This window comes from Dermacentor andersoni, chromosome 7 (assembly GCF_023375885.2).
Source record: "Dermacentor andersoni chromosome 7, qqDerAnde1_hic_scaffold, whole genome shotgun sequence".
Lineage (NCBI taxonomy): Eukaryota > Metazoa > Arthropoda > Arachnida > Ixodida > Ixodidae > Dermacentor > Dermacentor andersoni.
In genome coordinates this window covers 129717639-129782894 of record NC_092820.1, presented here as the reverse complement: position 1 = coordinate 129782894, position 65256 = coordinate 129717639, and the positions used below count along the sequence as shown (strand labels likewise).

Below are 65256 nucleotides of genomic sequence, written 5' to 3'. Positions count from 1 at the left end.
CCTATCACACTTGGCCTTTAAAGCGTCAACCATAGCAGACTGGGATTTTGAGCTCGCCTTATTTATTTATTTAAAGCAGACGCACGCTATGAAGTTATTGTGTACAAAAACACGTGTTAGCACCTTTGAAGCACTTCCGGAGTAAACATGTTTTTTATACATAACAATGTCATCCATGCTACATTGTCCTGTCACATTTTGAATTCTGCACATTCTCTGCGGCCCAACTGTTAACAAGCAGTTCATATTTCTAGCTCCTGACAAGTTGTGGTACCTCGTTCCCTGAGATATTCCTAGACGTGTACCAATACCACGGACATCTTCGGCGTACTAGGTGTACTGTCAGAAATCCCACGAGTCCGTCTACACTGAATCAAGTAAGTACACATACCTCAAGAAATTGGATTAATGTATTACTGGCATTTTAAAGAAAAAAGAACACTAAGTTTTAAGGTATTTCCATGGTAGATGTTATATGAATGTAAGTAATGTAACACCTTTTTAACCGTGCTGTACATAGCATTAGAAGTGCCAGTTTAAACCAAGTATTCCCCTAACTGCATAATAAGATAAAATTCTAAGAAATTTACAAATAGCTGCACATACGACTGTGTGGTATGACTGCTCTTTGGACGAAGGCCGCGCACTCTCTCTCTCTCTCTCTCTCTCTCTCTCTCTCTCTCGCTCTCTCTATCTCTCAGTAAATTAGCTTTCAGTGAGATCTTCGAAGTTTGCGTATCAATGGAAAAATATTCTTAGAATTTTCACTCGCAATCCCGGCCCTGCAAAAGTGGATGTCCAGCGAACCTGTTGAAAAGCACAACTACAACTGCTGATTGGAGTATGACCTGCTTTTTTGCTTGAGAGTAATGGTAGTAAATGTAATTTAGAATAATAGTAGCAATGCATGTAATGATAATTTTGACAGCACGCGGCCGCCCAGAGCAGTGCTGTAACAACCTTGAAATCAGTTGCTAGGCTGCTTATTTTCTATAAGAAAGCCTAGGGACGTCTTTCTCCACGTCACAAACTGCGGTCGCCGCTCCAGCTTGCGCAACAGTAATTTTTACAGGGACACGTTACGCATTTTTTATCAGGAACGCCCTAGCATCAATTATGTGGTTCGGACGCATCTCTGTGCTTGTTCTTCACTGCCACGTATGCTGTTCTATATGTTGTATGCATGATTCCCAACAATGTATGCACTGTTCGTTTCACTTTGCCGAGCGCCGGGATAGGCCCAAATTTTTGCTAACGGGCGTGGACACTAAAACTGCCGATCACCGATAGGCTAACAGGTTCGTAGTAAAAACTGCTTAAAATTATGTCTTCATCTACAGTCAGGCTTAGTGATCGTGTGACGGTCACTTCTTAGTTGATCCGCCTAAATGTTTGATGTTTGAGTCTAACGCTAAAAAGGCATTATAATGTAACTGTATTTCTTTTCAGGTACATATGGCAAAGTCCCCAATGTTCAGTCGTCTGGTGGTTACAAGTTTTCTCTTGGTAACTTTAGGCAAGTACAACATCATACTAAAAAAAATGTGTAAATTAATGTACAATATTCACGTCAATCACAGTGGCCACATTCAGTTGGGCCTGAACATTTCGCTTGGTCATTACAGCTTTTGTCGTACTGCTGGAGTTACCAATATACTGGGCGTTTCCCGTAACTACATCAAAGCTTTAAAAAATCCGAGGACATCTAAGCACTTCTTATGAGTTGCGAATGCGAAAACAGTGTTGTCCGGTTTAACGCCGCTGGATGGTCATTAGAATTGATGAACTCCTCAAGAGCAAGCGAACGCGTTTTGATTTGGCCTTACCAAAGCGCAGTTGGAACGAAAGCGACCACTTGCGTGGACATGGAACGCACGGACAAGCGAGAGCGAGGGAGATGTAGCGTCGCGGTGATGCCCTCTCCCCTCGCGCCACATCTGGCGTGCTGATTGTCCGTGTCGTCTGCTCTGCACCGTTGAGGCACTCTCGTGCCGTGGTGCCACAGCCAATGCAAATTTAGGCTTCTGCAAACGCAGGACGCCTGCTTCCTCGCTCAATGAGCAATTCAACACATTCTCATCAAAATTACGCTGATAAACGCTAGAAAATTGAAACAAATGGTGCCGGGAACTTGTAGACATCTTGAGTTACTAATAATATTTTTTGAAATGCGATTAGTTCGCTAGTACATAAGGTTATTCATGCAATATTTCAAATATTTGTTTTGTATGTAAGTTATCCTTTTCTATAATATTTTGTCCGGCTCACAGGGAAACCCAGCGAAATTGGTCCAACTATGCATTTATTAAAGTGGATCGTGATCAGCCGTTCCAAATAGAGCCCGCGAAGTATAAAAAAAGAACGTAATGTCCTCGTACTTGTCCAGATAGAAGCTCTTTTATTGCTGTATCGCAAGAGTGTATCTGCGTATCGCAAACGAAAACAAATTCATGCAGAATCCATCCTTGGGGGATGTGTATTGTCGTTATTGAGTATAATGGCGGTGCACGTCCATGAGAATGATGTGGTACACATGCAATTTGAGACTAGGAGATTCTTTATTGAAGCAGTTCACAAATAATTTTATATAGTTGTGTATATGTTAAATTCTTCGGTATTGCAAGAATGGTGAAGCGTGCAAGGATAGTGTGAAGAACGTCAGCTCCTCACTACCACGCTTCTCGGCACATTACCATCGTTTACATGCGTTCGATGTGCGAGAAATGCGATTCATTGTTCATTGCCGTGTTCACGTAAACGATTGAACTTAAATAACGCAAGCCTTCATTCGTGCACTAAACGCCAGGAGGCGCTGAATATGTTATATTTTTATACATATACTGAGGCATTCTTTTGGATATTAAGCGAAAACGAGGCGCATAGCGTATTCAATTATTAATATATTAAGTATTGTAATATAGCTTGAATACATTTCAAACAAATGTCGGCACCGGTGATTTGTTCTTAGGACGTGCATTTGTTTTTATTCTTTACAAAATGGGAAACTTCGGGGAGGTATTAGAAGGCTCTTCTTGGTCACGTTCGGCTAGCGGCAGAAGCCGGTGGAACCCTGGACTTTGGGCGCCACCCATCGAGCTCCTAATCCGCTATCCCCTTTCCCCAATTCAATAAAAAAATATTCTCTCTCTCGGTCTCTCTCAGGGAGTAGTCGCGTTTGCATAGAATAAAAATAAATCGTTGTGGTTGCGAAAATTGGCAGTTTTAGGGTTTTACCCTAAAACCAAGGACCCTACATGTACACATCAAGCACATCTTGAAATGCTCAAGGTTTAATCCGCTGGGATGCGGTTTAAAGGTCGCTTAATGAACCTGAAAAACACACCGCCAAAACGCGTCGCGTGTGAGCCGTGTACTTCAGCTGGGCTGCACCCTCGCGCTAGCCTCGGGGCATACTGCGCCATCTATAGCGGCATGAGTGCCGAGCTCCCCTACTTGTAGGTGGAGTCCGAGATTTCATCGGTAGCGCAGGGGCTCCATCAGGGTGAATCGAGCAACTCGGACGCGCTTTCATAGTGTTCTACTAAACATCAGCATCAACGTCCACTACAGCTTTGAATTTGGCATCAAGTGATCTAGCCAGGCGGTGGAACGGACAAAGGGTACGGTTCGGCAAGTTTTCGTTTCATTTCTTCCATAGGAAACGAACAGAAATACGTTCAGTCAAGTGTCACACTAGCTCTTGAGCGGTGGCCGCGCTCTGACCACTCGCTCTGATAACTCAAGTACACTGACCACGGGCAGGTTACTCTGTCCCGTGCAGCTCTCCCCATGAGTGCCAAATGGCAGAAAAGCCATACGCCTGTCTAGGCACCACCGAAGGAGCTAAGCAACATACATTGACACAGATATACGAACACGTAATGCGCTTGCAGCGAAGGCCCAAAGGGGCCCCACCTGGCGTCATCATAACCACTGTACCACCAGTGAGATAGTCCTTGTGCGGTATGTGGTCCACAGCGGTAGCTTTCTTCAAAAAGGGTCGCACAAACTTTGTTAGTGTCAGCACGTTCGCGGCCCTCCGCTTTTAATCTGTCCTTAGTAATCTCCTGCACTTAACCACATTGACTGAAAGCCCTCCAAATGGCATTATTCGTGACATTCAAAACCATCCAATGTCACCTCATACGAACCTCTTCGCTGTTGGGATCGATGACAATGCAAAAACAGTCCTTAAACGAACAAGGTTGGAGCTTCTATAAATTTATTTTTCACTTCATGCGTTCTCACGTTAACCAGCCAGATGTTGGGCACGAAGTGGGCTGCTATCACAGCAAGGTTGTTCATGACGCCGACGTCGTGCAAGGGCTTTCGAAAGTCTTTGATCCCATACAAACGACCTGTGGCGTCGCATTGCAACCTGAATTCACGATTGATAGCTGAACCTGATGAACCATTGGGCAGAATAATCCTGTAGTCCTTGGCCAGGAAAAAGACGGGCTACCATTTCCCGTGAAGACAATTGTCGCCGCGCAATTGGTGCGAATCATCCTGCATCCGGATGCGTCGGTGACGGAAAGCAGAATGAACAAGGTTCCTTCACACCGGTTAGTGACAGTGGTCGCGCCACCTAGTTAGTCATTAAGCGACAAGTCGCAAATGGTCGCTGTTTTTCTAAAAGCGACCATTTTGGGCTAGTCGCTTTTTGCTCGATTTTAAAGTTGAGCGGTCCCAGTCACAAAACTGCTGAGCCAATCAGATGCGCAGAAACATGACGTCAATACATGATGATACTTATTTTACGTGGCGATGCGATTGTGAGCACAGGGATAGTGGCCGGTCGCACTTGCGGTGTGAGTATTGGTCAGCTTCATTCGCTTTTTGGTCGCCAGCTTCAAATTGTAGCGCGACCTCATCGACTCACCGGTGTGAATGAGCCTGTAGGCCATGACCGCACGCAACCTTTTCCCGTTACAAAGCCATTCAGCTGTTTGAAACACTCAGCGCGCGCGCCTCCTGCAACGGTGTGACTGGAAACACTGCCTATGCATTACCTGACAATTTTCCAACATAAGTTCCTGCAGAAATGTTATTAGAAAATCGCCGAAGTAAACAGGCTAGAAACACAATGCAAACCACAATGTGTAGGATGTAGACTGAGAATGGTACTCTAAAAAAAACATTATTGGTTACAACATCCACCCTGCCGTGCGTCAGGCCCTTCGTTTTGGGGATCAAACCAACCATGATTTGAAGAGATAAGAGGTAGGCAGGCAACAACGGTGGTGCATACATAATTTTCCACAAAATTTACTAGAGGAAACTGACCCTAGTGTCTATGGGTGCTGCATCTGTGGCAGTTAAGCCAGCATGGAAATAATGGTCATGACACCAGCATAAAAAAACAGGCACGTGAAACACTGATAATCTCAGTTATCGTAGAAAGAGAATACCTACATACACGTCAAACAACAACCGAAAGCAAGAGAAAATGCAAAAAAACCGACACGGTCACGCCGCCATGGCATTTAACGCAAACCAAACATTCAATACGATAACACCTCTAGATACGGCTCAAGAGCCACGTGTACCAAGCGCATCATTTCTTCTGGAATGCCCGTTTGGACTTCGTGTTCTGAACGTAGGAGCTTGGCGATATATTTATCCCATTCTTTTGTAGCCTTGTAGACACACCCTGAAGCAAGACAATTTTACTTCGCTACTATGCCACAAGCCAAATAATTCTCGCGTCCCTGAATATTTGCTAAAAAAACTTACAGTGCCTCCTGAAATATGCCATGGCCTCGAATATTTGGTCGATGCAGCAAAGTGCTCCACTTTCTGCGCACTGACAAAATAACACTACTACTTTGACAAACGCCAAGTAATGCTTGCTTCTTTTTAATCTGCTAAATATCTTACGTAGTTTTTGATATATGTCGTCGCATTTCAGTTTTGACGGGTCTACACAGTAAGCATCTTCCTCGCCAAAGCCAAAGTGACACTACCGGTCAAGGTTAGTGACTTAAAAACAAATGGCAACATTTAATTTGCAGCCTTATCTTAAACCTCCTTCAACAAAACGTTGAAACTTGCTGTTGATTAAGGCTGTACGCTGCAGCTACATATTTTTTTGTTCTAACATTGACACCCATCGTCAAGCTTTATTGATTTGCCTCTAAAGGTCATCATTTGCCCCTCGAAAGCGCATTTACGCGTGCCAATGTATCCCCTAACATTTTTAAACGCCAGCGAGACGCACCTATCTCGAATAGGCTGTGTCCCTTCAAGTAGAATGACCGTGCCTGTTTTGTAGATTGTTGGCTTACTGGCATCATATTTTAACCGCAAATTAACGCCACAGTGTAATGTAGACAATTTCCGAGAAAAACAATATTTATAATCTGTCGCTTATTTTTCTTCAGTACTGTGGTACGAATACGTATCTGCATTCTAAACGTTTGCAAACTACGACTACTCGCGCAAAAGACTTGCACAGAGCCTCCGTTGTAACAAGACTCACGATTGACACGTAAGCAATGCCGTGTCACTTAAAGTACGATGCCTCGCCTACAAAACACGCCTTCGTGTCTATCTTAAATAACGTTCACAACTCTCGCTTGACTGCATTCTATCGCGTAGCTCCCGGTTTCATCTTTCATCAAGGTAACAGCTCTGAAGATTCCGATGCACCCCACCTGAATGCAGACTACAACCTCGTCCCTTCGACGCTGCGTTCTTGGCATCTTCGGAACCCTTAAAAATGGTTCAAGATTGGTACGGTCTCTAAAACAATACACATTAGGTGTCAACTGTGAAACATGAAACTTACACGAGTTGTTTGCCAAAAAATTCAGAAGAAACGCTATATGCCCGCTACGAATTTAGTATGTGCAAATTATCTACAACAATGTAAAAGAAATTCTCACAGCCCACTGCTGTCTGCCAAACGTTTTGATTGTTTTGAGCATTGTTTGAGCAAGCCAGCGAAACCCATTCCTCGTTTGTAAGAGGTTACTTTTGCTTCCTTTCAAAGCGAATAGGATCGCCTTACGTGACCGTATTTTATTATCTGATTGGCTGAGTAGACGTGACAAGCATGCAGAAGGGGAAATAATTTCGGCGCAGTCGGGCCGGCGCAATGAAAGCAGATAACCTCAGGAGGAGAGTCGTGCTGGTATTTGCGGTTGGCCTACTTCTTAATTACCGGTCGGTCTCATGTTAAAAATTGTGGCTGCGTGCAAAGCAAGGGTAAAAATTGTAGCTAAAACAAACCCTCAGGGAAGATACACTTTGCATAGCGATGTCGTCTACTAGCCCAAAGGGCTCGGCAACGTTATGCTCCCAGACGAAAATTTAGCTAATAGGCAAATAAATCAATTTTCCCCGTCAGCTCCAAGCAGCTAGTGCCAGAGCGATCGGTGGGCAGTCATCTTCTCTTCATTTCGGAATAGGGCAGTCCTCGGCTATCCCGAAAAAAAAAACTCCGTTTTATTCGGCATATTAGTGCATCTTGAATGTGCACATGTCCCTTTGACGCGGTTAACTTTTGTGGTTTTGTTACGCCGCGTCACGGGCAGGCGAAGTGGGCACCAACCAAAAGCTTTTTACCGATTCCGGAGGGCTGTTGGTGAAAAAGGCGTAAAATTGGAGATAATATTTTTTTTCTCTAATCATGCATAATAAGTGTGTACTGTACAAGTCATATCATATGACGTGTTTTCATGGTTTTCCTGACGTCGTATGACAGATAATCGAACTGGGATTGCCCGAAAGAATTTTGACCAATCGTGGAGGGCGGATAGCAGAAATGGAATGGAAAAGTTTTGAACAGCTTTACGTTATAGCGCAACTGAACCAGACAGTTGAAATCGTCGGCCCATGATTTACTACGGGGCGTCGACAACCCTAGAGAACGAATACTGCCCATAAATAGATTGCTGGACCACTATTGACAAGGGAGTTGCAGCTGTTGGAAATTTATTTTTAAAGCAGAGGCTCAATTTGGCGGTGAAGATTTATGTAGCTGTTCGCAGCTTTATCTTTGAAGACTCCTCATCTTTATCTTTACCTTTTACAAGAAATTTAGTTAGGTGTTCATTATGATTATCAATGTTATCAACAAATGAAATGTTACTGGCAAAAAAGATTGCGAACAACGCAAAATAGATTGATAAACGAAGTGTGGTTACTAGGGACGTCACCACACAATTATATATTATTATGTAACTAAAAACAAGAGGTCCGTCTGCAGTTCAAAACTGTGGGACCTCTTTCTCTATATATTCTGTATATATGTACCTGTAATCAAACAATAAACTTGAACTTGAACTGCGGAGCGGCAACATTAAGGCTGTTTAACTGTACGCAGCCAGATGTGGTACAGATACTTATAAATACAAAAGAAACTAAGAATATGATATATTTCATCTCTCATGGTGTAAATGATATATTTCATCTCTCATAGTGCAGAAAGCCATCTTGGAGCCAAAATGAAGTTTTCGTACACTTCTTCCACCATTACCACACGAAAAACGTGATACATCATCAAAGACAAATTTGATGAATGCTTGGCAAAGAAGCAGGCGGTTCTGATTTTTTTAACCAAACATTTTCTAATGAAAGCAAAAGATATAATAACAAGGAATTGATACCCATAGCTTTGTTTACATGCAATCCTTACTTTATAGGAATTGTGAAACCTTTGTATTTGTCCAGGAGTAGTTGCGTAGTACTGACCCGCACTCACACGAACCGATAGAAGGCAATATATCATCGCGGCTAGAATGCTGTGTAGCCCTGAGAAAAAGTATGCCCCATGTGATTAGAAACAGCAACACATTTTTTTTAATGCAACCCCTATACAACTATGCATGAACCACGCGTGTCTTGATGTCAGTTGTTGTCATGCTCTGCTCTTGTGCTACTAAACACTGTCATTACCGTTACAATAAAATAGATGTTACTTTTTTGCCGGCCTTGTAAGCACAGCTCTCCATTCAATTTTTTTCCTAATTCCTGCGCAGCAGTGACATTCCGTTCCGCACTGTAATTCCTGGCGGTATATAATTTTTATTTTGCTATCCCTAATTGGTCATTGACATTGCCTCGTAAATTACGTGAGTATTGGCGCCAAGAATGGCCGAAAGAGATAATTCAAGTACGCTATCTGATGTGTTGTATGAATTGGGTCTCATACCGTTAGAACATTTTACTTTCACGTTTTATGGTTTCTCTCTTCACGTTGTCATTATATCAATTCTCTTCTAGTTACAAGCACAGGCGCTTGTCCTCATGAACGTGAAAGAGATACTTGCGGAAACTTACTTCAACGCAAATGCAACAGAACTGCCAATGGGTGTGTCTGCTCTTGCGGTGAGCGTTTTATATTGTTAGTAAGCGTCAGAAATATACACGTTTTGTGAATGCTTCACCAGTGGGGACAACTGAAGCTGTTTTAGTGCAAACTATATAAGTAACTAATCTTGCAAAAACAAATGCACCAGCAATCTATTATTACTGCCTTTTCTGTCCTAAACCTAAAAAAATCACGGATGCTTACGATATTCCCTAATGAAGAATTTGAGCACAGCTCTATACGTGCTTTCAATTCGCGACTTGGGCTGGCGCTGACAATCTGCCTTTCGCGACACATTGCAAACGCAGCGAAGTGTTGCACAACAAGTCACACTCATCCACAGCGATACCAGCAAGCAGAGTCGGCGGCTGTCGAAAATCCAATCCCCGGGTCAGTCGCGTCGGCTTTTACACATGACTCGTCATAGGCTTTAGAGTAATCGCTAGTGACCGCATGGCTTCCAAAAACTACTACATAATTACCGTCGCGCATACAATCAGATTACAAATACTATGGCGTCATCTCGTAGTCTCGTGTGTCACTCTGCTTTTCTTCTGACCCTTTCGGCATACTTTCATCCTCCGCTTCCTGGCTGAAGCTTTCACTCTACCCTCCTCCTCCACTTCCCTCCTCATGCTTTCTTCTTTCATCTCCCACGCTCGCCTTGATCTTTCGCCGTGCTCGTTCACTCGGTTACGAGGTACAACAATGTTGAGGAACAACGCAGGAACGGGTGCCTAAGAGCTTCACTCTAGAATTACATTAATTATATCCTCTCTTCACTAAGACGTTTCAATGTGGAATTCCACACTAACGTCATTCTGATCGATTATTATTATGCACTTAGGTAAAGATGAATAGCGTTTTAGCATTACCTAAAGTAATTGCGGCGGCACTTCTCGAGTTTTCAGTAAACATTTAATTTATTCAAGCTTTTCACCGTCAACAATGTAGCTTGCATTTTGAAAGCTGCTAATTTTGAGTAGACGTGTTAACATTCACTTTTCATGTAATCACGTCATTTCTGCACGGCCATCTTTCTCACAAGTGAAATAAATTGCGTTATAAATTTGCCTATTACGAAATAAAAGCCAATGAAAGACAGACAGTTTCTACTTGAAAGAATACCCACTTCATAGTAGGAGATGTCATTGTATGGTTGGGTGAACTACCGTTTAACTGAAAGCGTAGAAAGGTCTAATTAGATGAGGAAAGAATTCATTTCGGGTATTTATAAAAAATAATTAGATGATTCTCACCCAACTTACAATGTTTTTTCCTAAGTGCTAATCTAAAAGCCCGTACAATGTATGTTTTAGAAATTTTTAGCTGTTTATAAGTGGGAAAAAATTTCAGCGCCCGTCTATTCCGTAGTGTAGCTTCTGACGGCGTAAGAAACTGTAATTTTGAGAACACACCTGATGAAATTATTGTTTAGAAGTTACCTCGTGAAATACGTGAATAATCGCGAATTTAGTAAGTTTGTTTCAAATGCAATATTTGAACATCTGATGACTATGTTATTGTATTGACTGCACGCGAAGTGAAATTTCTTTTCGTGTCACGAAGCCTGCATCAACGGTTATTGATCCGAAGCACAACAACTGTTCGTCGCAAAATATGCTGATAAAAGGGCTTGTAGGGCAATTTATAATATCGTCACGTTGTAGTGACCGTCATGAACACATGAGAAAAGCTGTGAATGACGAAACAATTCTTTTTTTTTATTGGGTGAAGTAAGTGACATTCGGAACATATAGCGATGAAGTCATTTGGTAATCGACGAATTCTAATCAGCTGGTCAAGCACGTCGACTTTTATGCATAATTCGTGGAAGGTTATAGGGTAATCGCTGGTGACCGTGTGGTTTCAAGGAACCGGTGCACAATTCTTGTAATGCATGAACTCTGTTAATGCAAAGTACGGCGAGGACAAACTGCAGATATAATGAACAATAACATTAGCGTGTGTTCCAAATCATGCAGGCACGTCTTGAGCTGGGCGACTACGTTTAACATTTGTTAGCTAGAGAAAGATGAACACGTACACTTTTCAAGATATAGCTGGAAAATCAGTATTGCGCGCAGAGTGAGAAAAGCATGGTCTGTATATATAAAGATTCTTAGGTTGACCGCTTACGTACCTGTACATCGTTGACTTCATAACAATCCTTGTTGTTTTTTGAAAACCACCGTTGTTCCTGCGAACCTTTAGGCACTTCGATCACAAAATCCACATAATTTTGACCACCTATTACCACAGATATGACATCATTAACAAAAAATCATTTATGTGAATGCGAGTATATTGAGAACCCTGATAGAAAATCAATCTCACCCAATGTCAACACAGGAAATACTACTACTGCAACCTACTAGCTTTTTGCTGTAGAATCAATTTTTGACCTTTTGTTCAGTATAAAGGGCACACTCACTGTGCATTTAAGGATTTATGCCTTTCTCTGTGCTATATCGTAGTATTCAATTTGGTACTATGTAATATGCTCTTTAGATGTATTTTTGTTTCAATACAGTTGTATATAACTCAGTTTTGGCTACTACAATTTTGTGCGCGTTTATGGAATTGCTGTTGAGCAATGCCGGGAAATTGCCCGCAGTGCCAGAAATTGAGGAGAATATGCACTATCCAACAACGAGCGCTAAGGTGAGCGTTCGGCTTCACAAAAATACATGTGTCTGATTTGTGGAGACAAAACAGGCAGTAGATGGAAACTAGTAAAACTTCTGAATGCATCATGGGGGTGTAAAAAATTGTATTTTGAATATCAGTGGCCTGCTGCTAAAGCCTGATCACTATTTCTACTCGAGGTTTTGTCGCAAAGCAATGTTTCACATAAGAATACCCCGAAAGTGACAAAAAAGGCTTGCCGTTGTGCGAATTCCTTATGGTCAAAATTATGGATTTCAGCACAATTAAGAAAACGAAAGAGATGAGAAAGGAGAAAAGAAGAAGACAGTGGACATGGCGAGTGCTAGCCCAATCCATTGTCTCCTCCTTCCCCTCCTTCTGAGGTCTCTTGTTTACTTGGCTGGTCTCAGTTTCAAAAATGACTTTATGCTTTTCAAACACCGTATTGCGTAATGGCACATATTTTTGTTATGCCGGCCTTACGTGCCCTTTCACTGCGGTAAAATACCAGAATAGCAGTATGCTGCACGTACTAGAGCATTTAGTTTTTTGTGTTTATCTTGCACACTTTATAGGAGCATGAGTTAGTATATTAGTGCAAAGTACGTTTTGTCGGAACGTTTTTGCAATATAGGATAATCTTTTCACTCATAAAAAAAAACCTTAACACTGGGCTAGTATTTTAACTGTCATAACTAGTGGCTCTGATAGGCAAACAAGTTTGGATAATTTTTCACTGGTTTGGGGTGACTGTGCGTTAGTGTAATTTGTTTAACTGGCGATTAAGCAGAAGTAGGCAAGCTTAGAGCCAGCTAGCGCAAGAGAGAGCTGAACAATGTAGTATATATACTGCTTTGCCGATAGAGCTGGCCATACTTATTCCAGAGAGACATAAACTTACTGTATGTGGAAATACATACATAAAACAAAAACAACAAAAACGCTAACCACAATGTATCTTTCTTTTGCAGGAATTGCGCCACTAACGCTGTTATCTGTGGAACCAGCTGCCAGATAATTATTTTTTCTTATACATATTCATTCTTTAGGAGCGCCTCCTAGATGTCTGCTTTCAGGTGCAATAAAGGAAAGATTCAATATATATATTTTTTTAATTTATAAGAAGCCAGCAATAACATAATAAATTGCTTATCTCAATATGTACAAAAGTGTTGTACCACAGCTTCCACTCTCCATTCTCATTACCACTCTCTGTTCAGAAAGAGCAACCACTTACCCTAAAGCAGCCGGTTTCTTCAAATTCCTACCCATGTAAGAGCTGATGGCATGCTTGCCTTGTAATATGACCGTTGCATTAACGGCTGCCTCTTTGGACGCAATTATATCACTTAACGTTCTGCAAGCGCATTTAACAAAAAACTGATTAGCGTAAACCGGCATCTGGGTATCCTTAGAAAATTGAACAAGAAATTTTATTTTTGTGAGCATTCCTTTCCATATTTTTATGCAATTGATTCTTCTGACATTTCATAGAGAAATCAACCCTTCCAAATGATGCAGATAAAAAAAAAATATTTCTCACGCCGAGGAGTTCTGAAAGAAGGGTCGTACCACCTGCTACCGTTAGGCGTGGAATCGAGTAGTACGGATTCCGACCGCCTGCCTCACTGGTCAACTTCTTTATCGAATGTGAAGCATCTATGTCGCTTATTCCCGGTAATTACTGCGTGTGTTTTTTACAACTACAGCACCAATACCAACAGCTAACCCCGTGTATTCCTTGGCCAGACGTGCTACAAGACCGTCCTAGAATAGCTGATTGCCTCATTCGCAACAATCATGCTTCCAAGTCCAAAATTTGGGCTACCTATCGATACACGCAACACATCAATATGAAGATAATTGTTTAGAAAAACATGAATATATCGATAACTTTTGTAATAAAAGAAATCATAACCTATGTTTGAGCAAGAGGTATTGCTGCTATTTCCGACTACCCTTCAGCTGTTGGAGTGCATTCTCTAACTTTTCTTTAATGTGATCGACCCTGTCCCTACTTTAGCGTTTAATTAAAAAGCGAGTACATTCGTCCAATTACGGCTCAAACCTGTGCCACTAGGACGGTTAAAGTCCACAAGAAGCGAGTGCTGGTACGAGAATAACGAAAGTGCGACCCTCGCCCTGGGATATTGGCTCGCCATGAAATCAACGCCGTTTAGTTTGATCGTACATGCACTTCATCGCACTGACATTATTCAGAGGCAAATTTATCAAACAGAAATAAGGCGAGAGAGAAAGTCGTAGCGCTTACCTTAAACTCGATGTCACACGACGCCGACTGTACATGGAATTGAAGCAAGACCAAACACCGAAAGCTTCCTTGACAACGCAGATATAGATCGCTTTGCTAAGTTCTCTACCCATGTGTAGTGCGCACAGGCGGATGAAATTTCCGCGTTTTTGTAAGTCTCAAAACACTAGCTAAACACAACCAAAACTGGGAAATACTGGACAAAGCGCATTGGCCGGAGGAAAGTTCCCTTTGTGCTGCTGAATAACCATTAGGGTAGCGATGGTGCCAGCTATAGTAACCTTTTCTACAGCGAAGCTGTGTATGGCTACCCCGACAAATTATCCGCGTCCGTGCGTGTTCATCGTCTCATCGACAAAAGTTTTCGTCTTCACAAATATTGTAAAAGAGAGCCTAGTCTTGTAGGTTAATTAGCATAAGTGTCAAAACCTATGACGTAGGCGACTATAGGAATATGTTGGGCAGTAGCGCTCAAACTGCTTTGTCGAAATCGCAGTAGAAAGTGTGCTTTCTTGTTTTGCTTTCTGTGTCTCCGAAGAAACCTGGATCTAACCTGCTAGCTGTAATACGGTGTACATTCGCACCATCTGCGCAGAACGGTTTAGGTCCATAATGAGGGCGCTGGATGATTCGCGAAGCAACATCTTTATTGCTTAAAAAGAGAGGACGCGCACAAATAGACGAACTAAACGCAGCAAAAGATACTTCATTAATACAAGTATTTGTTGAAAAACTAATGCAAGGAAACAAGACCAGCGACAATTCCGGCTCCCTTTGGTACCCTATCCGGTCTCCGCATGTAAGCGTATATAGCTGTATTAGCTTGCGTCACCATTATATATCTGCGCCTAAAACAAATCGTCATTCACAAGCACTTGGTTTAGTAAAATATACCATCTGTGTCTGAACAGGTGAACAGTATTGTGAACAAAAAGCACTTAAAACAGCTACAGAGAGCAGCGAAGGAGGATACCACATCTCGTGGTTTCCAGCTCATCTAGATAGCTCAGTTAACCGGCTTGAATGTATTCCTAACGAGCAGGCCCACCGGAGAGCGCGCGATTTCACGTACCGCGCTGTCGCGAGTAGCCAAGCTTGGAACGAGGTCAGTAACCACAAAGATCCTTTATGTACTTGTCACGAAATTGTTTGTCGTTATAGACTGCGCAGGAGGACATTTCCACCCCCTCACACCAAATTGAACAAACCTCAGGCTAGCACACTCAGACATCTGCAAACCCGTTCGCATCCTACTCCTCGGTCCCTGAACAGGATAGATCCTGACCACTGGCAGTCGTGCCCCAAATGTGATCATGAATTATGCACTTTTGGACACATGCTCTGGTTGTGCCCAGCCCTCAACGCCTCTGCACCCATCACAAAAGAACAATGGCAGGAATCCCTCAAGAGCAGCAATCTGCATATTCAACTCCAGGCTGTCCAGAGGGCCCACGCCATTGAGGCGGGGCTTCATCGCCCGGCCCCATGGTGGGCAGAGCCACCGACTGGATTTTCGAGAGCCTTCGGCTTTGGCTCCCCAAGATATCATTACCGCAGGACCCAAATAAAGTTCTTGTCATGCCATGTCATGTCTGTAGCCTTTATTCGAGGACGCATAGCGACAGCGATTCCACTAAACGGCCACTGACGGGGCAAGCGCAACTTCATCTATTTAACTGACTGCTTTAAAAAGAGCAGGTTCTTGTGTGTCGTCATTATTATAAATTGGAATTTACGACTTCCGTCGGTACGAGGCAAGTTGTAGCTCAAAAACAGTAATGTTTATTTAGCATGGATTTGCGTATGTAGCAGTGCTTTTTAATTATTTCGGAAGATCATGAAAGCGTTCCAACTCAGTTAAGAATGGACAGTTTTAGCGGGGTATCCGTAACAGCTCTGCGTACGCAGGAAACGCGTGGAGGCGGCATCGCGCATGCGCAGTACGGAGAACATGCACGGTCACTTGCGTGCACAGGCACCTTTCCAAAAGCTGCACAGCGTCCGCTCCCGGCTGTGCGGCCTTTGCGGGACGCTCTCGCGTGTGCTCGCATGCCCACGAGAGCGCATTTTTCGATATTGCTCCGACCGATGATGTGCCTCTAGCTTGTGGTTCGACTTCGTGGCGGCTGATATTGGCTACACAGATTCAGGAGCTGGCATATGGTGCCACTGAGTAGCGAATTACCGGCTCCTGCGCGTACAAGTCAGCAATACTCTTCTAAACTTCTGTGTCCTGCCAACTATAGCCGTTTTATGCGGGCGTGCTTCCCTAAGTACACACGACCTCGCGCGCTGCGTTCGCGAGTGGTTGCGGACGCCCAACTAAAGCTGCCTAATATGTAAGGACCACGCAACGTACGGACACATTCGTAGCAGTGAATGATCCCCACGTCACTTTCAAGATCAAGGAGTCCTTTGTGAACTTAGCACAGAAACAGCGCTTATGTTTGCTGGTTAACGAAGTTCGTTAACATTGCCATGTGGCATGCATGGAGCAATCAATGAATGTGAGCGGGTTCATACAACAATAATAAACACACCCGAACGCATACACGCACACGCACACATACACGCACAAACACACACACGCAAACACACACACACAAGCACGCACGCACACACACAGTCTTTTTTAAACCACGAAAGAGAGTGAGAACGTACATGTAAAAAACGTACAGTTCAGCAACGCAGCCATTGCAAATAAGAAAGGTTATGCGAGTTCCTACGTGAACAGATAAATACAAACAGAGTTGTGCGAATACATGCGAAATTGCCGCGCGACTGGCTGCTCGAGGCACTTTGCGTGTGTTCGCAGGTTTCTTTGAAAACACGCTTTGAGAAACACATTTATGAAGCACCTATTGAAAGAAAGAAAGTTGTATCGGGAGTTTTTCATGTTGCTCTAGAATTTCATAAGTTACACTTACATCTAGTAATAATATTTAAGAAGATAATTCATAAACAACACTTATTGTCTAATTGGGTGGAGCGCAAAAAACAATCCGAGTACGTCCAGGCGATGCCAAACATTACATTGGTTCAGTCCAGCTACGTATTATTTGCATATATTTAAAATTTTGCTCAAGCTAAGTTAAACACCCTGCATATGTCGTTGTGAAGATCATCTGAGTACATGCGCATGCATTACACTAAAACGAGTAACTCAATATCTGACCAAAACACACACCATAAACTGCAACGAAATCAGGAAAAAAATCTATTGTTCTTTTTGACCTATAGCATCTTGGCAGTTGCAAGCGTTGTGCACTTGGTCTGGTATATAGCGTGACTTGACTAAAAACTTTAATGAAACCTCTGTGTTGCTGTGTATATGCATCCCTTCTTTTTTTCCTCACCTTTGTCTTTCATCACTCTTTCTTGTTCCTTTACCCTCTTCCTCTCTGCGTAGTAGCCGGCGAGAGCATGCGTGCTCGCGCCGACATCTCTGCCTTTCTATTACTTCTCCCTTCCGCGAAATAGGCTGATTAAAGAGCCTTTTTTATCACCTTCAAATGTTAGTGAAACCTGATAGAGGGCATGAAGACTACAATGTGTTCCGCGAATAAATATGAAGTTTTTCTCACAGGTGTGTTACTCTGTTGACAATGCCCTAAGTTAGCGTTCAAAGTAAAATCGCTTAGAGTCAGTCTTGGAAGGCTCTTTTCTTAGGATGGCGTAGCTGGTTGTGAATGATGGTTCACATGTTTGCTCATCTGTTGACCGGTAAACCTCACCTCACTGTTACCACGTAATATTATTTGACTACGGTTATTTTCATTTACCTTTCTAATTTGGCAACCTGCAATACTTAGGTGCAGCAGGCAGGGCTTAGTTTCTTGTTCTAATTATTTAATTTTTATTAATTTTATTGCCCATCACAATCTTTATGTTACCACGTAATGAATGCTGGGTGAGTAGAATGTTTCATTTATTTTAAATATTGTGTGAAAAAAAATACTGAAAACATCTCTTTTGTTACGAAAGATCAGCAAGCATAACAATTTCAACTCTGATAAGGAAACGTAGTCCCAAACACAGGAGGGCGCAGCCGATATTAAATCTAGAAATCTAAAACGTCCCTCGAAGAGTGAAATATTTGATACGGTTATCATTCTTCAGGAACAATCTGCGATCTTGTGTTACTGCCTAAATGTTTTAACTGTTCTTGGGGGGTGATCCCGATGATAGGGCCGCCTAACAGAGTGGTACAAACCACACAGAGATGTCATACCATGGTGTGGGGAATACCATAGTCATGGTGTTCAGGAGAGCTGTTTTGCAATGTCCTCTCGCCACAGCAAGCGTCTCGAGAAGGCGTCGTTTAGACGCTGCGTGTCTGGAAGGAGGCACTGTCGTGGTTGATTAAGTTGGTCAGCGTTTCTTCTCGAGCTATTCAGACGCATCCTCTGTGACTAGGTGCAGTCGCAGGCACCCTGCAGAATTCCGAACTAGTAATTGAGGACCTAGCGCTGTATTTACAGGTTCGCTTTCGCGAACTGGTATGGCACGGTGAAAAAGTGAGCGCCAATTTCTTCATAGCGCGATGACTGTGACATCTGAAAGGAGTACCGACCACCGCCCGTCCACGCTTAGCCAACCACTGCGTCAGCTATCACCTAGCATGATCGAGCGCGACTATTCGCGCGCCCGCTCGACCAACAACGGGCGCCGTGCACTGCGTCGCAAAAGTATGAAACATTGCCCGAAATAAGCCAAGACAGATAGATTGATGCGAAAGCACTGAATGCGCGACCGAGCGAGAAAGTCGGTGTCTGTAGCAGCGAAACGGCATCTAAATTTTCATTGGCTGCGATGCCACGTCACGCTTGCGCCTTGACGGAGTAAAGCGGGAAAGAGGGACAACCAACTGCCGCGCTGGTGCGTCGGGTGTTACGTGAGAGGAGAGGGCATCGCCGCGACATCACGTCACCTTTGCTCTCGGAAGCCAGTGTAACCCGCGCCATTCTTGTCCGCGCAAAGCGGCGCCTACGTTCTACCTTTGACTCACTAAACGCTATAAAAATAAATGCATAACAAAGAAAAACAATAAAAGGTATAACACGTTGGCGGTAGTGAGCTTTGAATCTACGACTCTGCGACCCCACCTTTAGCAGCCGAGTGTTTTAAGCACTGGTCTAAACCAGCGGCCGCTATTTAGCAGGCCTAGGCACTCTGCTTAATGACATTGTACTACTTGGACCAAAATTTCCATTGACAAGCCCTGCGTGACAAAAACGGTGATGCCAAAATCACCGCGGCGTACTCGGTATCCTCTCCATTAGATTCTATGGCAGTCGGGAAAAGTAGCATGACGTCAAGAATCGAAGTGCACTGGTGTTGTGGTATATAGGAGGTGTTGTTCAAGCGTCTCAATGCGCTCGCTTATCGGCGAGGAGTTCAAACTCGAGGGACCGCTCAGCGGCGTCCCTTTGAACAGCAATGCTTTCGCTTTCACAACTCGTAGGAAGTGCCTAGGTGTTCTCGGCATGTTATTTTGCATCCGGGTTACAAAGCGTATCCAGAAAGAAATTCAGTAGCGCGACTTTCACACCACTCACACTCCGAAGCAGAAGAGAACGAGAAATAGTAATCTCTGTATTTATCAAGCAATAAAGGTTATGCAGGGGAAGCAACAAACATAGCAACCTAATAAACAATAAGCGGCAATCGTAGTGGATTCAAAACTGTTCGCAAATGCATGTATATATTGTAGTTTTCGGCACCACCAGCTAGAATATTTACTAGTTTTATTCTCTGCGAAAATAAACTATGAATATTTGCATCCCGACCTCTCAGCCAGGTTCAAAATAAAGTTAGCTGACTGACAATTCGTGCTCGCCATATATTAGATTTCACAGCAGGCATGTACACATTGTACAGAGAGAGAGAGAGAGAAAGGCAAAGGAAAGACAGGGAGGTTAACCAGAGATTATCTCCGGTTGGCTACCCTGTACTGGGGGAGGGGAAAGGGGATGCAATAGGTGAGAAAGAAGGGTAAAAAAAGGAAAAAAAACCTAAGCACACACACGCACGTACACACGAACTATTTCTGTGGGCACTGTCACGCAACCCGCAAAGGCATTCCTAGTCTTACGCAGTGTCACCGTACAGTCCTGCGCCACACAGTGTACTGTCACAATTTGTCAGAAAGTCCCGTGTCTTTCAAGTATCGCAGCAGCGCCTTCATAGCGGATCGCGCTGATGTTCGCGTAGGCCAGGTTCCAAGGATCTTGTTTGCTGTCATTGGGCGCTTGTCCAATTTGTCTAAGGTGGCTGAGAGGACAGTTCTTTGTGGGTTAAAACGAGAGCACTGACAAAGAAGATGCTCGATCGTTTCGTTGCACCCGCAGAAGTCACACAGTGGGCTGTTGGCCATTCCGATAAGGAAAGAGTAGGCATTTGAAAATGCTACTCCAAGCCATAGACGGATAAGAAGGGTGCAGTCACGTCGTGGAAGCTCGGGCGGAATATGGAGCTGTAAATTAGGGTCCAGAGTATAGAGGCGTGCACTTGTGAAATCGGATGAATTCCACTGGGCTAATGTCAGCTCACGCGCAAGTGCGGCAAGTTTTTTCGCTGCGTCGGCTCTCGAAAGAGGAATGGCAACGCAGTTGACGCCGTCATGGGCAGATCGGGCAGCTGCGTCTGCTCGATCATTGCCATGTATGCCACAGTGACTAGGCAACCACTGATATATTATATCGTGTCCTTCGTCAACTAGTCGATGGTGGACTTCTCTGATTTCTGCGGCGAGCTGCCCATGTGATCCATGGCGCAGTGCTGAGAGTACACTCTGTAGGGCTGCCTTGGAATCACAGAAGATTGACCATGCGTGGGATGGTTCCTCCTTAATAAAATGAAGAGCCGCACGCAGGGCTACCAGTTCAGCAGCTGTCGTTGATGATACATGTGACGTCTTTAGCTGTATCTTGACGGATCTTCGTGGTATCACCACAGCGGCAGCTGCGCTTGCAGATGTTACTGAACCGTCGATGTAAACGTGTACGCGGCCACTGTGCACCTTATGTAAAAGTTCTAACGTGGCCTGCTTAAGGGCAAACGATGGCATGTTGGCTTTCTTCATGATTCCTGGGATGGTGAGGCGTATGTCAGGTCTGTGCAGGCACCATAAAGGTAAGGATAGTCTTGCTGCAGGCATGTAGTTCGATGGCAATGAGGTACGATTGGCATCAATTAAACGACTGAAAGTTGTGTGTGGCCTTTTCTTGGGTAGAGCGGCAAGATGGTGAGAAGGTAATCGGGCAACGTGCCGAATATGCGCCCTGAGAGCGTCGGTTGCCAAGTGCGTTGATATTGGGTGATCTCGAGCTATGACAATCGTTGCCGCTGTAGACGCACACCTCGGAAGACCGAGACACGTCCTTAGGGCTCGAGCTTGTAGTCCCTGGAGTACACGCAGGTTTGTTTTGCAGGTGTTCCCAATCACAGGGAGGCTGTATCTTGCGAAACCGAGGAACAAGGCGTTATACAGCTGCAGCATTGACCGCACCGAAGTGCCCCATGACTTTCCGCCGAGAAATTTGAGGAGATGTGTTATTGTCAATAATCTCTTCTTCAGGTATGAAACATGCGGGCTCCATGATAGGTCTCGGTCAATAATTACCCCTAAGAAGCGGTGTTTCCGTGCATTTGCTACTGCTTGCCCATTGACCTTTACACTGTAACGCTGCATTTCCTTCCGAGTGAATGTAACAAGGCAGCATTTCTCTGAAGACAGCTCTAAGTTCTGTTTTCGCAAGTACAGAGATGTTATCGTAGCTGCCTTTTGTAGCCGTGCTCGTACCTGCAGTCGTGTTACGGCAGACGCCCAAATGCAGATATCGTCGGCATATATTGATACCTGAACTGTGTTGGGCAAGCATCGGACTAGGCCAACGAGCACTAGGTTGAATAGCGTCGGGCTCAACACTCCGCCTTGCGGTGCTCCACGGCACGTTTGGTGTTGAGTCGTGGCGCCATCCTCGGTCATCACGAAGAAATGCCTGTCGGTCAAATAACTGCACAGCCACTGAAAAGTGCGGCCACCGATTCCGGCTTCAATAAGAGCACTTATAATGGCATAATGTGCTATATTATCATAGGCGCCTTTTATGTCTAAGAATAATGCAGCAGTGAGTCGTTTCCGGCGTTTTTGATGCTGAACAAACGTAACCAAATCGATGACATTATCTATGGATGAGCGCCCTCGCCGGAAGCCAGACATAGCATCTGGGTACACGTTGTAATTTTCCAGGTACCATTCCAGGCGCGTCAAAATCATTCGTTCCATTATTTTCTCTATGCAGCTGGCCAGAGCGATGGGGCGGTACGATGACAAGTTTAACGGTGATTTACCAGGTTTGAGAAGTGGAACCAAGCGGCTGCATTTCCAGTCACGTGGAACCAAACCGTTGCGCCAAGACTCGTTGTAATGGTTTAGTAGCATGAGTCGTGCTTTCTGCCCAAGATTGGCGAGCGCCGCATAGGTAACCACTCCGGGCCAGGTGACGAAGAGCGCCTGCAAGTCGCCAGTGCCGCTTCAAGCTCCTCCAGCGAAAAAATTACATGCATGCGGGAATCCCGTGGCACAGGAGTAGCACATGGTGTAATTGCGCGTTGGAACTGCAAGCTGGAAAGTCTTGAGCAAAATTCTTCAGCAATGTCAATTTCGCTGCGACCTTGGTGCAAAGCGAGGGCTTTGAAAGGGACACGCTGTTGTGGTGATACGCGAAGCCCACGCACGGTTCTCCATATCTGAGATAATCGTTGACGTGGATCCAACGACTCACAGAAACGTTTCCATCTTTGAGATTGTAGTGCATCGATGTGACGTTGAATCTTCTTTTGCATCCGCCTTGCCTCCCGGAGATCATGGATGGATTTAGTTCTCCTGTATCTTCTTTCAGCCCACCGGCGAATTGCTCGTAGTCGCTGCAGTTCTGCTTCAAATTCTGCATATTTCGGGAAAGGCTGGAAACTACGCGTAGCCTCTTGCATGGCTTTTTGAATTTCGTGTTCCGGACTTGAGTGGTTCCCTTGCTGACATACTCCCTCCATGTGCGACCGAAACGCCGACCAGTCAATTCGCCGGAGCGTCATGGAGGAGCATTTCGATAGTCCCTTGATCTTCAGGTACGTCGGAATATGGTCGCTTCCATGTGTTTCGATGTCTGTAAACCATTGCACGTTTCTTTCAAGAAGCCGAGAAACCAGGGTCAAGTCTAGGCAGCTGCTGTAGGTAGGCCCACGTAAATATGTCGGACTACCATCGTTGAGGCAGTAAAGGTCGTGCTATTCAAGGCAAAGGATGCTATTCGCCTTCCCCTGGAGTCCATCTTCAGGCTCCCCCAAAGCGGATGGTGAGCATGAAAATCTCCTGTGAGAATCGTAGGGCCGAGTGTCGCTGATAGCACGTCGTGCAGTCGTTTAGAGTCGAAGCCACTTGAAGGAGCAATGTACACAGCGACGAGTGTGAACGTAAGCTTATTCGTTTTCACGATTAAACAAACGTACTGGTTGTCGTCGTGAGGCGGAACTGGGTGCAATACGTAAGTCAGATCACATCTAATATATACAATTACCTTGCTTACATCACCACAGGTAGAGGACATGAATGCCTCATAGCCAGAAATACGTATAACATTCTGCACGTTCGGTTCGCAAATTACGAGGATGGGAAAACGGTTTTCGAAGACAAAATGTCTAAAATCTGAAATTCTTGATTTGAGACCACGGGCATTCTACTGCAGTAAAGATGCTTTCTTGACTTCCTTGTGGAAGGGCAGCGAGGGGCGGGCCATGGTGCTATGCGATGCTTTCAAGTACTGGAGTCAGCGCGTCCAATACTTGCAGTGCGCTACGAGCAGCTGGAGTGTCCATGTTTGTCAGTAGCAGGCGCATGACATTCGAGAGCGATTTGAGCATGCCAATCACTTCTGAGTCCTTGTCTTGTATTTGGTCAACTGTAGTGACATTTGACTGTAAATGGCGAGTCATTTGCTGTGGCTCTGGCGCGTGACATGTCCTCGGCAGTGCCGGCCACGCATCACTTGATGAAGCATGGCCACTTCTTTCGTTGACATTCGTGCTCTTACTGGAGACAGATGGAACAGGAGGTGGCGTTGCCGGACGAGACGTTTCCCTTGAACCGGAAGAGGGTTTCATAGACTTTCGTTTCCGGGAGCGATGTCGCCTTATCGCTTCAGAAGCATCTCTGTGTGACGATCCGTCTCTGGCCATTTTTCTCAAGATTTTCTGCTCTTTCTTTAGGCGTGGACAGTCTTTTGAGGACGCAGCGTGCGATCCTTGACAATTTGGGCCTTGAGCTCTGTTGCACGGCAAGTGTCGGTGTCGTGGTGTTCGGAACATCGTGGGCATATCGTTGTATTTCGGCAGACAGCACTCACATGTCCAATTCTTTGACACCATCTGCACTGAAGTGGTTTGGGTACGAAAGGTCGTACCACATGACGAAAGTGGCCGACCTTTACATGTGATGGTAGGCAGTCACCTTTAAACACGACCCTTACACAGGTCGACTTGCCAAGGCGCCGAGCTTGTAGTAAGGCAACACCATCTGTCGCAGGTTTGATTAAAATTGGCAGGTCGTTGTCGTTAATGGATGTGTCAATGTCATAAACAACACCGGCCGTTGTTTCGTTGTCTTGCGGAATGAGGTAGTGGACATTGATGTTGCCCAGGAGCCACATTGTACAGGCTGTCCCACATAACTTGAGCCAAGAATTTAAAAATGAGAGGCGCGTCGGAAGCAAATTGAATAGAACACATACTACTCGCAATTGCCTATAGTAACTCAGATATTTTTTTTTCTTTTCCCCATAAGTCACTAATTATTTAGTGTAAGTGCCTAGCTTTTTGATTATTGGCTGAGGACCCCAAGTATGATAACACATTTGTAGAGCACCTTCAGAAACCACCGATTCATTTGTTTCCATTAAGATACGTCTGACGTAGTCCTCATTTCCGGTTTACAAAGAAAGCCCGCGAAATATGAAAAAAAAAAAAAAACACATGACGGAGTGCTTGCGCAGCAGTATCGTTCTGTTCTCAAGCGTGCGTCCAGTGAAGATGGCCGGCTTTCGTCGGATGACGGCGACTATGCATGCTGCTGTCCGAGCACTGCCGATGAGATAAAGAACGCCCTTGCTCGTCGCCAGTCCCGATGCAGCCGACCTTGTTCACCGAACGCACGCTTGAGAACAGCGCAATGCCACTGCGCAAATGCTCCATCACGTGGCTTTTTTTTATATTTCGCGGTCTTTCTTTGCAACCCGAAAAAAAAAAGGAGCTGCTTGAGACGTGTCCTAAAAGGAAACAACTCGATCGGTAGTTTCTGAAGGTGCGCTAGAAAACTGCGTATTATACTTTGGGTCCTCAGCCAATAATGAAAAAGTTCGTCAATTAAACTTAATTAGGGAGTTACGGGGGAAAACGAAATGCTGTCTGAGTTACTACAGGCTATTGCGAATAGTATGCGTTCGGTTCAATTCGCTTCTGACGCGCCTTTCATTTTTAATTTCTTGGCTGAAGTTATGTGGGGCACCCTGTGTATTGTGCACAGCGACTTCGCTTGCCTACTCAACTGAAGTACTTGAATTTTTTTAGCAATGTAACGTGTGCTTCATTGTCCTGTCACTACCAGAAATGCTTATTGTTTGTTTTTTTGGCAAAAGTAAAAACGCACATGTTAGCCACTTTGTGACTCCTCCTTTGTTCGCCACGCATACAATCCTCCAAAAAGCAGCACCTTATTTCTGGCGCTAAGGAGTTCGCGATAACACATTATATTCTCGCGCATGGCGATAGCATTACCTTTACAAGAATATCGCGGACATCATTATTGCACTACTTGTCGTGCAGCCCCAGCAACCATACTCTCCGAATCAAGTAAGTACTGATGGCATCAACTGATTGAATAATTGCTGCGATATCAAATTGAAGAAAAACCAGGTTCGAACATTTAAGACTCTCTCCTGATAATTAAATGAAAGTAGAGTAGCCTCAATGTTTTTCTACTATAGTTGGCGTTACTGGCGCAAAAATCTAAGCGTGCCACTGACGGCATAAGAGTGAAACACATTTCAAATTTATTCACTCGAAACGTACGAGTTGATGCTATGTCTGCGATTTCTAACGCGATGGCGAACTGCTTGGAGGCGTAAATGGTGGATTGTTATGCCTGAACCAGGACATTTGCTTTTCTGACATATCTACATTTTCTAAATAAAGAGTTAAAAAGATTCCTTATATTATATGTACTGAGAAGAAAGGGACATAGTTGTTGGATTTGTGCCTACTGATACATTGCCTCCACTACTGTTTCCCTGCTTTTTACGGTTAGCGGAACCGCCTGCAGCGTGCATGCGTTTTATTTGTTGCGAAAAGGTGCTTACTTAGGACTTTTTGCAGGTACACATGACGTCAGAATACGGTGTAGTTTGTTTGCTCATGGTTACAATTTTACTTCTGGCAAATTCCGGTAAGTAATTCACCACCCTAAGTCAAGGATATTCATGTTCAACATTAGGGCCACCAAATAACCCACATGTAGTAAGCAGCAGTGTAGACATCTTTTCTTTATAACAACTGGCAGGCTTAATGCTTGTTAGTCTTGGAGTGGACATATACTCTTGCCGAGTAGAAATGAGTGGCGCATTTACTTGTATGTGGTATGTGCTGCGAAGAGTTGTAATGAACTCGCCGATGAGGCACAAACCCTGCGAGGCGCATCATAAAGGAAGGAAACTTGCACCTCTCCTAGAAAACAAGTTAGGAAGTGACGTGAAGAAGCTAAGTTATTTATAATTGCTGAATATTTGAAAAAAAAAATAAGAAGGTAAGCACAAAACGAAAACTCAGAATGTATACGAGTGCCAACAGGATTGCAATTAAAATTGATGAGTGTGGTTTCCTCTAGCATGAACCTTCCAGACCCACATCCCCGAAAGGCACCTGGTTCTCATACGACAGGCGTAATTTTCATTTTGGAAAGCTGCAGTCACTATGAGACATAGTTTAGCGTACCAATCAAAACAACAAATCGTTATCTGCTGAGTAGCATGCAAAGTCACATGTCTGCCATGTATCGATAAATCTTTTCAAGCAGCATTGTACTACCTAAAGGACACGTAGCCGTACCTCATCCCTAAAGCGACCCCTTACATTGTTCCCCAGTTTTGTGGCAGTCTCATTTTGTTTCCCGCTGCATTTGTAACACTGCAAACCTATTCCGGCCTATGCTAAAAAAAACTTTCTGATGAAACAGTGCTCGTGTTCTAGCTGTTTTTTTCTTTCGTGCCACCATCTTTTATAGCGTTCCGATTCTCGAGGTACTTCACGCCCTTTCCGTGGGCTAAGTATATATCTAATCATATATCTCTCATGTACATCTAACCGTTTTCCCGTCTACCTGTGTCACTGGGAAGTACATGGTCGAATTGGTGAGCGCATGGGGCTGCTGCGCTGACGGAACAGGTATCGAAACCAACCACCGGACCAACTTAGCTCACTGAGTATGTGGCCCGTGTACAAGTGTGCCAGTCTTCAACGAACATCCTTCACCTTTTGGAACACGGTTGGTGAGGGACTGCGATGGTACACTCCTTGACGCCAACATTGATAAATAGGTATCTGTCACTGGGATTCTCCTGCTCGGAAACGATGCAAAGCATACCCTACACTGCTCCGATGCCCAGCAAAATCAGACCTACGTCACAGGTGTTCCTGATGGAGAGCAAGCCGGCGCACCAGCAGACGAAGCTACAATTGCGCTTGGTGTGCTTTAGCGAACTTCGCTACGAATGCTCTTAAAATGTGCCGCTTTCAAATTAATATCTCGCCAACTTGGGCCCCTGATTATGTGTAACTTAGAGTGCGGCAAGCGAGGGGTCAATTCTCGACGTTTGTAGACACCGGCGCACCACGCTTGTCGTCTCCGAGGCCACACGCAGACTTCTCAGCAGGGCCATGAGATGGCGCAACGTGTCCAGAAAAAAAATATTGCGAGAGGGTAGCCTGGTTGCCACATGACGAGTTACTCGGCGTTTGCAAGCAGCCGCGTGCCATGCTTTTTTTTTTTTTTTGAATGAGTGAGTGTCAACTTTATTATTAGAAGGGGTAAGAAATAAGGAAGGCTAAGCTACGTAGGCTGCCAGGCTGAGCTTCACGATGGCGTTTTCAGCTCGTGCCAGGACCCGTGTTTCGATGTCTCGGTCGGTGCTGGAGAGAAGGGCCTCCCATTGTTCGTCGGTAGGGGTAGGCGCGACGAGGTCGGCGGGCGGGGGGTCTTCCGGGCAGCCCCAGAGGATGTGGTTCAAGGAGGCAACGTCGCCGCACAGGCAGCAGCGTGGATCAATGACACCAGGGTGAATGTGCGAATACACTATGGGGCACGTATAGGTGCGGGTCTGGAGGCGACGCCAAAACTACGCACGGGCTCCGCGGCGGCTGAGCTTAGTGGTGCCGAGCGTTCTTAAGAAAGTGTGACAAAGAAGCGCTGCTGCAGTACTGGCCGCATACATAGCTCGTTTCGTTGTTGGCAATGCGTTTTGTCGCTATATTGATTCTGTGCTAAATTCATTGCTGTCGACCGTCATCATGAGTTGTGTTTAAATAGAATCGGCTGTTTAAATCCGGCCCAATTTGGGTGTAAAAAATATCAATGTCAAATTATCATACAAATCTCCAAGGCTATTTCAGTGGAGGGAAAAGTCTACGAGGTATCTCCACCCACTTCTCAACAAATACGCTGAGGTACATCTAGTAAACGTTATGTAGCAGCTCAAGCTAATGTGTCCTAGCTCATGCTAATTCAATGTAATGGGATAACCATTGCGCAATTGGAGCTTTTCAGAGAATCAGAAACACTTATAAGGACTCATACAGTAGTCATTGGTGCCCTAAAGGGCGATGTCGTTTTTCTTGTAATTTCACTATTTCATGTTTATAGTACTTCCATAGTTCGTTCTTCATCCCACATAGCCACTATGTTGCTGCCACAGTTGTACACATTAACAGAAAATTTGACGGTAAGCCAAAGCACTTTTAGAAATCTGTGTGAAGCTATGCCTTTGCGAAGCGGTTAAGGAAATGCTATAATTGACTGATAGAAATCTAGGGCGGCGTGCCTGTTCACTAACGCACCTGCGCTACGCAGTGTGACAAGTCGTATATTGCCTTGTATTTCTTGGTTTCTTCTAACTTATTTTAAATGCGCCTGTTATATGCGGATTAGTGCCATAGTAATGAAATAATAATTATCACGAGTATGCAGCTATCATTTTAAAGTAATAGTTGGCGCTGGTCTGCGAAAAGTATAAGACGGATTTTGGCATTTTTCGCAATAGCACTGTGTTTTGTCGTATCAAAGCCGGCAACAAAAAAGTGATTGTGGCCTAATTGGAGCATGACACGTCTCTAATAGGCTGCCTACGTTGGAATCGTAGTGCGAGTAATGCCGACTAAACGACCTAGGCGAAAGCATGCATGGTACGGTGTGCACAGAACGCTCCTCCTTAAAGAAAAAAAAAGTGCCAACAAATAAAGCAGCACAAGCAACAAACAATACTTATTCTTGTGGTCGGTGGCGTGTTAAAAAAAAAAATGTCTTTACATCCGAACGCATTCCTGTTATTTCGTACACTCTATATGCATTTCTGCAGGAGGGATAATTTTCCCTTTATTAATAAATAAAAAGCAACTTTCAGTTATTACACCTTACTTAGCCTGAATAAATTTTGAAACTCTATATTTTTCCTGTCCATAATATTTGCTATATTAGTTCGAGAGACGCGGGCGCAGTTGACTGAAACATTTAACACTCTGAAAAGAAGGAAGGTATAATGTTGTAAAAAAGCAGTCTAAGTCAAAAACAGTGATCCATGCATCTGGACCTTACGCAATAGCATTAGTATCCCAGAGAAAGAACTTAAATTTGGCATTTTATTATTGAAGTGTAGATAAATTACAGCAACCCCTCCCCTGCAATGTTCCTGGATTGAGAAGTATTTTTTTATGAGGTCTTGCGTTGGTGCTTGTCGTTATTTTACGATTTTTGTAGAACTAATAATCAAGAAGGGACTCAAGTGACAAGACGATGCCCTGCTAAGCACGCCAGGCAAAGAACTATACCTATACCGTCATACGTAGTATAGTTGGAACCTCTAAAATATATAATTTGCAGCGAACATGAAGAACGTGCTCTATACTTAGTTACAGATGGGAATAAGCTGCCAGATCTAGAAACTTAGACGCCATATAAGGCATAATGAATATGCAGGGCAAGCAATTAGTGCACAGTATCTCAGAATACACTGCCAAATCTTGAAACGTAAAACTCATATAAGGGACGTTCTGAACAAGGAATGAGCCATATAAAGAACTATATACGGTCATATATGGCAGATGATACGTATTTGATAGGTAATATCCCATCTCCTGTCACCTATATTCTTGTAGGTGACACTATGTCGAGTTTATGAGTCAGATATGTACCCACTTTAACATTCGGCAATGGGTGCGTTATTGGGAAATAGCGGTAGAGTACTTCGTTAAGACGCTGAAAAAATATGATGTGTTAATAGAGAACATTTCAAGGGAACAAGATCTGTGGCCTTGAGACTCAAAATTTCCAAGTATACATCTGCAAACTTGCGATGGTCCTTTGGTGGCAACATAATGAAAAACAAGCTAATGTGTCGAAGTAACTTAAGATACAGATGGCAAGTATCACATCGGATAGAATTAGCTCCCTAGTATCTTGTACGTGCATCATTATACACTTGCACACTGTCTTTGCCCAGCACGGGCTCCAATGTAACATTAGTACTTGAAGAAAAGAGCGCCACGAAGACACGGACTAAAAGAGGAACATGTACGACGGACAAGACGTGTTCCTCTTTTGGTCGGCGTCTTCATCACGCTCTTTTCTTCAAGTATGCAAAACCAACTCGCCCACATCAACCTTCTGCTGCTTCAGGTAACATTCAGCTACTTCAGGTACTTCAGGTAACATTCAGGTACTTGTTCCGCATACTAATCTCTGACGCCCTCGACTGCAACTCGCGTCGGATCGAATAAAATATTGAACACCTGCCGTGCGTTTCACCTCCTCATTGCGTCCCATTTCTCCTGCTTATCCGGATGGCACTTTTAACAAGCGTGATTCATGGCAGTTTTTGAAGTCAAGATGTGTCAGCCGTGGCCGTGCATGTTACTGGCGCAGAAAGCAACGGAGGCAGTTGCAGTAATTGAAGCCGACAGGTTTCTGCTAGCGTTTGTAGATGTTTTCCTTCAAGTGTGCGCTTCACTAGTGCTCACTCTGCGGCCTTTCTTTATCCCCTCTCTTATTCCTTCGCCGTGTGCAGGGTAGCAAATCGGATGAATCGGTTATCCTCCCTGGCTCTGCTTGGCTCTCTATCTCTCTATCGATACGTGCAAAGCTGAGAATTGTGAACTGTGACTGATGAATCCTGTCTTTTACATAAATGAGCTGATTGCGTGCCTGCCTGTAAATTTGTGCAACTCGCACGGCATTTCTTTGAATATGCCCTCGTATCGCAGGTTCAATGTGGAAAATAAATCAGACTGAAGAACAGTCTCGAAAAAGACCAACTATGCATCCAGTAAAGGGTGAGTGTTCTATGTAAAAGTCACCCGGTTTCGTTCGCAGTTCATTGCTGCACGCAGCTCATAAGAACAAGTACACTTGCTTTTCGAAAATGACAACAGGGAAACAGCGACTAAAAAATTAAATGATTTAAATAGTGGCACCCGATCTTCTCAAGCTACTCAAGTTTGACCTGGAAAACACACACGCGGTATTTCGGGATGGGGTCTACAAACAAATGCATGCAACCGCGACTGATGATTGACGGGTTCTGCGGACATGACTTGTTGACTTGTTACTCGATGTCTATATTCAGTTCATTATACTCTATGTCAAGTGTACATTTGCGTGTGCTTCCATTGTGTTATAATACCTCTCTTTTGTTCTACTTACTTGGTATGATATCATTACACACTGTATTTGATTTGGGGAAAATGCTGTCTGATGTGTAATCCCGAGGAGAAGGCCTTGTCAGAAAACATGCGTGTTTCCTTTTGCCACGCCTCGTGGACATACCTACAACATTGTATATGCGCCCGAAATAAAGAAATATTGATTGATTGGAATATCAGTTACGGCGGCGAACCTTGCCATGGAGTCAGTGGAGACACGGCCTTTGACTTCTTTCAAGTGCCCCCCAAAGATCTGCACTATAATGATGACCGCTTTTGCATAATCAAGAAGGAAGCTGTAGAGGCATTCTTGGCACATCTGAACAGCATATAGACATTCATTTTGTTTACAACTGAACCAGCTGGACTCTAGACCATTTTCCATAATGAAGATCCTTTGTACCTGGCCATTCGCATCGATGGCAGAGAAGGCCACTAAAGCGCTCTTGAAATGCCTCAAGTCGACAGATCTTGGGAATACTGTGTAGCCTCGGTGCGAACCTTCCACTGTGCGTGACACTGTGCTCTCTCTCTCTCCTCTCTTTTCGTCCCCATACCCCTTCCCTCAGCAGGGTAGCAAATCGGGCGTGCTTCTGCTTAACCTCCCTGCCTTTCTTGTCTTCTATTTTTCTCTCTCTCTCACAGACACACAGAACTGAAACGGGGGTCTCTGGTCTCTGGTTTTTTCGTAAAGAGCTGGTGGAAAAAAAAAGAAACAAACAGCCGCCTTTCTCCTGGTGTCTTCATGAAACAGACGTACACCGGTCGCTACTTGCACTACGAGTCTATTCACCATGCCGTTCACAAACGCTAAGTTGTCTCCACCCTGATAAAATTAGCGCATAGGATTTGCTACAGAGAAAATGATCATGCCTCTGGACTGTGCAAGGCGTGTCGTAAATTTCCTGTTATGGGTACCCTGCTTGTTTTACTCATTGCGTGGAACGGCGCCCACGCAATGGCGCTTCGTCGCGCATGGTGCGGCTCCGAGCCCACGCCTCACTCACCTATATGCCAGGAGGCGGTGAGGTCTTGGCACGGGTTCTGCGGACGATTGACGTACACGTGGCTCACGTTCCTGCCCGTAAGCTGAAGCATGAGCTGGTGCAGGTGAAGACCGGCTCAATAAAGAAAGGTTTCCAGGCATTTATACAAGTTGTCTCAGCTAAATTTAGCCAGTCTTTTAAAGCGTGCCGATGCACTTTAAGACGACCTGACCAAATGCATTTTGCTCACTATTATATGGAGTAAGTTGCACCATTTTTTGTACTCTGCTTCATTGCATAGTTAGTTAACATTACTTAACCAACTTATTAAGCAAACATGTAAGGGAAACATTCCATATATAAAGTAGTAGAGCGCTTTGGAAAACATCCGATTAAACAGTTCCTAACATTTTATCTACTAGGCATTAATGTTTTCCCGCTTACTGCACATGCCCGCAAAATACAACAAAATACCACTTGACATGTCCGCTTCCGCGCCGTGATTTCAACGCTCCCGAACGATCCGCGTTGAAACAAACATAGGATTTATCCGGGTGAGCTGTCGCTGCGTCTGCTTATCGCTATCATGAACCGCTGCGAGGGAAAGGAATCGGGGGTGTAAATCGCACAGCCAACGTCTGTGTGACTGCACTGTCACCTCATAAGCTGCAGCACACCCTGCAAGATGCTATGTTCTTCTGTATTAGAAATGTTTGGGGCGCTGCAATCACGACACGCAAGCGAGCAAGTCACGCGGCATTTCGCGCGATAGCGTCAAGGAGCCTGTATCGCAGAAAACTCAGCGTCCCGCGTCGGACATCGCATCGACAAAAGTATTTTCGAACTAAGTATAGCCAGAATTTCCGTATGATGCAAGAAATCGGCTTAATTAATTTATTTCTCAAGCTAAAATACGTAGAAAGATTGTAAACTACGAGCTGCACACAACCTGCAGACGAGATAGCTCTCTGACTGTAAGTTGTCTGTTCGAGAAAACATGATTCTGTTACGCGAAAACTCGAAGAAACGTCTGCACACACAAAAACCGGTCGCAGCGTCCGCCATTTTTCGCACGCCAGTGCAATGGGTGTCTTGGAGACCACGAAGCGGCGCGCCTGGTTCCTTGCATTAACTCCAGCTGGCGCTCGCCTCCGCCGCATCACGGCCTACGCAAGCGGCCGTCATTCCACCACAAACTCGCCGTAGCGCATAGCGTTCGCAGCAAGCGTTTCCAGGGGAAAATTACGGTTACATACGCTCCAGTTGCCGGGAAGTGTGAGAAGCAGTCAGGGATCTTTGAATACTATCGCGTTCCACTGTTAAAGGCGAAGCTTACGCGTGCTCCTAATTTCTTTCTTTTTTTTTATTTCGCGGGTATCTGAAGAAAGCGAGAAAACACTAATGCCTAACAGATAGAAAGTTTGAAACTGTTTAATTGGACGATGCAAAGCGCTCTAGAACTTCCTGATTGGCATTTTTTGCTCAACTTCGTGCTTCAGAAGGTGGTTAAATAATATTGACTAATTATGCAATTAAGCAGAACACAAGAAATTGTGTGGCTTACTCCATACGATAGCTCACAAAATGCATTAGGTCCCGTCGTCTTAGAGCAGATCTGCTTATTCTTGAATTCTCGCTTAAGCTAGCTGGAACTTCCTGTATAATGCCTTTTACAAACTTTGACTGTGTTAATACTGGCACGGCTTAACCATCATATGAATTACGTTAGAAAAAGAACATAGTCTCCAACACACTTGCAGAGCACGTTTGAACTTTTATTCAGCACGTTAACTTGGCCAAGGCGAGCAAAATCGCGAAAGAAAGCAACTGGTGTTTCCGTCAGCATCTCGAATCGCTTGTTATCCGAACTAACTTCAAAATTAAAAAGAGAAACGCTAAACAGGAATGATGGTAATCTTCAAGCTGCGTACGCTAGTGGCCTCGGTCACATACTACAAGGGACATAAGCTCGCCTCTTCGAGCCACTTTTTTGTGAAAATGTCTTGCGTACTGAAGCCGAAACGTCTTGAAGTTCTTTAGACCGTTTCAGATTTGTTCGACGCTTCTCTGTTTTTATTTTCATTAACCCTCCTACCGATCGCACGAATTATCGTAAAACCATCGATTACATTTGCTCTTCATAAAGAAGCTATGATGACGCCATCATTTTTTACCTAAATAGTCAAACTAAAAATTTATCTAGAACTAGCATTTACCCATAAGTCTGATTTGGAGTATATGCTGTTAAATTTAATTCCACACGCAAATTTGGAATGCGAAATTTTATTATAAGCTGACAGCTTGCCGCATCTGCCTTAGACAATAAAACGTATGCTTGAATTTGTTCTTCTAAGCCAAGGCACCTAACATGTCACTAATTAGGGCACCGTCTTCTCTTCTGTGTCAAGTAATTAGTCGGTTAGCGTAATGAAACAGGAAAAACACGCTTCAAGACTTCCGGCAGGTTGGAATGAAGGCTTGGACCCCAAATGTGGGAGAAACAGTAGTGTTTGGTGTTTGTTTTTAAACAAGAAAGTAAGTGCAGCTTCCTATATTTTAAACGCATCTTGAAAGAACATTAATCTTGTAGACGTGTAGTAACAAACAAATTATCCATGATTTGTCGATTCGCCAAATCAGAGGACATCAATTAAACCTTTTACTCAGGATTTCTGATGTTCACTTCAGCATTAATGTTTTACAACACAATCACCGGAACGAGCCTTCAACGTTCACGTGATTTTTATTGGAAGTGGTGTCACTACAACCCATCCGGAAGGTCCCTGTTATAAATACCTTTTGTACCACCAGCTCTTTCGAAAGCAAAGCAGTTTCGAAGCCGTTTTCGTTCACGTCTTCGTCTAGATGTTAGTAATGTATAATATGGAGGCTGTCTTGCATTGACTGCATCGCAGGTGTCTGGTTTCAGATAGGTAACAAATTCATTGTCTGGAATACGGAGTGTATGCATATTACTTTTGTTAGACGCATCAAAATTTTGCTCGCAACACTGCTCCCTGTGGAACGTTTTGATGATGTAGATGGGGTTGAACTGCTCTTTGATATTTTGAATGGTGATATATTATCCGGCATTACATAATTTTATGTCCGTAGAATGTGAGCCAATGCTCTGGTTCCGCGTCCAGATTTTCATTTTTGATGTAACATAGCCTCAAGTCATTTCCCGCGTAGAAAATTTCTGGGACACTGTGCGGGGGCTGTAAATCTCGAGGACTGTACATGATTTTAAGCGGTTCAAATATTATTTTACCTGACTTCTGAATGCTCAGATGCTTCTATATTTTACTTATATTTTGAAGCTTACACCTTGGAGTGGAGTTTTATTTCATGTCATGCATTCAGAGACCTGGATTGCGAAGAATTGGGGATAAGAGTTAATGAGGAATACCTTAGTAGCTTGCGATTCGCTGATAATATTGCCTTGCTTAGTAACTCAAGGGACCAATTGCAATGCATGCTCACTCACATGGAGAGGCAAAGCTGAAGGGTGGGTCTAAAAATTAATCTGCAGAAAACTAAAGAAATGTTAACACTCTCGGAAGAGAACAGCAGTTTACGATAGGTAGTGAGGCACTGGAGGTGGTAAGGGAGTAGACCAACTTAGGGCAGGTAGTGACCATGGATCCGGATCATGAGACTGAAACAATGAGGACAATAAGAATGGGCTGGGGTGCGTTTGGCAGGCATTCTGAGATCATGAACAGCAGGTTGTGATTATCCCTCAAGCGAAGTGTGTTAAGCAGCTGTGTCTTACCAGTACTCACGTACGGGGCAGAAAGCTGGAGGCTTACAAAAAGGGTTTCACTTAAATTGAGGACGACGCAACGAGCTATGGAATGAAGAATGATGGGTTTGACGTTAAGAGATAAGAAAAGTGCAGATTGGGTGAGGGAACAAACGTGATTTAATGATATCTTAGTTGAAATCAAGAAAAAGAAATGGGCATGGGCAGGACATGTAATTAGGAGGGATTGTCATTAGGGTTGCGGAATGGATTGCAAGAGAATTGAAGGGTAGCAGGGGGTGGCAGAAAGTTAGGTGGGCGGATGAGATCGAGAAGTTGGCAGGAACAACATGGCCACAATCAGTAAATGACCGGGGTATTTGGAGAATTACGGGAGATGCCTTTGCCCTGCAGTGGGCGTAACAGGCTGCTCCTGCTGCTGCTGATGATGATGATGGTATTAATGCAGCTACCAGTGTGTACCGACCTAGTCTTCACCATAATAAAATAAATATAACTGTCTTGATAAGGAAACAACACTCTCATAGTGTGCATGTTAGTATTACTTGTGAATGACAAGCAGTTAGATTAGCCTTCGCTTTGTAGTCTCAATGTTTCTATTTCGTAATGATATGCGCAAATGTTATCCTAATTTATGTGTTGAAGGCTCTTACAACAGATTGCGCCACTCGCTTTTTTTTCTGACCAGGAGCACCTTGTTCGAGGAACTGTGACGCTGGTTTTAAGTTTTCCTGCATGGCTAATTGCACAAAATGCCTTCCTTGCAGCCGTTGCCCTCACTGCAACTGTACGTGCGGTAAGTGCATTTTCTTCTAGGCACCTGTGATATCCTGTTTCGAAATTCTGTTTATGTTTCGTATTGGTTATGACCGCAAGCGCCATTCCGCCCCTAACGCCGTAAGTGTACCCTGCTGTGTTCCCTTTCCCTTAATCGGAACAAACTCATTATCTGTCTGATCCCCGACTTGATCAGTCCGGTTTCTCTTCTAGGGCGCTTCGCACCACGGCCATTAGGCCCCCCGTTTAAATCTACTATAAACTGAAGGCAAACTTATTCTGCTTGCTTCTTGCCTGTGCCATTCTACTACTGCCCCTATAGGGCTTCCAGCATGCAAGACGCTACGACTACTTCAACTTCTGCTCCGTCAGCCTCAACTCCCTCACCTTTGTTCTCGGTGCCCAGCGTGGCGTTCCCACCTCCCGAGCCGCCTTTCCTTGCATTACACTGCACTCCTGCAGTACCATGGTCGACTTGGAGAAGTTCCTTCTGCACAATTCTCCAGGCAACCGGTGGTGAGCCACTACAAGATGAGAGGAATAAGGCGATCTTACTCGGTAATTTAAGCTTTGAGTGGCAGCGTCTCTACTACGACCTGGCGTCGCAAATGGACCTGACAGCTGCAACATTCGAAGATATCCTTCGCGTCTTCGACCAACATTATGAAGAAAGCAGAAATCCCCTGGTACATCGTGTTATCTTCAGGGACTGAAAACAAGGACCCGGGTCAGCCTTCCAGGACTTCGTCAGCTCATTACAAAGGCTAGATCCTGCTTGTGCGTTAGGAGCTTGGCCCGACGAGTCCCTTCGGGATCAAATCTTGTAAGATGTCGCATCAGCAAGAATACGAGAAAGTTTAATCTACGAAGGATATTGGACGAAGTGCAGAGCAAGTTCACAACGAGCTCAAAGTTTTCAACGGTTCACCTGTCCATCACGACTTGACGCAACGCCAAGATGGCGTCAACAACCATCACCTCGCTCGGCTAGGTGCGCAAGATAACGCTTCACACCGCCCTTCTCCCTCCACCCGGCGGGTTCAAGATGGCGCCCAACGGCTTGGCCGAAAGTTGCGATCTGGGCAGGCCGCCCAACATGGCGCCCAGCCCGAACTCCCTGCAGCCAGTCGAGACATCGCAGTCTATTGCTACCGATGTGGTCCACGTCACCACATAGCATTCGATCGAGGCTGTCCGGCCCAGCATGTTACCTGCCTTGCGTGCGGAAAAGTGGGACATTACGCTACAGTTTGCCACTCGAGGAACCGAACGCATCGACAGTCCTCTGCTCGAGCACAGCTTGTTTTCTCCATGGCTGAAAAAGAATCAGCGACTAAAGTCTGGGCTATGTTTACAATTCAGGCACCGAATTCCCGTCCGGCAATAATTCACGCCGAAGTCCTCATTGCGAGTACTTCGCTCAAAATGCTCGTGAACACAGGAGCTACAGTGTGTCTGATGAACAGCTCCACGTACGAAGAACATCTCAAGGTTTTTTCCTTGTAGCTTTCGAGTCTCCGACTCAAGAATTATTTGCAGCAGGAAATATTGCATTCAGGACATTTTCCGTAGTCCCCAACTACCCCAACAAGGCTGTAATAGTGACTTATCACGTCACTGAAATGATGAAAGTCTGGTCCTAAGTACTCAGGTCCATTCAATATTTGCCGTAGGACAGGTCGCCATACTTTCACGCTTGAAAATGGCAAACGCTTGTATGCGTCCCAACTTGTGAAATGACCTGTACGAGAAGATTCTCTTGAAAGCTTAAGTGAAAAGAGCCATTCCAGTGACTACCCATCGTTTGATGATGGTTTCCCACCTTTTCTTCCAGTTCCTGCTGGTATAAGGGACACCTCACATTTCTTGCAGCGTAAACATGCAGTAGGCACAAGGCCAAGTCCACTACAGTAATGGCCGTGATATAAATGACAAAAGCCGTGATATGACATGACAAAAGATTTTTCCACGTAACTTAGGTCCTTTAGTATCCTCATACGGCAATGTTCGACAGCGATGCAGAATCTCAGCTTAAATCTTTGTGAAATAATTTGCTTTCATTAATTTCAATAAGAACTTTACTTACCTCTTAAACAACACCATTTTAAACGCTACCGGCATTTGACCCAGTCATAATGAGGTAATGGTCTCGGAAAGTCCAAATTACTGATGAATGGTAATTCTAAGCAGATAAAGCCCTAGCACAAAAAAAAAAAGAATGACTAGAGCGGAGCGCTGCTTTCGAAACCGCCATTTAGTACATGGATGACATTGCTTCTTCACGCCAGACATTTAGAACCCCTAACACGCATCTCGGTAGGTGCATTCATCACCGCGAGCACAGGCCGTGATGAGAGGTGCGACTAGGTGAACGCTGTGATGTGTATCCCTGTATAACATGCAATCTCTTTAGCCTGAGTATTCTTTTACCTTGCTTCTGTCAAATGTTCGTTTCGTATCTTCGTAGTTTAAGAGCGAGAGCATTAAATGGCTCGTCGAAGTGGCTCATACCCGAAAAACGGGCCATTGAGACAGAAATTACCACCATCAGCAGTGGCTCATACCCTCCTAACCAGAAAAAACAACATGATTTAAGAAACGAAAGAAACAACGAAAGAACGAAAGGAAGAACAGAATAACAAAGAAAGATTAAAAGAAGCTTTAGTTAGTGCGACAGGTGCTCGCATGCGTCGTTGAGGAGGTTGACCTACAGCGCCATACGTGCACTTCACTCTGCGGCTCGTTAAGCCTTGCAAGAAATCTGACCCCCTCCGATCGCACAATTTAATGCATTACCACGTCTTCAGAAGGCTTTCGTTTTTACGTGTTAGAAGAGGGAAACAGGCTGCCAAAATTTTTCAGATTATCCGTTTTCGCAGATGCGTACTAAGGACCTGTGTCGCAAAAATTTGTTGCCGTCCTTAGAGAAGGTCCTTCTATCGACCTAACCTGTTGGGCAAAACGCGAAGCCCTGGGAAAACTGGAGCTTTCCCTTAATGCAAACTGAATAAAAGTCGAAGTCTCAAGCCAACGACCACGCACCGATCCTGAAAAACTCTGAGCGAACTGATGCTTTGCATATGTCAATTTATTCATTGTTTAGGGTTCTATCTTTTGAACGTTGAAGTCGATGATGATACATTTTGTTAAGTTGTATAGACTTTATTTTAGGTCATGTAGCCGTTGACTACACGCATTCACTCACAATTTCACGGACGACTGTACACTTGCACAGTATTGCCTTGTTATCGCTATGGAAGACGGTCAGAGGCTCTGCCATCGTTACGTGACACAGACTGCTTGCAAACATGAGATCAATGCAGGAGCGGTGTTGAGCCGTAGGTCGCTGTAGTGTCTTCAGTTTGAACGAGTAGCGATCTAGCATGAAACTCTCCATCCATTTGTCACGCTTTTTGCCACATCGATGTTGAAGTCACTACACGTGAATTGCGGCGTTGTATTTGGGTTTAAGGTATTTATGATTTTCGCCAGGAAGTTTCCGCGTCACGACGCAACATGTTTGGTCTGATGTACACGCTGGCAATCACAAGACCAGTAAGCATCTCGACTGCACTAGCGTCTCCCACATGGCTTCTGTATGCCTAAACGCGCGTGCGTGCGTGTGCGTGTGCGCGTGCGTGCGTGTGCGCGCGCTCACAAGACCAGTAAGCATCTCGACTGCACTAGCGTCTCCCACATGGCTTCTGTATGCCTAAACGCGCGTGCGTGCGTGTGCGTGTGCGCGTGCGTGCGTGTGCGCACGCTCACAAGACCAGTAAGCATCTCGACTGCACTAGCGTCTCCCACATGGCTTCTGTATGTCTAAACGTGTGTGTGTGTGTGTGTGTGTGTGTGTGTGTGTGTGTGTGTGTGTGTGTGTGTGTGTGTGTGTGTGTGTCTGTCTGTCTGTCTGTCTGTCTGTCTGTCTGTCTGTCTGTCTGTCTGTCTGTCTGTCTGTCTGTCTGTCTGTCTGTCTGTCTGTCTGTCTGTCTGTCTGTCTGTCTGTCTGTCTGGCTGTCTGTCTGTCTGTCTGTCTGTCTGTCTGTCTGTCTGTCTGTCTGTCTGTCTGTCTGGCTGTCTGTCTGTCTGTCTGTCTGTCTGTCTGTCTGTGTGTGCGTGTGCGTGTGCGTGTGCGTGTGCGTGTGTGTGTGTGTGTGTGTGTGTGTGTGTGTTGTACGTTACAAGCATGCGAATTTCGCATGATTTGCGTATGTGCCACGAGCTGTAATGGGACACGGGGTAAGAGAGGGCAGAGGAAGAAGGCCCTCGGCGAAGCGCCACTCCAAGCACTCAGCCAGTGGAGGGCGTAGAAATTGGTACAGCCCATCAGTACGCTGAACCAGGCCCGTCTGCTTTTATGCACCACGGCTCTGCTCAAAGCATTGCCCATATCGCTGTTCTGACGAAACTTCTCCGGATGTGGCCGCGTAGTCCCAGCCACATCGACGTCCGTGACACACAGACGATGGAAAAGTAACGCATGGTGCTGCGGGCGCTGAGGTATATACTGGTTACGTAGCCGCCGGTTGAACTGTGTTGCACACTAATTCATTGTGTCTCGGCAGTTCTTCGTGTACTACTTCCCGCATGGTCGAAGCAAGGTGGATGGCCGGACTCGTAACGACGCTAGAAACAGTTGTCATGTTTGCCAGTCTGGCTCGGTCTTCCTAAGGCATCCGCGGGTGTAAGAATTTGCACAACTCAAGTACTTCCTCAATATAGGTAGTGCATGTCACTCCCAGAGTTTGAGCTTTTTGGGAAAGTGTTCGCTCTGCACATTTCTTTTTGGCCACCAGAGTCGCCAAAACATTTTCCTATTCGTCAACCAAATTTGCGCGCGTACTTAAGGATGGTTCGTGATTCTTAAACTACATGAGTACGGTTTCTCACTAAAATAAGACGACGTTGTTAAGCTTCGTGACCGAGTTCCAGTAATGTGTTCTCATCCGGTTGTAGTGTGTAAGCCTCTCGTCCATGTCTCCTGCCGGTCTTACCGCGAAAGAGCCTGGTTTCATGTGCTGGTGAGGGGGTGCAGCTGGGGTTGACCTTTGCGCGGTTGTAACTGACGCTGGGTCTGGCCCGCCGTTCTGGGTCATTATGAACGTTGTCGGCAAGAGACCAGAAAGTTCACGTGGTTCGTCGGTGTCATGTACCCGGCACCTTCACCATTCTGCGGCGAGCTACACTCTGTGAACAGACGGTTTATTGGGACACGACGTAACCAACCTTGTGCGCCAGCCGAGGTTCCGCTATCACTAGGCGGACGTCCTCTTCCTCTACCCTCTATTATCCCGTGTCCCACTACAGCTTGCAGCATGTACGTGTAACTAACTAACTAACTAACTAACTAACTAACTAACTAACTAACTAACTAACTAACTAACTAACCAACTAACTAACTAACTAACTAACTAACTAACTAACTAACTAACTAACTAACTAACTAACTCACCAATTTAAGTATATAAATAAGTAAAAAAATAAATCCACCTCTTTGAGTGTGCGCGCTTGTAATATGTTTTTGATATAGCAAGAAACACTCACCCCGGGGTCAGCGAAGTTGAAGAAAGCAGGTAGTGCCAGTGCCACAAGCGCACCGTTGTTGCGCATATTCAAACAATGAATCGTAATATTACATTTGTGCATACAATCTCGCCTCTTTTCTATCTCCAATGTACACACACTTGCTTATAAAGAATGCATAATTTTTACCAGCTTTTAATTTTTCTCTATTTAACCGGACCTCATTCTAAGGCAAATGTATATGTGTATTTTTCTGGCCAAGAGCCTACAGCTAGTATGTGCCAATGTGGCACGCAGGGTATGAAATATTTTAACCTGTACTTACATTTGGCTGCTCTAAGAGAAGGGAAATTTTACAAGCGTGTTGCTTTGCACAAATGGTGCTTTTGTCGTCGTGACATCGTCGACTTTTGACATTATTTGACCGCCTAACGGTCGTTTGTATATCGACAATGCCCTGGAAATAGCGTCGGGCCATAAAGCTAAACTTTGAATGACTTTGAACTTGCCATCTGTATGAGGCAGAAAGAATGACTAACACAACCAGCTGCATGAAATGAAAACAAAAATCTTTCCGCTCAACGCAATTGTCCTTGCGATATTTAATTATGTACCTCGGGATAACTACGCTTTACATAGGGTCGCACTTGTACATAAGGTCTACAGAAGCTTTTTTTTTTTTATCGTAACGCAACCTTGTTCACGAGGTCCCTAGTGCAGCTAGGGACCACGAGGTCACAGCACAGCGCAATATAGAAGGTACTTTGCTGTGTTTGTGTTCTCCTAATGTAATTTTATTTCTGTTTTGTTCTAGTTAAACAGGAGGACCCCTGCACTTTGATGCAATCACATATTTGCGGAAATATGCTTAAACTGAAGTGCAAATTATATAATCATGGATGCTTCTGCTATTGTGGTGAGGACACTGTGATTCTTGCTACCCTTCATAGCAATCACGCCGTTTTCGCAAAAGTCCGATTATATTTAACCGGATGGATTTCTTTAGCTTGGATCCGTTTTTATAGAAAAAGGCGAGGGAGGAGGACCATGACGGTTGGAGCAGAAGGGCCGCTCAAACATCTTAGACAGCGCCACAGCTACGCAGTTGATGAAACTCGCCCCAGAAAATGCTTCCATACATGACCGCTTCGTCATGTATGGAAGTGTGGCTGAACAAAAATTGCCTTTTTCGACAGCAAAACCTGAGTAATCAGTGGTCTGGTAGGTACAATTCGAAGCCAAAGCAGCAAGGAAGATGTGCCGGTGTAAAATAAAATTTAAAGTGAGAATCCCTGAAGTTCTTGCTGCCACATTTATCAAGCACTGTTCCGCACAAAAAGCGTTTTTTCTCAGTCATAAGCCAATGGGAGGAATGGAGCAGAGCAATCGAGAGAGAAGGGCGAGGGTGACCCATTCTTATATAACTGCGACGTACGATTTTGTTGTTGTTTGGTTACAAATGTGCTCCGAATGTTTGAATATTCCCTTTCTGTTCTATTCTATTTGAATACTTGGAAGTCCTCGTGGCAAATCGATCTATGGAAGAGAAATGAAGTTGTTCATGATGCAGCATGCAGATGAGTGTCTAGGCTTATTCGTTGACGATAGAGGAAACCGAGATGGAGATTGCATCGTTGGGCCTGCGAGCAACAAACTTTCAAGGGGCGGCAGTAAAAGCTAAAGATCGGACATATGGTATCGGGGACTCACCTACGAGGGATTCGTAAAGCGCACTGTTCGTGCTGCATGAAACTAACGAGACGAAAGGGGGTTAACCAAGGTACCCGATTTTTATTAGTCATATCATAAGAAGCCAATGAACACGCACACCAAGGACAACATAAGGGAAATTACTTGTGCCTAATATTAGAAATAAAGAAATGATAAATTAATGGAACTGAAAGTGAATGAAAAAAAACAACTTGCCGCACGTGAGAAACGATCCCACAACCTGCGCATTACGTGTACGATGCCCTACCAATTGAGTTACCGCGCCTCCGTTTGCCCGTCCAGTTTCTTGGGTATTTGTGTTTCCTACAAGAACCCTGGGAGTGTTAGCCAGTGCCACTACTCACAAAGCTTGGCGGTGGCGCCACCAGCTTTCATTTCCATTAAATTACCGTTTCTTCATTTGAGTTAATAAGCACAAGTAATTTCTCCTCTGTTGTCCCTGGCGTCAGTGTTTGTTGGCTTCTTATGTTATGGCATTTAGTTACAGAGATGATACAACAAAGTACACAAGTGGTATTTATTCAAGCTTTAGACAGCCGGTATGCCTAACCAACGTTGCAGCTAGTGGTGGTCTTACGGTCTAATGTTCAAATCGGGCTCACGCCCAAATATTCACCGTAGGCCGCTTTGATTTGCCGGGAAGGTTTACGCTCTAGGGTAAGGAAATGACTCCTCCTCTCGTGGGGGCCCGGGAATGCCCTACACCGCCTGAACTCGCCGCACTCGTAAGTATTTGGGGAGCTCCTGCGCTTTTCTCACTCCCCTAGGCTTGCACGCCCTGTAAACACGACCGCATTGCGCGGCTATGCGTGGGATATTTCTCTATCAGGCGCTGGAGATTCCTTTGTCATGTTGGCCGAGTGTCCTCCCGCCCTTTCTCGACACTGCATGTCGAATGCCGGTGAGCGATAGCCGTACAAACGCGAAACTTTTGCAAGAAATTTCTCACTTTTAGGCCATCTAAGTGAGCACCGGAATGAGCACCAGAATTAGTCTGATAAATTACGCAACTAGACGCGGTAAACTTTCTGAAACGCGACCATTCTTGTCCGGACGTACAAAAATACTACTGAGCTACGCTCTCCTCTACCCCACATTCGGTGCTATATTTAGCTCCGATTGCGTCATGCGTGGTGTGACTACCGTACCATTTGCTCACGCTAAACATGCATTATCGAGCAATCGTCTCTCTTTTCTACACAACAATTTTAAAATAGGCGCACGATATCTATTCGCGCATTATAAACCTTACATGCTTAACAAATGTCCTTACCAGTAGGGGTCCTACAGTCCAATTCTGCAATCATGCTTGCTGCCTATTTGCAGTGAGCCCACCCTGGTAAATATGGTAGGCGTGGATTCGCTCCTACGTCGTCAACTCTTCTGTGGTCTTTTGGTCTCTTGCAACTTCCCGCTATTTTTGGACCCTACGTGTAAATTGCGGAGGCGCCTTAACCAAGAAAGCATATAATCATGGCAAAAATATCCACACTTGCAGGTTTTATCACTTCTTGCAGGTTTATGACTTAGCACAGGCTTGAGTTTGATAAAATATTTTACTATAATTGAGTAAGCTCTCGTAAACGTGATGATTCTCCCTCAGATCGACAAATGTGCTGCCAATTTATACCTCTTTAAGCGCCGAGCGAGAGGCTTAATTTAGCTAAGATTGAATCTTGCTTGGCGCAACAGCAGTACCATCTGTGAAGGAGAAGTATGGATGAATAAGTAATCGATTCGTTTTTTTTTCACCAGGATACCGAAGTAAGGTACATGGATGATACGCTTGCACAGATATAACCAATGATTCAACATGTTTTCGTAAAAATGTGTTTAAGCAAGCCTAATTAGAAAGGCTTCTGCCATAAAAAACAACTATTTTACGCGCCAGTGTAACTGTACAGCTCCTCGAATTGGCGGTGTCCGTGTGAAGCCGTGAAGCAAGCGGACGAGGAAGGCGCTTGGAGGAGAAGAAAATCGCGTGCCGGGGAAAGTACGAAGGAGCGAGAGTGCGCGGCGAACGCCACCTAGAGGAAAGTGAAAGCAGGAAGGACAAACGTAGCGAAGCATCGCGGAGGACGAGCGTAGGCAGAAACGCGCCGAGTTCACCTCCTGTGGCACTTCCTACGGGTGTGGTGTGCGATGCAGACGTACTGGGATAACATCCTCCTCGTGCGCCGTACACTGTAAACACAAATGAGCCCATATGGGCGTTTTAACAGTTGATATGCCATTTTTCCCCCCTAGCTTAAAATGAGTACTCCCACGAGAAGAAGTAAAATAAGCTAGAACCATTATTGTACCCCCGACCCCATTTGATGGGGCATTGCGGTTGTAAAATGGGGGTTTTCAAGGAATAACGGTGGCGTAGGGGAAATTGAGACGAGCCAAACAGAGAAAAGAATAACTCAGCCATGACCAACAAGGCAGTCAGCCGCAGCGACAATTTCAGTAGGATTATTTCTGCAGTCAGATTCGAAATATCCCGCGCAATGTGTGTCGGCGCTGTTTTTCTGTTCGGAGTAGCCGCGCCTTGGTGCTGCAGAGGACGTCGAAGTCGGAACTACGCGCGGAGGAACACCAGCCTTCGGAGCGCGCGCGCGTGCGTTGAAAGCTGCGATCGAGCAGCCATTTGCCAGCGACGGCACATTCTTCTTCCGTGGTTGATGTTTCTCACTGCTTTGAACCCCCAAGACTCCACGGTAAGTGACTTTGAACGATTATTACATGTTCTATGAGTGTGCATGTGTTCTAAGTGAGGAGACGCGCTGATATGACTTATTGAAGGTCTCGGTACAACATGGCGCGACAGTTGGCCGTCCAGAACCATTTTGCACGATCACTGTGTTTCTTCGAGCTTTGTCGTAATCGAATCGACTTGAGTGCTCAGAGTCAAGCGAGTGTACTTAAAAATTAGGATTTTATATAATGAGGGACTTTGCCGCGTCTTTAATTGGGCGGATGTGAGCATTCGACATGATCTCCGAAGCGCAAGCCACTACCATAATAGTTACGTGCAGTGCGAGGTGAGCTAAGCTTCGCCGCCTAACCGCGGCCTGAAAATGTGGCGGCTCGTTAAGGGTTTACTGCGGTGCGCGTGTGTTTGTACAACGATCATTTGAGCGAGAACCGGCGGCGCTTCTTTGTGCGCGGTATCTGCTAGCTGGCGCGTACGTGGCGCCAATCCCCTAGCTCGTGCGATTGTGTGCAGTAGGTCGCCCAGTTAGCGCGCATTGTGCAGATTTGCCAGTACGCTCCTTTCTATCGTCTGTGTCTCTTCGCACCTACGTCGTTGATTGTGCAGGCAGTGCACGACTGCGGCACGTAGCATGTAGAGCCTGCGCCGGTCGACTTTGATCTACGGGCGTGAAATGTCGGCGGCGCGTTTGTGGTATTAAAAGCGTGTGGTGAGCTTCCAACGGCACTACGGGTGAACGCCGCATGAGCTGCCGGTCAGAGTATAAGAACCTCTTTATTGTTAGCGTACTGCTTGGCGGTAACAGGTGTCCTGCTTGGGTTCAGATTACTGGATACGCCGTCACTTGAACCTCGGCGGCCGGAGCACGTGAGTACCAGTGGCGGCGGCACCTCGGCGGGCAGAAAACGGTGCCCGTGCCGTGACGAGATATATCAATTTACGCGATAGCATTGCCGGTGATAGGTCATACGGGCGCGTCGCTCCATGCCTGTGTTCTTTGCTGAGGTCGCCACTACGCCTGCGGTGCACTTACTACGCTATATCTATATAGTCGATGCTTGTGCTATGTTGTTATTCAACAGCTGGCGCTGTGCTCTGGATACCTGAACTTGTTTAATGTTTAATTACTTTGCTGCTGTGCCACTGCGTATTGGGTACAGATATTTAGTATTGAATTCTAGGTGCCAAATTCACACAAAGAAGTTGCGCTTTTCAACTCAGGATCATATCACACATCACAGCGTCATCCTATATTGCACGAGTATTAATAACAAAATTTCTGTTGCTGGTGAAAAAAAAAAGGCAGACCGATCAACCTGTAACCTGTATCTGTGAGAAAAATGTGCTTCAAGTCTGCCATTGTCTATAAAAAAAAGGTACTACCTTGGTATTCAATGTCAGTAACACTCATAAGTTATGCATCCTTTTGTGTGAAATAATTTGTCTTAGAAGCCATTCATTGTAAGGGATCAGTAAACATCTCATAGCTTAAGTAGTGCATATGTGCATGAGTTGGGCAAAGGTATTGGTTTGTAAAGAGCAAAGCCATTAAGATATAAAATATTGGCAAGCTTAGTTTAACAATAAGCTGACGAATATACAAAACCTAATGTAGCAGCAGATGTTCTCCAAGATAAGCTTGTGACCAGCTTTTTTGTGTTCTGTGTGATCATTGTAGTGTCAAATTTTTCATTTTTATTTCAGGACTGCGGCTGCGGTCGTTTCATTGCCAACTGTGAGGATGAAGCAGCTTCATGGCCGGAGATCGGGCGCCTCCCATCAGTTTCCCTTTTCAGCAATAGAGGCCTTGGTATGCTCTTACCTAGAGTTTGCTTTTTTACCCTGTATGTTTTGAGCGCAATGGCTAGTTTAGCGGCATTACTTAGAGTGATTGGTGTGACACCTGTTCCATAGGAGGTATGCAGGTTATCCCACGTAACTTTAGCAAACTTTTAAAAATATGAATATGCCACCTAGCTGCACAGAACCTATGTAATGTTGTCTTAGTCTTAATCAATTAATTAACTTCTCAAATGTAATTAGATAAAAAGTCTCAATTATAAAATTGTAGAGCAACGTGAAAATTTCCCAGTACAGCTATCTGTGGCTCAATATGTGCTACATAATGTGTTTTTAGAGCATGAAAGAAGCCTGAGAATCTTGCAAAGTGCCTTGAGTATGTTTCTGTGTGACAGTGCCTGTGTTGTGTTCTTCCTTCAGTCCTCGTCTTTTGCGCTGTACTAACAGTCGACCTCGAGTGGCCATTCCCGTGGCAGTCTTGCATGTATTGAGTGCTTGCCCTGTATAGGCATGTGTGTTTCCAGTAAGAAAAGAATACTGAAGGAGCCCAACGTGATGTATTTCAGGACAAGTGTATGGCGTAAATTACTATAAAATAAACTGAAACAAGACTTCACAGTAGAGGTATGCAGGTGTGTGCATCAGCATAATGACGAAAACCTCATGAAAGTTTAGAAAAATATTCATTAAGTTAGTTTCTGTCATTCTTCTCTGTCACATTATTATTGCAAAAATGTGCTCTCTAGTATTGCACGATTAAAAATACAGTTCAAATACATCATTTGCTGGAACCTTGACATTCATAGCAACATAGAGAGGAATGGTTAAAAATTTGCTTTGCTTCTCTGACCTTCATTTTAGGTCCTTCTCATGTTTGCTAAGCTTCTTAAACTATCATAGACCCCTTCCAAGGTTTACAGGCAGCTTGAGCACATTGTGCCAGATTGTGGAGAAGCTGCAGAGGTCGCAGTGTGTATAGTGGTGTCCGGTAAATGCAAGTTTATTGCAAGATGCATTATGCTCAGTACCAATTATATTAAGTTATAATTTTAGCAAAAATCTGTTTTCCAGATATATATCAATGTGTCTCCAAAGAACTGCACTTTTTAAAAGAGTTGCTCATTCTCTGTCTACTGTTCGGTGTTGTTAAATGCATGTATGTTGGACAGCATAGTGCTTGGCCTTCAGCTGAAGGTAGTAGTGTAGGTAGTAGGTAGTAGTGTAGCAGTAGAGTGGTAGCAGTAGTAGCTTTATGCATGTGCATAAAGCTGCAGTAAGCCAAATGTGAAAAGATAAGGGCTAATACGATACAGCCACGTAGCAAAATTTACACAAGCAAACTGTTTGATGCAATCCCTAGGGAAGTAAGCAAAAATATAAGAATGTGCTTATATGATAAACAGTACCTATGTTTCAGGCGCATGGCCTTCTACCGCCATATTCCATAACAGTTCATTATTTAACACTTTATAACTACTTGCCCTGTTTATGCCTAACTGCTCTAAATTCGAAAATTTTCATTGATTGCACTATGAAGGTTTTGGCCGTGGCTTAAGTTACTGCCAGAAATAAATTTATAGTTGTGGCCGTCCTATGTGTGATAACAAAAAGCCATTTTGGAACCAGGTGACTGTTATGCAGTATGCTAAGTGTGCATATTAGAACAGCCACTTATATTTTCATTGTAACCATGTATAAAGTATGTATGTACACATGTCGAAGCCATAGACTGTGTACTCTTAATTGGAGGTGTTATTGTGTGGAGTAGGTTTTTTTGTAAGCATTGTCTAGAATTTGCACTACATTAAGGTGTAGTGAAGCCAAGCGAAAAATATTGACAAAATGGCTAAAGTACATTCTTAAGAGTATTAAGTGCACTTAGATGACTTTACAGCATGTAGTAAAACAAGAATGGGAACTGAAGTGCTTAATTTTTGTTCATTATTACCATATGGCACCAACATGCAATGAAGACAAAAGAGGAAGAGAAGTGAAGTGCACTAAAGGGCAACTCGCTCCTGATGGGAGCTGCAGTCACATCTACATGATGCATGCAATCTTGGAGTTATAGCAGCAGCTAACCACCTGTTCACTTTGTTGCACATTTGTATTGTTTATGTACTAAGTCTGGCCCTGGAAGTGTTAAGCAGTGCCACTTGTGGCATTGGTGCTGCATGCAAGACATCCTTCTAACTACAGGTGTTATGTATTATGTAAACCTAAGTTCTTTTAAATTCCTGTAACCCACAAAAGTTCCATTTGAAAGGATGTGCCATATTTGCCACCATTGCCATGAGTAGCATTGGCTGACAGTCACAGGGCGAGACGTTAACCTTGCTCAGCTATTATGCAAAACTATTTTACATACAAATGTGGTAATTAGTATACATGCCGAAAGCCTCACAGAATAAAATTTTCTATTCGCATCTTACAACGATTGTTATTTTGCTTTAACTCAGGAGGCCTTTCTACCTGCATTGCATCCTGTGGCTGGACCACTCCAACGATCTCGGCGGAATCGTTACACAGGTGTGTTCTTTTGTGATTCTCAGTACTGATATTTTCTAGTTTACGTTCAATGTAAATGCACAGATCAAATGAAAAACAGGTTAAAAGATGAGCTCACAGGCACTGTATCCAAATGTTTGTTAGGAAGGAAAATCTTTTTTACAAGTTGTCGTTATAGCAACACAAGAGAGTGTGCACATCACACCACCAGTACCTAGCAAGCAACAGCATTATACCGTAGAAGAAGCCAAAACATCAGGCGAAAACCTGTACTAAACTAGAAACTGTATTAAGACCTTTTTGAGGCTTAAACTATTTCTTGGGTTACTCTGTCTAATTGCTTGAACTGAACTGACGTGTCCTGCAAAACAGTTTGCATTCGCATTTGATACAATCTGCAGCAAAATATGAACAAAGGGCTGCAATACTCTAAGGGCCTACTATTGAAGTTGCAACCAGTCTTCCCAGTGTACTGCAGCCTCAGGAACATGAAATGTGGTACACTGTACCACATGCACACACAACAAATTTTAATCCATGGGCATCTGTACACTGCGCTTGTGCAGGACTGCGCAACTGGCTGTTTCTTCGTGACTGAAACAGCTACGTACATCAAGACTGTATTGGGAAGCCACCATTTTTTTCAGTCAGTGTAACAGTCCATAAACATATGGATTTCCATGAGCATTTTGTCTGCCACACTTTTCTTTGTCGTTTTTTGTGCACTCCAGCTTTTATGGCTGCAAGACACTTCAGGCTGGCTGAAGAGACAGTGGTAGCCTAGTAGGTGGCCTCACAAAGTTGTTATTTTGATTTTTAAGAGCCGACTTGCTTTGGACAATGCTGAATAACACATCAAAAGGCACGGGATTATTGACAAGGTTAGAATGACTTTGAAAGAAGTTTAAGGCTTCTTTTTAACTCTGATCTGTCTGCTGAGACCAAATCATGTCAGCTTTTAATGAAGCAATGTTCAGGTTGGAAAGCTGCAAGGCTGTGTGGGTACTCAAACACCATCATTGCTTCATATAGCTGAAGTTGCTGTGACATCAAGGCAGAAGCAAATGACATGGCAAAAGAAAGGTTGGTCGACAAAGGACTCATTGGCAATTATGTAGGTTCAAGGGCTATTGCACTGAGTAAGAAAATGTGTTCCTGATACAGCGTGAACAGTGTTAATGCTGAAGAACAAACTGGCACCATCTCCCCAGTCCTACACAAGCACGTGCATAGAAAGGGATGCCTGTTGGCCTTGAGGGCCACCACTGGAGGGATCACCTGCTATCGCTATGACATAGAATGTGACATCAGATGACTATGACTATAGTTCACACCTTTGCTGCAGCTCGCTGGCTGGGCAATTGAAGCCTTGATTGTAAGGATGAAAAGTTTCAATCACAAGGTGGCAATTTAGTTGCCAACTCTTACAGCATGGTTCACTACTCAGTGCTGCAGTGCTGGACGTATTTGACCAAGCCTGGTGCGAGTTCTCATGAGTACCCATGTTCAAGCTGCCGCTAGATACTTAGTTGATGAAGTCACTGAAAATGAAATTTGGTCATCGAAAGAGTCATGAAAACGATGCACACAAGGCTTGTAGCGTGCTTACTTGGTATGACCCCAGTCAAGACACCCTGTGTAGAGATGCTGGCAAAAGTGCAGCAGAAGTGTGGATTGAGGAGACAAAAATATAAGCTGTTCAAGTTCCACATATAACAAACTGATAATAAATCGCCGTTCAGCAAGAACTCCGGCAAAAGGGGCAAGCCGCACTCCCCACAACGAATGCTATAAAAACAGTACTGTTATTGCAGCAAAATTGCCTATAGCTCTTTTGATAGCTTGATAGCTGGTAGCTGGTAGCTACTTGATGGTAGCACTTGATAGCTGGTGTCACACAACGTTCTCTATGCCACGGAAATATTCCAGCACGTGGGGGCCACAATTCTCCTAGAGGCCAATACAGACACAGGTTGCCAGCAAGCATGGACTAAAGATTTTTCCGTTTGCATTGATGTAGTCTACCACATTTTGTTTTCTTGGGTGCACAGTCACACTGGGGTAACAATTTTCTGCCTGAATATTCATCGCAGGGAGCACTGCAGCCAGCTAAAGCGAGTTTTTTGTTCACACCTTGCCACAGATGTGACAAGATGTAGACTTGACCCATTTTTCTAGGCACATTTGTTGGGTTCAAGAAAGAACACAGAGTAGCTTAAAAACTTTATTCCTTCTAGATTTAAGGCGTGGGGCCAGGTATTAACCATTGTTTTAAGAATTTTACCAAACCTGGAAAGATTCTTGCTTGAAAGTCTTCTCATATCAGCTTGATACAGTCCCTGGCTTAGTATGGGTGCATGTGCTGTGGCTTTGTTTTAGTCTGTTTAAAAGGTCGTTTTTCTTTTGAGTGTTCCAGTCGCAAATAAATCACAAATATATTTTGATTTCAGGAACCCTTGTGACATTACACAATTCCTTTACATGTTGCAACCAAGCTTATTATTTAAACACATGCCTTTCTTTCAGCATGAAAAAAACATCTTAGATGAAACAAGGCAAAAATGGCTGCTTATGCATTTGTACGATATTCCAACTGAGAGGGGTGAAAAGTAATAAAATGTTCTACTTTCATAATTTTTCTACCATGTGTACAACATTTCTTAATAGGCATGAAGCAAATTCACTTTTATCACTAGCCTATTACAGAAACAAAAAATGACAAACTGAGCTTTTAAGGGGGCCCTCAGAAGGGCCCAGTCCGTGCGTCTTCTTTTCTAGCGCCATGGCTGTGAGCGCAGCTGAGCACATCTGCAGCCTGCACACCCTGTTCTAGAGGTGATCTGCTGCGTGTGGAAAGACTAGACGTGCTGATATGGCGTGGTATTATGTGCACAGTCTTCCCACGTGTTTAGTACACGGGGTTGCATAATCTGTAGTTTCAGAGATGCATTGAAGTTTGAGACAGACAAAGCATTCGCCTCCACTGCCAGCACTTTTCATGATAGTGTCGTTCCACTGTGTGTGGCAGTATCAAAGAGGACAGGGTGGATGCGAAAGCAAGGCTGGGTTTGCTTCAGGCTACCTATGTGAAGGTATCGTTAACACACCGTGAAACCGTATCTTTGGTTGCTGACTCTCAAATTCAAAATTTTTTTCTCATTGAGATTTGTGTTTTCTGACTGCGGCCCTTTCCGTGGGAAAACAATCCATTTGCAAATGTACTTATTTGACTAAACGGTCGAATCTGAGTACAACAAACCAAATTGCTGATTTTAGTGCATTCGTTATGTTGGGGTTCCTTTGTATATGACTCCAGAAAAAGCCGACCATTGTCTGCTCACACTCCGCCATGCCCGCCCATATAGGAATAAACTTAATTTTGGTTGGCCACGATGCTTATCGGTGTAGTAGCTGTCGTGTGTCCACCCATACACATTTTGTTGGCTTCCCGAAAACCTCAAAGAACAGCTGTATTTTGCTTATGTGCATTCACTAATCAAATAAGTACATGTTTGCTAGAATCCCCATAATATTGAGTCAGCTGGTCTGCTTGAAAATGTTCAAAATATGGCAGTTAGATTTGTAATAGGAAGTCATACTAAAAGGCTTTGTATTACTGAGAGTAAGGGTAAGCTGCAATGGCAGGATTTAAAAGACTGGGAAATCTCTTCAGTTAAAATTATTTCAAGCATATACTGTTGCAAACATGTAGAGATAGAGAAATTCATATCAGGCTATCATCATACCTCACAAGAAAGAGATTACACTAAAAAGGTTTATTAATTTCCTTTTACTTATAGGTGATGCCTCACATTGTTTTTTCCTTGGACCAAAGGGACTGCAAGGTTTTTCAGCCTGCAATTGTTTGCATAGTTTTCAAAGATAATTCCCTCCCTGCTTTGTGTGCTTGATTTGAATGTAAGTTACATTACACAGAATGTATACCCCCCCTGCAATGCCAGTACAGGCGAAGCAGGCACTAAATGAATAACCATGAAAGGATTTTGGAGCGAGCAAAAATGGCATGTGCAATAGATATGCGTAGATGTCCCGTTGGTGTTGCTGTCAAACAAGAAATTGGGATATCGAGGAACTGAGCAAAGTAACTACATGTGTGCTTGCCAAACTATAGCTGTCATTTACACCTTGATTGTGACTTAGCTACCAAAAGAAGTCTTTTTGTCTTGTTCTTTTTCTGTTAAAATGTACTTTTTTCTTTGTCTACTTTCATTTGGGTTTTTGTAGCTATATTGTGCACATGTGACCAATAATGCCGTGTGGAAGTTAGTGGTTGTTGGTATTTCTCACTGCCTGTCGTTTGTTCAATGTGTGTACTAAAGTCAATAGAGCACCAACCAGTATAAACCAGTGTGTTGAATTTGTTTTCTTGTTTTAGTACAAATGATCTGACTGGTTATGTGCCCAAATAAACAATTAGATTATGAAAACAAAGTTCATCAGAACATGTCATGCATTTTACTTATAATTACCCTATTTCAACTGCAGAACCCACATCTTAAGGCATGTAGATTTAAGTAGAACAAGTCTTTTTGCAATCCTTAGTTCTGAATAGGTGAGAGCAGTGCTAAGGACACAAAGTGAGTCCACATAGATAAATGGCATGGTGCACTGTGCACTGACTAATAATTGATGTGTTTTTGCAACAGACAAGCAAATAAATATCCAGTAATGCCTTGTCAAAGGCACGAAAGCACATAAAGAGGCAGGGGGTGGTCAGATACAAATGTGCCGTGGTTTCAGGTTTGTTAACAAGCATACCACTTTTCTGTAACTTCTGAGAACAGGTGCTGCGCTGACACATTATTCTTTTTTTTTCTTGTTGTTATTTTGTGGGATTTGATTAGTTTCTGGGTTAATGGTTGCTGCTTTCGCTAACATGTTGCACTTATGAAATTTGGGCTGTCATCTGCACTGTTTACAGTGTATGTACTCTTATGGTCACATTATAGTGGTGCTTAATCGTGAAGGCTCTCATTCAAATATAAGCTTGTCTGGTCTACATATGCTTTCCTTCATGCCAAAGGAATAAGATATACTATGTTTGTGTCAGAAGGAAAGAAACTGAGACTGGTGTCTATTGCACATAAATCTATGCTTAGTTGCGTTAACATTTTTGCATAATTTCAACAACTTATTTAGTGCATTTCTGTAACATTCACACTCTTTCTTATCCACTTAGGTGTAAGGAATAAAGGCAAAAAAGTAAAGCATTGCAGTGGATTTAACTTAATGCTCTTGATTCTTGTTACCTTCTTGATAGCTTTTCTATTTGGAAGAGCATATTTACAAAAGCATGTTTTAACCAAATAGGCTGCTGTTTGGGAGGCTTTGCAAGCACCACTATAACGTGACAAAAGCAGTGTGTGGCCATTTGGTTATATAAATTCTGGTGTAATGACACCACAAAAAGTAAACAAAGATATGTACGCACATGACACAAGCACCGGATCTCACTTCAAGCTTTAAAATAAGGAAACAGGCAATATTTAATAACAGGTGGAGACATGATGTGATGATATCTGTTAAAAGAAATTCTTTATGCAGTGCAACTAATGGATCACTGATACATTCGTCATTCTTTTTAAATGTTGCAAGCCACAATTACCTTGCATGTTGTCAGGTCATAATACCTGGCTACAACGCAAGTTTTGTGGAACACAGGACCGCAGTCACATTCTTTGCAGTATTCAACATTGTGTGATGGAGGATTGTTTCACACGAATGACTCATACTCCCTCAATTTCCCTGATTTCGCATTAATAGAGCATCCCATCTGTCCAATGTAGGCACGGCCTTATGATGGCAGCAGACTACACAACGCTTGCGGCCTAGCTCACTAGATGCATATTGTGCTTCAACCACAACCAACCTTTTCCTTTTTTTTGGCTTCTGCCTTTTATTACAGCACAAAACTCTCCTAACAAGGGCCTGAGAAAACAATGATTTGCGCAACTAAATTAGGCATGAATATGGAATATAATGAATGAGATGAAGTAAAAAAGTGGTTGCAGTTGTTTCGTATGCATTTGTAATTTTCATGGGTAATTGTGTAGCTGGTTTCTACGGGCAAAAATTTTTTTTCTGTATGAAACATGTGATGAGAGATTTGCTCTGATGAGAAAAAAAGACAAGCCAGGAAAACAAATTAATTTGTTGCGTGCAGCACAATTTGCAGGCGGTGCACTGTGCAACGGAGGTTATGTACAGTCAGCCATTCCCATCCAGTCATGCTTGCATTGCATACACACATTGTATTAATTTGAGATTGCGGCTAATGAAGTTTGTGTGGAATAACTCTCATTTGCACATTGTGATGCACTGCAAAATAGATTGGTTCGTTCCTGTGTTCATCAAAACTCGTAGCCAGAAATTATGAGCAGATGTACATAAGATAATTAAGCTTTGGCAGATTAGCACGAAAAGGACAAATGTATCAGTCATTCTCAGTTACATTGCACAAAGAATTTGTTTTTGAATTAATGACATCACTTCCTGTCACTATGTGTTGTATATGATGTCTGTTTTCTTGTTAAAGCGAGACTTGAGGTTAGGCACTTGTGTCCTGCATGTCTTTGTCTTCGTTTGCTTCTGTGGTGCCATTACACCAGAATAAGTCCATGACAGGAGGTGCCAGTCTATGCATTGGGCTCAGTAAGCCTGGCGGCCTGAATGTGACGAGTGCGAAGTAGCAGTAAGAACTTCAGAAAGGTAGAATTTTGTGTCGGTGGTGCATATTACAGTATGGTGAAGCGCTATAGATGGAACAGTGTGAGGCGAGACAGATGGGAAAGTGCTACAGACAACTGTGAATGTTTACTGGAAAGTTTCGCTGCAGCGGGACAATGCATGCGTTATCCTGGTGCAGCAAAATTTGCCAATGTTCATAGTTGTCAGTAGCACTTGCCCATCTACATTACACTTCACCGTACACTAGTAGCAGTAACAACAGCAACCAACTGACCCGAGCAATAATGAAAGCCCACAGAATTGCCAAATTGTAGGAGAAATGTTTCAGCGTAACACATGTTTTGTTAACTGACAAGCAAATGTCATACATGTCTGCGAACCGATGATCAGATGCATTTTTCATGCACATACATTATTTTGTACAACTGCTTCCTGCTTTGGTTTTTTATGGCTTTTAGGAAGCATTCCAAAGTACTTAACTGTTTGTCTGTTCTAAAATTGAATCTGTTCTCAGCCAGCACTATGTGGCATTACTGCATAAGCCCTTACTTCGTCAGTGTCCTTCGCACTGTTCCCAACTAAATATGAATAACCAAATAACCATGTTTTTAAATTTTCAGATTATGAAGAAAATACTCTTAATATGTATTTCATTAGAAAAATTTTCTCAATTTTAGGAAGAAGTCTGGCTGGCCCCAAGCCTGGTGCAAAATGAAGAAATGGCACTCCACATCAATTCATGTTTACTTGTCGTCATAACCAGTCTGTTAGCTTAATTTTTGGTTCTTCCTATTGAATTCTCAAGAAAGGTACCAACTCTGTCATTCATTGAAAACAAATTTTTGCACTTGGGGATGCAGCCATGCACAAAGCCTTTGAGCTCATTAATATCTTTATTTTTTAAAGAAAGTGCAGCTCCTGCGTGGAGCAATAGGTTGAATAAGACGAGGGTAAATGAAAAGATGGCGAAATTAGTCATCAACAGTTGTCCAACAAAGGAAGTCTCAAGCTGGAGGCAACATCTTTGCAAGAGAACCAAATGGCTCCAGCCTGAGACATTCGTTGTTCAACCTGGCAAGTCTCCTTCTCGAAATATTTCCTCTAGCCTGAGACCTATATCCATTCCACCACCCTTGACCAACAATACACCTATACATTTGGTAACCCATGGAAAGGTAGCAAATTCACATTCAAGGAAAGGGAATGTAGTGTGCACCCTGGAAGGTAGCATGAACAGTATTTTATTTACTTAATGAAATGCAGATTTTCTATCTAATTACTTTATCTTGATCCCCGTTTTATAATTGGACAGCATGGTTCCTCAGAGAGAATAATAATTCGAAGCTCACACAATTTTGCTCCTTTATGTCCGTTAAATCTGTCCTGGTTGCTACACTATCAGCCCTGTCTGCAATTGCATAGCAGTGTTTTGAGCATGCATCCAAATTCAAAAGAATAGTTGGGCTTCTACCTCAGAATGTTTGCTACTGTGTTGCAGCTCGAATTCTATGTCTAGGTGGTCACTGTGATGCCATGTGCTTTTTAAATAAGACCAATATGCTATTTGAAAGGCAATTAAATGCAATCTCAAATGACCTCAGCTCGGGGAATGACACAATTGGAGGTCAATGTGATAAGGAGGATTTGATTTCTGAAAACAAGGCACTTAAACGGGAGAAAGCATGACTAATTTCGTCTAAAGATGCTGCTATTGGATATGATCAGGGAAGGTACTTGTTCGTGGCTGCATTTGCAACATGTTACATTGCTGGCTTTATATATTGCACTGGGTACAGTGAAATGTTGCTGCTTGCACAATATTCAACTAAACATGGTAGCCATGCTAATGTGTCCATGCAGAACACAACTCATCCACTATTATGGACTACAGTGGAATCTCGATAAACGAAAATCGCTTCGAAACTGCCGCTTAAATAGGACACCATCCTGATAATTGGTTGGCTCTCTGCAATGTCTCTCAGTAAATATAATGCCTGGTAAATGGAACCAATTTCCCTGGCACCTTGAGGCTCCATATGAAGAGCACCCACTGTAAAAATATAGGGGGGATCGTGTTTGGAACTTTCGTAAATGTAGTCTTAAACAAAACCGCATTTCAGTGGGAGCGAAATGCAAAAGCACCCGTGTACTTAGGTGCATGTTAAAGAACCCTAGGTTGTCCAAATTAATTCGGGGTTACTCGCTATGGCATGTGTCATAATCAGAAGGTGGGTTCTGGTTCGTAAAATACAATAATTTTTAATAGCTTGCTCAGAAATCCAGCACTAAATTATGTAGCTCGTTTGTGATGAGTCCCAATTTCTTAATTTAGTACTTTGACATTTATCATATTTGTGTGCTAGTCCATGCAAAATACCACTGATCGGCCTCATTATACCAGCCACTGTTAATTAGGAATGGCTTAGTCAAGCAACTTAAACTTACAGCACAAACACCTAAGACGAACCACAAAAGGAAGATACGACACACACTGGTGCTAACAACTTCTTTATTTCTTCGTCGTCGATGCAATATAAACCCTAGGCCACACTACCGCGCAGGCACTCAGATTACATTACAGAGATCTGCCAAATTATCACATATGCAAGCGTAGGAAGTCAAATTCAGATGGATGCAGGGACAAAGATATCTTACTAATGCAATTATCGCCCTCCCTTTCTTGTGGTAGGCCTCTAAGGCAAGCCGCACATGTTCATTCTTGCTTTTGCCAAGAATCGACGTCCCATCAAGTTGTGCCTCACAATTGTTGCAAGAGTTTATATGCGCACCAAGGTGCGCTCCTCTATCTACATTTTTGTTTACTTATTGCGCATGTTCCCTGAGTCGCTCATTGACGCAATGCCCTATCTAGCCAAGCTATGTCTTACCACATGAGAGTGAATGGTATAAACCACGCCGACCGCGCACAACACGTATGAAGCATCATGCCGAATTTGGCATCCTCCTCTGCCCTCTCCGCAGGTGCGGGAGCATAGCTTTAAAAGCTTGTTCGGTGCAGAAAACGCCAAAGGAACACTATGCCTGCAAGCAATTTTCTTGAGTTGATAGATGACCTTATATGTTTAAGGGACCGCACAGGGAACATGCACAAAAAGTAAACAAAAATGTAGATAGAAGAGTGCACATTGTTGCGCATATAAACTCTTGCAAAAATTGTGAGGCACGACTTGATGGGACGTCGATTCTTGGCAAAAGCATGAATGAGCTTGCGCGGCTTGCCTTAGAGGCCTACCACATAAGAAGGCAAAATGATAATTGCATCAGTGACATAGCTTTGTCCCTGCACCCATCTGAATTTGAGTTCCTACGTTTGCATATGTGATAATTTGGGAGATCTCTTTAATGTAATGTGTGCGCCTGTGCAGTTGTGTGGCCTAGGGCATATATATGCATCGACGACGAAGAAATAAAGAAGTTGTCAGTTAGCGCCAGCGTCTGTCGTATCTGCCTTTTGCGGTTCGTCTTAGGTGTTTGCGCTGTAAGTTTTAAGTTCAGAATTATGTACCAACTAGGCCAAATGAAGTTTTACTCTTAGTCAAGCGAGCTCAATATATAGTCTGTGCAAAAGTGTGGAGTGTCAGTACAAAGTAACAGTTCAAACACATGGCTCTGTAGTTACAGTTCAGTATGAAAGGAGATAAGATTTCTTAGCATTTCTTTCATTTACTAATTTCATTGTGTTAGGACATGTAGAATACTAGCAACTGGCATGCTTACAACGTACAGTGCTCTTTTTTAAAATCCAGACAATTGTTTTACTGGGGCAGAAATGTGCTTTCTTTTGGGCCCCGAAGTGAACATATTATATTTCTTACATTTGGTGTAAAATAAATTTTCTTCACTGTCAGTGTGTCTCCTGCATTTTTCCTTTCAGCAAGTAGCAACTGCTCTCGAAGGCGTTTGCTGGCCTCGGAGGCACTGCCGATAAGCTAGGACGACTGTATAAAAGCTTTGCAAAGAGGGGCTCTGTGATCAGCGAAAGGGAAAAAAAATGAAGACGTGCGGTGACGGGTTCATTCGCCATTGGACCACGTGTGCGCGTGACTTGGTCGATTCAGCGGTGGCCCTGTGCCGTCGATTGGACTACGTGTGGCGAGCCCGCGGCGAAATGCTTCGTGGCGGTACGCCGCGCCTATGCAGCAGCAGACGGAACACCGCAGGCCAAGGTGTCGGACGCCGGCGTTCGCTCCGAGCAGGTGCGACGCCTGCTCGGGTGGCAGCTCACGGACGGCCGAGTTCCCTTGAGCCTTGATCGCCGGCGTTCGACATATCGGCCTGCGGTGTTCCGTCTGGTACTGCGTAAGCGTGTGACCCGCGCCACCATGCATTTCGCTACGAGCTTGCCGCACCTAAACTAAAATGCCTTTAATTCCTTCACAATACTCCCATTGTACCTCCCAGTCAAATAGGAGGGGGGGGTGAAGTGGGCGTATTACGTACCCCCGTTGTGTGCCCAATTAATGCCCACGTCAATGGGAGTTTTATCGTACGCCCTTTCAATGGGAGCAAAAAGATGTACAAAAGGGAATGCGCTAGAGGACAAGCAAAAAACGCCCATCTGGGTGTTTTCTTGTTTACAGTGTACGCTATGTGTGCGAGTGAAAGCGTGCGACGGCGAGCCGACCATGGCGACGCAATCACGCGTGCGCAAAGTAGAAAACACGCCGTATTCCGGCGCGTCCGTCACACCTGGGGAGGGAATAGAGGCTGGATTTTGTATTTCGGCCGTGCGCGGTCACACTTGCTTTATTTTTAAAGCGATCTGCTTTGGGGCCACAATCTAGGTGGGCCGACAGCTCCTAACTTTGCGTGCGCTGTGTTCTTACCCGTCAGTTTGCCTCGAAATGTCACTTCGCTCGCTTCTGCTGCCTTGATTCCCAACGCCCGCGTTTTGAGAGCGAGTGTCCGCGGTCGTGGAATGTGAAGTGTTGATGTGAAGTGTTCATGCGCTGACACTATGTTAGTTAATTTAGTTAGCGAATATTTATAAGGGGAAATTCTACTCCGGCTGCTGCTGCGTATGGCGCCGCTTCGCGAGCTCTATCTTGAACACGATCTTCGATGCAGACAAGGTGTACTAATAAATACTGTATATGATTGTGACTCAGCAAATTAGTGCACATGCTTCTTCACCAGAACCGTCCGTTCAAGATTAACGCCAGTTTTCACCCTTCCAAACGGAAACTAACGTTCAGGCTCGCGTTTAAAGAATCAGCATTAGTTTCACTGATATTCCTGAAATTATAAGTTTTTTTTTTGTGCTTTGGTGCAGCCGGTTGACCATGCACATTTTTGATGTTTCTTAACTAGAAGTAAATAGGCGGATGAACTATAACATTGGCGGCTTTTTGTGTTTGTGAAGACTAGTTAAGCTTGCATGTCTTTCGTATGTGTTTAATATCACATGAGAAAAAGGGTAACCTCTATTTTTATAACTGTCTTTTGAGGTAGAAGGATAACAACAAGAAATATTCTCTTTTTCTTGCAGGGATTGCACCACTGATACTGTTTGGAAGCACTTCAGTTCTGGCGCGTTAGACTTTCTCGGCAGCTCATGACAGTAATCAGTATGGGCTCTTCTAGATATGTGCCTACACTCTCCTTCAAAAAAAAAATTCCTGATATACGAAAAGTATTTGATGACAAATGCAAAATTTGGATGTCTCGTTAGGTAGAAACGCACTTTGATCGACGGTCCGGAAAAAAATCAGCCGTACCAGTATTGACGACGGCAGCGGCGGTCAAGCAACTCCAGCTCGAGAAAAGGCAAGCGATTCAGCTCGAGTAGTCGACCAACCCTAATGGCAAGATGAGAGTGGACCCCACAAATATATTTTAAGATAAGGACTTCCACGATGGCCGCCTGTACGGCGCCTGTATAGGAAGTAAAATTTACGTGAACTGCTATTTATTCCATTTGCCGAACTGACTTGTGTAAGCAAAAGTACGTTTTTGATACAAATTATGTCATCTTAAGTAAAAATTGCTTTCTCCACACTTCTTCAGCTGTTATTCCTGAATTCAATTAATCTAGAATAAAAACAATCCTAAGAGTTTCTCTTGCAGACCCTACATATGAAAGATGACCATATGTTTTTATGCTACAATACAGAGAATGTGAGAATGCAGTTTTCTTGTGAGTACAGTGTGTGATTATGTGTCTATGTTTTAATTCAGTTCGAACACGTTTGTTATAGCCCGAAAAACTGTCACAAATGACGTCGTTACGGATGAATGACCTGCGAAATGAAATTGAATCCATTGATACAATAAATGAACTAGTTACAATCACATTTACTTACAAACTCTACAGCGCACGAATTTGTTGGAATGTTCAAGGGTTAAACACATTTAAAGTTTTGTTCTTCTCCACGCAACGACTCTTTGCGTCATTGGAGTATCTCTCCGATCTGCTGGTGTGCCAGGATGTTATCGCACAATGCCAGAAAGTAAACGCCGTCTTTCAGTTGGTCAGGAAATGTC

At 43.9% G+C, this 65256-nt stretch overlaps 1 long non-coding RNA gene across 1 annotated transcript; it reads left to right on the top strand.

Moving 5' to 3' along the window:
* The first annotated feature begins 26663 nt into the window (after window positions 1-26663).
* LOC140219505 (uncharacterized) lies at window positions 26664-64931 on the top strand. The gene is made up of 5 exons (XR_011895824.1): window positions 26664-26736; window positions 31818-31886; window positions 37696-37803; window positions 44122-44223; window positions 64262-64931. It is a non-coding gene; the product is annotated as an uncharacterized lncRNA (long non-coding RNA).
* The last annotated feature ends 325 nt before the right edge of the window (window positions 64932-65256 follow it).